General features: G+C 45.4%; 1 protein-coding gene across 1 annotated transcript; it reads right to left on the bottom strand.

Annotated features, from left to right (window-relative positions):
- Nucleotides 1–35,767: 35,767 nt before the first annotated feature.
- MTG2 (mitochondrial ribosome associated GTPase 2) lies at nucleotides 35,768–71,192 on the bottom strand. Its single transcript, XM_048498476.1, has 7 exons — nucleotides 71,061–71,192; nucleotides 66,668–66,859; nucleotides 50,918–51,065; nucleotides 40,167–40,282; nucleotides 39,038–39,256; nucleotides 37,720–37,858; nucleotides 35,768–37,055 (listed from the first exon to the last, which is right to left on the bottom strand). The coding sequence occupies exons 2-7, from the start codon at nucleotides 66,851–66,853 to the stop codon at nucleotides 36,661–36,663; spliced, it is 1,203 nt and encodes a 400-aa protein (XP_048354433.1). The 5' UTR covers nucleotides 66,854–66,859; nucleotides 71,061–71,192; the 3' UTR covers nucleotides 35,768–36,660.
- Nucleotides 71,193–72,089: the final 897 nt, after the last annotated feature.

Below are 72,089 nucleotides of genomic sequence, written 5' to 3'. Positions count from 1 at the left end.
AGTGGTCTGGGTCCAAAGATAATTATATGCAAAGAGGGTTGCCTATGGCTAATGACAATCCAGCATTCATCAGCTGCACCCAGGAGTTCGGATGGGGCCATGGCTCAGTGGTAGAAAAAGGAGAGGAGGAGGAGGAGGGGAGGAGAGGAGGTGTAATAGTTTGGATTTATATCCCACCTTTCTCTCCTGTAAGGAGACTCAAGGAGGCCTGAGTAGAGTAGGTGACATGAAAGACCTTTCCCTTCCCCTCCTCACAACAGAGACCTTGTGAGGTTGGTGGGGCTGAGAGAGTTCTGAATGAACTGTGAGGGGGTCAGTCTTCATGTGTAGGAGCAGGGAAACAAATCTAATTCCCCAAATAAGAGTCTGCCGCTCATGTGGAGGAGTGGGGAATCAAATTTCCAGATTAGAGTCCCCTGCCCTTAACCACTACACCACACTGGCTCTCCAGCATCTACATGGTTTCCATTCAGAAGTTCCTAGGACAGTGATGGCGAACCTTTTCGAGACCGAGTGCCCAAACTGCAACCCAAAACCCACTTATTTATCGCAAAATGCCAACACAGCAATTTAACCTGAATACTGAGGTTTTAGTTTAGAAAAAATGGTTGGCTCTGAGGCGCGTGTTACCCAGGAGTAAGCTGGGTGGTAGATGGTGGCTTTGCTTTGAAGCAACCGTGCAACGCTTTGAACGGGTGAATCATGACCCAAGGAGGGTTTACTCAGAAGCAAGCCCCATTGCCAGCAACCGAGCTTACTCCCAGGTAAAGGAGTAAGCACAGGCACCAGCCCTCCCAGCTGAGTCCTACCTGCTCACCGCGGTGTGCACGCATCGCGCCCCCCCACATGACGAACTCTGTGCGCACGTGCCCACAGAGAGGGCTCTGAGTGCCACCTCCAGCACGCGTGCCATAGGTTCGCCACCACTGTCCTAGGGTCAGTCTCCAGCATCTCCATTTAAAAAAAATCAAGTAGCAGGTCATGTGTAGGACCTCTACTTGAGACCCTGGTGAGCTGCTGCTGCCAGTCAGATCAGATCAGACAACAGCCCTGTTTAAAAGTTGCAAAGATTGCACGTACAACTAGACTAATCTATAAATTTCTTTACTGCATTCATAGCTACTGATCTAGTGCAGGAGTCTGCAACCTGCGGCTCTCCAGATGTTCATGGACTACAATTCCCATCAGCTCCTGCCAGCATGGAGGAGAAGTCAATCTATGGCTACCAATCTTGATCCTCCTTGATCTCAGATTGCAAATGCCTTAGCAGACCAGGTGCTCAAGAGCAGCAGCAGCAGCAGAAGGCCATTGCTTTCACATCCTGCAGGTGAGCTCCCAAAGGCACCTGGTGGGCCATTGCGAGTAGCAGAATGCTGGACTAGATGGACTCTGGTCTGATCCAGCAGGCTAGTTCTTATGTTCTTATGTTCTTATGGCCAATTGGCCATGGTGGCAGGGGCTGATGGGAATTGTAGTCCATGAACATCTGGAGAAGCGCAGGTTGCAGACCCCTGGTCTAGTGTAAATTGTGCTTGCAGACCTGACTGAAGGACCCAGGATTTTCGAGCCCTCAAGAAATATCCCTTAACCTGGAAGAAATGGCTGTGTAACTCCAAATTCTCTCACTCAGCCTCTGACCTTCTTGGTGCTTAATTGGTGGGTTATTTGTTGATTTTGGGGCCCCAGCAAATCCCCAATCTTATGCTGCTAAATCCCAGTCCAATGTCGAGGGTTCACAGCTGGCATGTATAAAATGCAGTTTAAAGTTGGGTTAAAGAAATCAATGTGCCCTGCTCTCGAGAGGCGCTACGCAATTAAGGCCTGCAAACTAAAATAGACTTTCCATGTGTCTTTCTGATTATACAGAGCCCTATAAGAGAAGACTCTGTCGATCATTTACAGCAAAAGGGACATTTTTTTTTATCCTAAACAAAGTACAATGTAACCACATTTTTTTTCCTCTGAAATTAATTTTTTAAAAAACCCACATGGCCTATTCTTCTAAAAGGTCTGCGGGAGGATGGCATAAAGAAAGTCAGCCAGCTATTAATTTTTCAAAAATAAAAACATTAAGCCAGTAAAAGGTCATTTCATGCAATAAGACGACATTCCACTGGCTTATTTTTTAAATGTGATAAATGATTGGCCTGCTCGGACAAAGGAAGTAGACAGGCAGGCTGAACTTTTTGATTTATATTATGCAGGAAACAAGAGGAAATGAATGGTCGCAAAACAGTATGATTTTATGAATAAGATAATCAGAACTTGGATATTTCAACTGTAATATCACAGATGTCTCCTCCACAACCGTTGCTTTAGCAATTACATTATTGCATGCAAATAACACTTCTTCCTACTTGCATGAGATTTGTCCGCATTAAGGGAAACGATTGACTCATCTGGATTTAGACAGTAAATAGCTGCGTTTTCATCAACAGCTGATGGATGTTCCTGCAGGAAATGAACAGGAGGGCTTTGTCCGTCCTTGCGAAGACTGTCTTTTGCTTTGTCATAACAGCAATTAGCCACTGCGGAAGCAAACATCAAGGCAGCCTCTCAAAAGCGATTAGGAAGAATAATTAGATGGAGCTTCCATGTTCATGAACAGTGTACCTCTGAATAGCAGCCTGCACGCAGCCCCAAGTTTCCTTTTTTTAAGAAGAGTAGTTTTTTATACCACACTTTTCTCCTTAAAGAGGAAAAACAAGATAGAAAAACTACATAGTCTGAATGGACAAAGCTCTGAGTGGTCTAAATGGAGGATATCCACTAACCTGGATAGCTTTAAAAAGGGCTTGGACAGATTTATGGAGGAGAAGTCGATCTCTGGCTACCAATCTTGATCCTCCTTGATCTCAGATTGCAAATACCTTAGCAGACCAGGTGCTCGGGAACGGCAGCAGCAGCAGAAGGCCATTGCTTTCACCTCCTGCATGTGAGCTCCCAAAGGCACCTGGTGGGCCACTGCGAGTAGCAGAGTGCTGGACTAGATGGACTCTGGTCTGATCCAGCAGGCTAGTTCTTATGTTCTAGATATATGATAAACATCAGGAGCATGGTTCTAGAGCACTCACATTGTTTTACACGAGTATCACACTGAGGAGTAAAGTATAATATTTGCTGTATTGTCAAAGACTTTCACAGCCAGAATCACTGGGGTGTTGTGGGGTTTCTGGGCTGCATGGCCGTGTTCCAGTAGCATTTTCTCCTGACGTTCTGCCTGCATCTGTGGCTTCAGATCCTCTGAAGATGCCAGCCGCAGATCCAGGTAAAACGTCAGGAGAAAATGCTACTGGAACACGGCCATGCAGCCCAGAACCCTCACAACACCCTACAATATTTGCTTTGCTCAATACATGAAACATTTCCAGGGCGAGGGAAGTCAGCTTTTCTAATGGCACACCTGCTAGATGATATTGCCATTTGCCCCGCAGCATCTTTGCAGAAATTGGATCCCAAGAGCTGTGACTGTACATCAGCATCCATTAAAATTACTTCATAATAGGCTATTGCTAAGGGACCTCCTTTTCTCCTCTGCTATCTTCACTTCTGGAAAGGGGAATCGAAATCCTGCACAAGGTGAATTTCGGAGGCCGCATCGGACAATATGGGCAGAATTGGTTTCCTTCACAGGGGCCAGCGCTGAAAGATCATTCGATGCCTGGGTGAAAATCAGTTTATTCACACCACCGTGCGTTGAAAAGAAACAGAGAGCAGATACAGACCAAGGCAGTGATATCCTCCCCCCAACCCACGCAGTCAATACGGAGTCCTCCAGAATCCAGCAAGCCTGTAGACACCCCACTAAGAAAGCGCCCCAGCTGAATAAAGAACCCCAAAGAGACCATTTCCCGACCCCTTTCCCCAGATCTACCCGCCCATCTTGGCTTCCAAGAAGAAGGAATGGCTTAGCAGGGTGTTTCGCATGTAAAGTATTGTTTTAATGTTGTCTGAATGGTTTTGAATGTCAGTCAAAGTCCACTAACCTAGATGTTAAATGTTGTGGCCCTAATCCAGAAGTGGTAGTGTAACCTCTATCTGTGGGTTCTGTGGGGCAGAACTTGGAATGAGTTTGCAACAACAAATTTTAAAAACAAAATGGTTTACTTTCTTAACATCAAACATCAACATTTAACATCACACTTCAAGGTCCTGTTCAGGTTGCATTTTCAAGTCCTTCTAGTTACAGTCTTCTGATATTGCCAAGTCCAATTCTTCTTTGCAAGCGGGTTGGCTCCTGAAGACTCCAAGGGCTTGGTGAACAGGATTCAACATGATGAAGGTTTCCAGGAGAACTCTCACCTATTACAATCCAGGAGAACTCTCACCCATTACAACCCCAAAAGAAACCCTGAAACAATAAACTCCAACATTTACAACATAGCAAAAATAAACAACTATCTTCCCAGAAGTTCCCAACAACATTGCAGTTACCTTAACAAGGTGTTAAGGCCTTATACCAATCAAGGTCCGAGTCTGGTAGCCTTGTCTCCTCCAACTACATGAGCTCTGCAGCCTTCTGCTGCTTTGGGTCTCCACCCCTTTCTGGGTCAACCCATTCTGAGCATGGGGGTTACAGTAGCATATTTACAAAATGCCTATACAGTAATCAATAAAACTGATGGTCGGGGAGAAAGCTTAGCATCCCCCCCTCCCACAACTCTGGCATTCCAAAGCTCTAGGAATTTTCACTCTAGAGCTGGCAATCTTATACACACCAGATAGCCTCTGGTGCTGAATGTGCTTCCTCTAGTGCAGGAGTCCCCGACCTTTTCGACCCTGTGGGCACATTGGGGATTCAGACACTGCATGGCAGATGCACCAACAAAATGGCTGCCACAAAATGGCTGCCACAGGAGGCAGAGACAGCCACAAAATGGTTGCCACAGCTTATCTTCAGTAATATACTGTCGATCCTCATGCTGCAATGGCAGCTGCTGCCAAAGCAATGTTTTTTTTAAAAAAAATTGGCATAACCAATCAAATTTCCACTAGTCAGTCAGAAGCCTTGCTGGGCAAAAGCTCTACCTGGCCCCATCCACATCCTAAAAATACTTGACATGCACCAGAAAAAGTGTCAGTGGGTGTCATGGGCACTTAGGGGCACCACATTGGGGACTCATGCACTAGTGCTATTGTAACCCCCATGCTCAGAATGGGTTGACCCAGAAAGGGGTGGAGACCCAAAGCAGCAAGAGGCTGCAGAGCTCATGTGGTTTGGAGGAGACAAGGCTACCAGACTTGGACCTTGATTGGTATAAGCCCTTAACACCTTGTTAAGGTAACTGCAATGTTGTTGGGAACTACTGGGAAGGTAGTTGTTTATTTTTGCTATGTTGTAAATGTTGGAGTTTATTGTTTCAGGGTTTCTTTTTGTGTTTGTAATGGGTGAGAGTTCTCCTGGAAACCTTCATCATGTTGAATCCTGTTCATCAAGCCCTTGGAGTCTTCAGGAGCCAACCCACTTGGACTTGGCAGTATCAGTAGACTGTAAAAATAAGGACTTGAAAATGCAACCTGAACAGGACCTTGAAATGTAATGTTAAATGCTGATGTTATATGTTACATGTTAAGAAAGTAAACCATTTTGTTTTTAAAATTTGTCGTTGCAAACTCATTCCAAGTTCTGCCCCACAGAACCCACAGATAGAGGTTACACTATCATCTCCATTTACACAACAGCTTGTTGAAAAGCATTAATCATGCATAAATGGAAGTTCTAGTGCAAGAACAGTCGTCCATGGTGGAGGGATGCATGAAACTTGTTCACAGACTCCAAGCCAAAGCTTACAATCTCCTTGCCCTTCCCCCCTCACAACAAATGCCCTGTGAGGTAGGTGGGGCTGAGAGAGCTCCGAGAAGCTGTGACTAGCCCAAGGTCACCCAGCTGGCATGTGTGGGAATGTACAGGCTAATCTGAATTCCCCAGATAAGCCTCCACAGCTCAGGCGGCAGAGCTGGGAATCAAACCGGGTTCCTCCAGATTAGATACACGAGCTCCTAACCTCCTACGCCACTGCTGCTCCTGAGCACAGTTCAGCACTGTTGAACGGTCTGTAAAAAGTCACTTGTCTGTAAACGGTCTGTAAAAAGTCACTTGTTCACAGCATAGGTGAATAGTGAACACTCCTATTCAACAAACCACTCAAAAGTATTGCGCTGCATAAAGTCACCGCTTTTGCTTGCATGCTGTAACTCTGGAGAGATAGTATTTGCTAGTGGTCGCAAGTATCCTCAAATGCCTTCGCAAAGGTCCTCTAATTGCTTGGCTTCAAAAGCTGGAATGCTCCAGAGTCATTAGCCTTCTGTTGCCATCACATTCCGTTGCTATCACAAACCTCATCCTCAATTAATTAGCCAAGGTTTTGAAACTTCATCAGTGAATGGCAAAAAACTTTATGTTTGTTGAGGAGTTAACCATCTATAGGGACTTAACCCTGAGCAATTGGGCATCAACAGATGCAGGGTTATCTGCCATTCACTGATAAAGTTTTGAAACCTTGGCTAATTAATCGCGGACCAGGTCTGTGATGGCAACAGAATGTGTTGGCAACAGAAGGCTAATGACTATGGAGCATTCAGCCCAAGAGCTGGTGTCTGTGTCTCTGTACTCTCTCAGCCCCACCTAGAAGAAGAAGAAGAGTTTGGATTTATATCCCCCCTTTCTCTCCTGCAGGAGACTCAAAGGGGCTGACAATCTCCTTGCCCTTCCCCCCTCACAACAAACACCCTGTGAGGTGGGTGGGGCTGAGAGAGCTCCGAGAAGCTGTGACTAGCCCAAGGTCACCCAGCTGGCGTGTGTGGGAGTGCACAGGCTAATCTGAATTCCCCAGATAAGCCTCCACAGCTCAGGTGGCAGAGCTGGGAATCAAACCCGGTTCCTCCAGATTAGATACACGAGCTCTTAACCCCCTACGCCACTGCTGCACCTACCTCACAAAGTGTCTGTTGTGGAGAGGGGAAGGTAGTTATAAGCCACTTTGAGACTCCTGAAAGTAGAGAAAAGCAGGGTATAAAAACCAACTCTTTTAAATCTTTTTTTTAAAATCAATTCGATACCTTACAAAAATATCCATGCAGTTACAATACAAATCAGTGAGGCCAACAATAATAATAATAATAATAAATGTCCATGTTGAAATGTCTCTCAAGTGGCTGGCCCTCATGATATTCACAAAAATAACATCAGCAAACCACCGAAAATGAATCTCAACATAAAAATATCTCTTCAGATACATAGAAAAATATTTTTGTAAATCAGCTTAAAAACACTCACACTACTTGAGGAGGACTAAATATGCCCCAGGTGCAAAGAATGTTAACAGCCATTGAGAATCAATTTTTAAAAAATGAGGTCCCCTCCCCTTTTGTTCTCGAAGGAAAAAAAACAGGAAACAGAGAGGGGGAAAGAAGAGGGAGGAGAAGGGATTCTCCTTAAGTAAATAATAGCTTTCCTTAAATTACCCCTTTTATTTCAAGCCTTTCCCTTTCCTATTTAATCATAGTCACTAAAGCAGGTATTTTGGTATCATTTTAAGCTTGTTCTTGAAAAGCTTACAGGAGGAATTTGACTGGGCAGAGACGAAGGGATCAAGAGAAAGGCATTCAGGGCATTGCTATATTCAAGAGGCTTCAACTCTTTTTAAAATACAAAAATGTTCCCACTTTAAGCTCTCATTGTTTAAACAGAAATACAACTTTTTTTAAAAAAAAAAACCCTCTCTTTGAAGAAACAGCTCCAAGTAAGCTGGTGAGCTCATACCTCATAGGATTGCCAGCTCCAGGTTGGGAAACACCTGGAGCTGTTGGAGGAGGAACCTAGGGAGGTCAAGATTTGGGGTAGGGTGGCGTGGGAAGTGGAGGGCCCTCAGAAGCATGAGACGGCATAAGGTCCTCCCTACAAGGCAGCCATTTGTATTTATGTCACCTGGAGATCAGTAGTAATTCCAGGAGATCGTCAGCCATCGGCTGGAGGTTCGCAACCGCATGTATAACCTCTGCTTGTGGCTTCTGGGGGCAGAACTTGGCTTACTTCTGTTTACAAAATGGTTTACTTTTCCTTAACATGTGACACTTATTAAATATTGTTAATATAACACTTCAAGGTCCCTTTCAAGTTTCAATTCCAAGTCCTTCTATTTACAGTCTACTGATAATGCCAAGTCCAATTCTTCCTTGCTGGTGGGTTGGCTCCTGAAGACTCCAAGGGCTTGATGAACAGGATTCAACATGATGAAAGTCCCCCCCAAAACGCCCATCAACTACATACACAAAACCAGAGGTGGGATCCAGCAGGTTCTCACAGGTTCCCGAGAGTAGGTTACTAATTATTTGTGTGTGCCGAGAGGGGGTTACTAATTGGTGATTTTGCCACGTGATTTTTGCCTTAGTTACGCCCCTCCGCTCAGCAGTAGCGCGCAGAACTTGGGGGCAGAGCAGTTCCATAGCAGGAGGTGCACCCGGCGGTGTGTGGCAGCCCTAGCTCCCCATGCGTGCATTTAGAGAGTTTCCCACTCCAAGGACCCGCGTGACTTGGCCAAGGCGTCATACAGCCACAGCCCGACTCAGGAATCCCCCGCACCCGGAATGCCCGGCCAAGCCCCCGTTGTGCTCTGCTCAGCCCCATTGGCGCTATGCCACAGTTTGAATCCCACCACCATGGGAACCTGTTACTAAAATTTTGGATCCCATCACTGCACAAAACGCCCTGAAACAATAAATTCTAACATTTACAATACAGCAAAAATGAACAACTCCCTTCCCACTAGTTTCCAACAACTTTGCAGTGACCTTAAACAAGGTGTTGAGAGCTTATAAGAAATAAATCAATGTCCCAGCCTGGTAGCCTTGCTTCCTCCAACTTCATGAGTTTTTGCAGCCTCCTGCTGCTTTGAGTCGACACCCCTTTCTGGGTCAACCCATTCTGAACATAGGGGTTACACATCTATCAACTACTAGCCCCATTCTGACCACAAGCTTGCAAAGCTGAATTGGATAGCGTTCTTCAGCAAAGCTATGCCTTAGCTGCTGAGGCATCCCACATCCCTATGGAGAACGTCTGGTTGCAACTTAATGAGCCATAATTAAATAGCTTGTCTACAATTGCTAGCCTGATGCCTTCTGCTGCACAGATAGATCATTATTGCCTTCTGCACCAGCTCTTTGCCATATCAGATATTAGAGCCCTGACTGGGGAAAGCAGGCGCGCTGGCAAAAGGCAACTGTAAGAACAAAGCGAAACCTACTGGGTGAGAAAATATCGGATACCGATACCCGTCACTTGGACAATTTTGTTTCACACCCGAGAGGTAGCTTTCTGATGTGGCAAAGTGGAAGAAGATCGGAACAAGTTCTGTCACAGCTGCCCAAGAAAAGTGACCGCGGAACAGCAAAATGTGTTGCAAGACTCCACAAACACCTTTGGAATCATGTTGTAATTCAAATGAGACAGGGTAGCTTAATACAGAATTAAAGTGCTTTTTGAAAAGGGATTGGGCAACACCAGAGGTGGGATCCAGCAGGTTCTCACCAGTTCCCAAGAGGGGGTTACTAATTGGGTCTGCTTTTCCGTTAGAAATTCCATTAGGTCCAAAAATCATGAAGTCCTGTTGTTTCCTATGTGGCTGGTTAGCAAGGGTAGAAAACGGGATAATTCTCCCTGTTGGGCTGTTTTAAAAACATGTTTTAGAAATATGGTAAAGTTCCTTGTTTAAGGAAAGTATCCTTCTTTTGATTTCTAGAAACAAAACTGAGTATTTGAAAGCATTAAGTATTTGACAGGCAGTCAATTAGAGAAGTAGTTGTTTCTGTTGGCAGTAGACAATAGGACTTGCTATATGGACAGAAAGATACCAGCTGGAAATTAGGAACTTTTTTTTACAGTAAGAGTTTTTTACAGTAACAGAGAAATTATTAATGCCCCGGCCCTGGAATGCCCGGCCACGCCCCCGTCATGCCCCGTCCAGCCCCATTGGCGCTACGCCACTGTTTGAATCCCACCACCATGGGAACCTGTTACTAAAATTTTTGGATCCCACCACTGGGCAACACAGTTTTCCTTAGATCAGCTCAGGAGACCCTCTGGCTCAATTCAGACAATATAATTGCAGACGTCTAGCTGCAATGAAAATACAATATATGCTCATGTGCCGAGCATGTGTTTGCAATGAAATGAATCTTACAAATGCATTTTCTGGGAGCCAAGATTGGATGCTGCCCCTTGCTAGATATATGCTTGGTGGGGGTCCCATGTTTGCAGCCACATAATGTGAAATTTACTTAAATATTTACTTCCTTTACATCCCATTTTCCTCCACAATAAGGAAGTTGAAGCGGCTTCCAAATTTTCCCCTCTCCTCCATTCTGTCCTCACAACAAAATTGTGAGATAGTTTAGGCTGAGTATGTTTGTATGACTGGCCCATGGTCACCTAGTGAGTTTCCATGGCTGAGCAGGGATTTGAACCTGAGCCTCCAGGATCTTAACTACAACTACTGAGTTAACTACTGACATCCTAGAAATCACTGTAACAACTCTCCAGTTTCTATAGGCAAACAAGGGCTCATTCCGCACATGCAGAATAATGCACTTTCAAACTGCTTTCAGTGCTCTTTGAAACTGTGCGGAATAGCAAAATCCACTTGCAAACAGTTGTGAAAGTGGTTTGAAAACGCATTATTTTGCGTGTGCAGAAGGGGCCAAGATTTGGGGGATTTGAACTTTCTGGAGTCAAAGTTCCCTTTGTCAGATACCCCCAAACAGTGGTGGGATTCAGCCTATTTGCAGTTCGGTTGAACCGGTAGCTAATTTTTTTTTCTAGTTTGGAGAACTTGTTGTAATTTCACCACTGAGTCCCACCACTGGAAGTTCAGAACCAGTTGCTACATTATTTTAATCCAACCACTACCCCCAAATATCTATCTATCTATCTATCTATCTATCTATCTATCTATCTATCTATCTATCTATCTATCTATCTATCTATCTATCTATCTATCTATCTATCTATCTATCTATCTATCTATCTATCTATCTATCTATCTATCAAATTTATAAACCCCCTTTGGGGGTGGGCGGTTTATAAATTTGATATATATATATATATATCAATGTTTCATGTTTCATACTATTATTGCCAGCATGGGCAGCTATGCCCTCTCCTTCCCCCCACCCCGATGTTATCATCTCCAAATTGTGAGAAACCTTCTTCTGGTTGAAATGTGGCGATACTGAAGAACAGTAGTGTTTTAGTGTGTGTATGTATGTGTGTGTGTGCATGTTGTTTGTTCTACTCAGACTGAACAAAATGGAGGTAACTTGGATCAGTCCAATTCTGACCTGTAATCTATACTAGTTCAAAATGTTTTGATGCTTGAGACAGAATACAAAATTCTGGCAAAACAAATATAAGTTGATGGTCTGTGTAGGTAAAGTGCTGTTTTTAATTTTGTAAGCTGCCCTGAGGCCTCCATATAGGGTGGGATATAAGCTCCAAAAACAAATAATATCAGATGGAAAAGCTACTTAACAGAGCTGCTGATCTCTCAAGAAAAATAGCATTTGAAGATACTTATTGACGTAGAATCTCTATATCACTCTTTTTCCCCCCTCATGAAAAAAGTCAGTTTCTTTCTAGTATCTCCACTTATTTGCTATTCTCAGAATCTCCTGTGCTTTAAATAAAGGGGACGCTTCAGCCTGTAAAGCTCAGTAGATTTTCAGACTCACTAGGTTATTAAAACTCATATCCAGATACAGAAATATCCGCTATATTTGGGCTTCCATTCAGAGTACAGCCTGTGAATCAAGACAATGGTTTTGTTCAGCCCAAAGCCAAATGAAGCAAGTCGTGGATGTGGAAGCAAACCTTTTTAGCCTCTCAGACTGCTAAGTTATTTTTCTTCTTGTCTCCTCAGCAGCCTGCCAAGTTGATATCACCAACCACTAATCTCCAACTCTAAAAATAGATAAATTCTATCTTGACTTGCACTCAAGATTGGAAGGGGGGGTGGGTAAAACTTCAATAATTTGTTTATAGGCGGGGGTGGCTTTTCCACTGAACCGAGTGAGTCATCTCAGGTAGTATATGGTGGAGTGGGGGTGGGGGGGATCAACATGTGCCTGGCAACCAGAGCAGAACATGCTTCTTGCCCTTTCAAATGATGCATAGGGCCATATATTTGCTATCGGTAGATTGTCAAATCCAGGTTGGGAACTTGCTGGAGATTTGGGGGTAGGGGAGATTCTGGAAGGGGAGAGACCTCATTGGGCTATAATGCCAAATTGCTTGTGTAACCTCTGCTTGTGGGTTCTGTGGGGCACAACCTGGAATGAGTTTGCAACAACAATTTTTAAAAACAAAATGGTTTACTTTCTTAACACATAACATATAACATCAACATTTAACATCACACTTCAAGGCCCTGTTCAGGTTGCATTTTCAAGTCCTTATATTTACAGTCTACTGATATTGCCAAGTCCAATTCTTCTTTGCAAGTGGGTTGGCTCCTGAAGACTCCAAGGGCTTGATGAACAGGATTCAACATGATGAAGGTTTCCAGGAGAACTCTCACCCATTACAACCACAAAAAGAAACCCTGAAACAATAAACTCCAACATTTACAACATAGCAAAAAATAAACAACTACCTTCCCAGTAGTTCCCAACAACATTGCAGTTTACCTTAACAAGGTGTTAAGGGCTTATAGAAATCAAGGTCCGAGTCTGGTAGCCTTGTCTCCTCCAACTACATGAGGTCTGCTGCCTCGTGCTGCTCTGATTCTCCACCCCTTACTGGGTCAACCCATTCTGAGCATGGGGGTTACACTTGCACTGTGCCAGCCTCAACAGCTGGTTGTTCACATTGTCCTTTAGTATTCCTACTCCTATTGCATAGTTCCCATGACATGTCATGAAGTTACTCCCCTAGAGCAGTGTTTAAAGTAAAAAGGGTGGGAATAAAATGGAGCTGGACAAACATTTCATTGGGTAAACAATGTCAGGAGCAACCCGAAAGCTAGCCTGGAACAAAGGCAGAAAATGAAAAGAAATCAAAGCTGGGTTCTGAGCCAGGTATGTATATGCAGCAAAGGTAAAAAGAGCTCACCTATGGCAGAAGAAAAAAAGCATCCGTTTGTCTAGGTAAATTTATCCGTATGCACCTTAAACAAATCCACATTTTAGATCCTCAAGATCTCTCTGATCCGGCAGCTCTTTTCATTTTTTTAATTTATCAGGGCTGGAAGTTCATCACCCTGATCCAGATAGCCCGGGCCATCCTGATCTCAGCAGATGTCAGGAGCTAAGCAGGATTGGCTCAGGTTAATACTTGGATGGGAGACCACTGTGGAACATCAGGGTTACTATGCAGAGGCAGACAATAGCAAACCACCTCTGTTCCTTGAAAAATCTACAGGGCCGCCATAAATCAGCTGCAATTTGACAACTTTCCTCCAGCAGAGGTTCATCTCTTGCTGCTTCTAGTTAGGTCTTGGACATCAAGCCAATAAACACACTCTGGATACTTGATCAGAAGCGCTTATTGAAAGGCAGGAAGTACCTAGCTTGAGAAAGCCAATTCTGCTCAACCTGGCTTTCCTGGGCTCCCTTATCCTTGCCCAATCCCCCCTCCCAATTTCCCAGAGAAAATGTGGAAATAGTTGTTTGAGGCTTAGGCACCTTCAAGGCTTCGATAGGGATAGATACAGATCATTTCCCCACTCACCATTTGCCGCGTGCTATTCGTGTCAAATAATGCGGGGGCCTGCCGCATTCCCCACTACCTCAGCGATGACCACACGGCAACCCCAATTCTGCCACTCTCCTTCCTCCTCAGCGTGGGGCATTTCTGCTCCAGGATGGTCGAGGACCTTTTTGAGTGGTCCTGGAGTGGTCCTGGATGGTTGAGCACCTTTTTGAGTGGGGAAGCCCCAGGGGTGACTCCGGGTTTGATTTTCCCGCCACTGCTGGTGACGAGAGCCATCCGTCCAATTAGGACGTGCGCAGCCTGGGTTTTTATTTTTTTTTAATTTTAAATGCTTAAAATCCACGTCTGGACGTCGTTTTGAGTGCACATGGGCATATTGTGTCTGCTCAAATTTACGTGGATTCCTTGGCAAAGCATGGAGACGTTGATTCGTCCTTTTCACAATAAAAAAAATCCCGCCCCAGCACAATGCAGCAGCCAATCAGGACAGCCCCTGAGCGGATTGTAGGGAGTCCTGTGTAGCTGCGGCTGCCGCATTCATTGGACCAAGGGGGCGGAGGCTGCCGTGGGGACCAGGAACCCGCGCTCAAAAGATCCCGCAACAAAGGAAACCGCAGCTTATGACCTCCATTTTGTAAGTGGGGAATTGACCACAGCCATCTGCCTTGCCTCCCCCCCCCACCCCCTCGGCCAACAGGCACATCCTGTTTCCCCGAGGCAGAGAGACTCGTCACGGTCATTCAACCTAGTTAACTACAATCGGTGTCAAAGCAATAAACAAGGAAAGGAAATGAAAGGAAGAGAGAAAGGTCCTTTACATATCAATCAGAGTACACATCAATCAAGATACATAGAAGTTGCAATCAGGTTACATATGCCTGCCTCCATTCCTAACAGTCTCGTTCTTCCAGTTTTCTCCCTCTCCCTCACAAACTAGACAAAGATGGGGGACCCACTTAGCATCACATCAACACGGGGGACGATTTGACATCCCTTTGATCCCTTCTTAAACTTCCTTCAGTAACCTTTTCACATCTTTGTTCCTGTAATAGCCCATCAGCAACCAAGTGGAGGATCCAGAAGAAACGGCAATTTTTTTTCTCCTCGAGTAGAAATGTGTCATATGTGACAGAGGGGCTGGTACAAGGACCCTGTTCTGAAAAGCCCCTGATTGGTGAACGTGGCAAACGTGGCGAAGGCTGTTATTACCCTTCTACAGCCTGAATGTTGAGTCACAATGACCAAAGCATCAAGAGAAACCATTAAATTTGGTATTTCCAGCCCTATACACCCCTCCCAGTCATTCATTCTAGCCGCTTATGGCGTGGATACAAAGGTAAGCGAGGCCACAGGTGACATGACTGCGGATCCTCAACAAGGTATACTTGATCTATCTATTTTAAAGCTGAGCCATGATTACAGAGGGCCAGCGCAATCATTGCGAACGGTTTCCGGCTCATTCTGGAGGTGGAAATCGCCGAGGAGGTCTAAACAAACTGCCCAGACTCTTCTTTTATATCCATCCAGGGTGGAAGACTGTTATTTGCTCTATACATGTCACCAAGGCATGTTCTGAAGAGCAGCAATATTTGCTTTCTTTCCAAGCTTTTTGTGAGGCAATCTGTCGGCGGCAGGTGCCCAGATGAAAGAAAACTAAAGCCACCTTCCCATTACCTTCACCTCTCACAAAAAATCATGGCATGGGGCCATTGGGTATAATAAAGCAATTCTTCCCCTCAAAAAAAAGCAATCAATAATGTTTGTTTGCAGCCTTGCTGCATCCTAACGGAAGTGTAAAAAGTTGAATCACTGGAAATTTTGCCTCCATTATCTGTTTGTAAGTGGGTGTTGTAGGAGCTGGGCCTGAAACTCAGGTGGACTGGCGTAAGAGGTTTTGCTAACAATAAATCACACCCACCAGGAATCGATATTTCCACAGATTTCATTCCCTGACAACCTGGTGCCCTTTAAAGTCTGACGATGATCCAAACTGTCAAGTGTCCATAGTTTTTAGAGCTGATCGAAGCATGGAGAACGGAGCTGGCATGGATAGCATCCCTGGCTGTCCACATTGAAGGATGGCTGTAAATAAAAACTGAATCAAAAGGAATGAGCAAGATACATCAGTGGAGCTGTTGATGGGAAGGAGAACAAATGATGGGCATCAACGGGTCTCTCTAACAGGGCTAGGGAAATGTGTGAAAGTTCTCCACTGCTGCACAGAATTGAGATGCCTGGGGGAGCTCCTGCTGCCGGTGGTTGCCTAAACTGTGCGGCACCAATATGGTGTCTGTGTGGTAGTGCAGCCGCATAGCTTACAAGGATGTTGACGGGCACCCATTTCGACACGGTTTCTGGCCTACTTTGGATTTGACAGTCTTGGATTTGATAGCCTTGCATGCAACAGGCACGTAATTCTGGGAGAGGTCAGCGAACATTCTAAAGGTGACAGTAGGAGTCTGTAGCTCTCTGGCTGAGGAAAGATGTTGTTCAGTGTTCTGTTAACTAAAGCTATGTAAAAGCCTCTGACTGACAGTTTAATACTGTAAACTATACTGGTTATTGGTAACCAAATTGTAACAAAATGATGAACTATAAATGTATCAACAAATAAGTGTTATTTTGTTTATATATATATATGTCTGTCAGTATAAGTAAAGTTGTTTATAATTTCTGAGGTAAAAAGGCTGGTCTTTACTGAGATGACTGTTCTTATTTAAAATGGCACACAAGCTACGTTCTTCTTGTTATTCTGCTTACAAGAGTATATGTATACCTGTTAACCTTCAGAAACTGCCTTAGCCTGGCATAGCATCAAACTCCCAACCTGTTTATGGAAACATCCATTCTTTCTCACTGAGCTTTTTAATTATACCTCCCCTAAGACTGGCTAAAACCCTTTCATAAGACCAGCATCAAGTGGGACCACAGCATCTTCAGCCAGATACCAACTTGAATATTAAATTAATTCTGGCCTCATTAATAGTGTGAGTAATTTGGGAAGGGGAAGATTATATGAAACCAATAGGAATGTAATTTGGGAAACTGTATAGTTGTTTTTGGGTAGTGATTCTGTTAGGGTGATTTGTTCTCTGTGATCGATTGAGGAAAAAATTATAACATTGTGAACTTGTGTGGAAGATGCCTAATAGTGAGGAAGATGGAAATGGGTTTAGTTTCTATACGGGATACTAACACAGGGTCAGAAACCCAGTGACTGGATGGTACGGGAGATATGACAGAGGACAGAGATGTCATAAGGAAAGGAGAGAGAGATATGGACATCCTCAATCTCTGTCTCATGCTACGGCATGATGGTGGTGAGGTTTGTAAACCCTTCTCTGATATGGATCCTGTGCAATGCCAAGTCCATAATTAATAATACAAGCTTTGCTGCAGGGTTACTTCACAGCACGACGCGTGGCCAAGATCTGAGAGAGAGAGGGCGAGAAGGTATCTCTCACAGAGTTTACTCCTTTGGGGTTTATAGTCCTCTATCAGTCTCAGACAAAGTGTGTATGTGTGTGTGTGCACACATGCATGTGCACACAACACTTATCTGTGAGGTTTTCTCCTAAGGGCAATCCACACCCTGGAGATCTTCAGCGTTGATTGTGTGGATCTGGTATGGGATCCTGAGGAGAGTATGGCTATCTTGCTGGTGTACTGACCACCTAGCACACCAGCAGATACCCTGTTTAACCTCTTAGAGCAGGGGCGTAATGAGGCAGCCCTGGGCAAACTTTAGCCCTGGGCAAAACCTGAGTTGGATGCCCCCCCAACGCCATGGGCGGCCACTCCACCACGACCAATTGTTTTTTGGCACCAGGACATTGGTGCCTGCAGGGGGTGCATTTTTAGACATATCAGCACCATAATTTCAGTATATCATCAGGAGATGGTCCTTATGCTACTCCCCAAGTTTGGTGAGGTTTGGTTCAAGGAGTCCAAAGTTATGGCCTCCCAAAGGGGGTGCCCCATCCCCCATTGTTTTCAATGGGAGCTAATAGGAGATGGGGGCTACAGTTTTGAGGGTCCATAACCCTGCACCAAACTGCACCAAACCTGGGGGGTGTCATCAGGGCAGTCTCCTGATGAGACCCTGAAAGTTTTGAGACTGTGCCTTCAGAAATGCCCCCCCCCCCCCCTGAGCCTGCAACCCCCATTGACAGCAATACAGAAAACTCAATTCAGAACAAAGATTCTTGGGCAAATTTCTAGGATGTTCCTGAAGGGGGCGCATTTTTGGATGTATCAGCACCAAAATGTCAGGGTATCATCTGGAAACTATCCTAATAGGACCCCCCCCCAAGTTTGGTGCAGTTTGGTTTAGGGGGTCCAAAGTTATGGACCCTCAAATGGGGTACCCCATCCCACATTCTTTGCTAAGGAGATGGGGGCTACCCTTTTGAGGGTCCATAACCTCGGACCCCCTGAACCAAACTGCACCAAACTTTGGGGTTGCCATCATGACAGTCTTCAGATGATACCCTGAAAGTTTGGTGTTGATACATCCAAGAATGCCCTCCCTGCAAGAACATCACGAAATTTGCCCAAGAATCTTTGTTCTGCATTGAGTTTTCTGCATTGCTGTCAATGGGGGTTGCGTAGACAAAGGAAGCACATTTCTGAAGGCACAGTATCAAAACTTTCAGGGGTCTCATCAGGAGACTGCCCTAGTCGATACTTCTCCAGGTTTGGTGCAGTTTGGTTCAGGGGGGCCAAAGTTATGGACCCTCAAAACTGTAGCCCCCATCTCCTAATAGCTCCCATTGGAAACAATGGGGGATGGGGCACCCCCTTTGGGAGTCCATAGCTTTGGACTCCCTGAACCAAACCTCACCAAACTTGGGGGGTAGCATAAGGGCAGTCTCCTGTTGATACACTGAAATTTTGGTGCTGCTAGCTTAAAAACTGCGCCCCTGCAGGCAAACAATGGAAAACCACTAAAATACCCAAAAACGAACCCAGCATTTTGATGCCCCCCACAAGGTGATGCCCTGGGCAGCTGCCCACCTTGCCCAATGGGCATTACGCCAGTGTCTTAGAGGCAATGTCAGATTGGGCCTTGTGGTATCTCAAACAGTTGGTTCTGGGAGACTTCAATGTCCATGCTGATACCACCTCATTTTCTTCTCAGCTTCCAGCCATGACAGTCCTGGGACTCTCCCAAGCTGCATCAGGTCCCACACAAAGCAGGCCACTCGCTGGATCTGATCTTTGTTGCGGGTGTAACCTCTACCTGTGGGATCTGTGGGGCAGAACTTGGAATGAGTTTGCAACAACAAATTTTAAAAACAAAATGGTTTACTTTCTTAACATATAACATACAACATCAACATTTAACGTCACACTTCAAGGTCCTGTGGGTTGGCTCCTGAAGACTCCAAGGGCTTGGTGAACAGGATTCAGCATGATGAAGGTTTCCAGGAGAACTCTCACCCATTACAAACATAAAAAAACCCTGAAACAATAAACTCCAACATTTACAACATAGCAAAAATAAACAACTACCTTCCCAGTAGTTCCCAACAACATTGCAGTTACCTTAACAAGGTGTTAAGGGCTTACACCAATCAAGGCCCGAGTCTGGTAGCCTTGTCTCCTCCAAACTACATGAGCTCTGCAGGTTTGAGTCTCCACCCCTTTCTGGGTCAACCCATTCTGAGTATGGGGGTTACACAGGCATGGATATAGGTTCAATCTCTAGGGAGTCAGTACTCTGGTGGCGCCATTTTGCCCCGAAGGTCAGCCTGGGTGATCCGGTCCCCTCTCTCATAGGTGGCAAGAAGCTTTCCACTAACCCATGGAGACTCATGAGAAGATATGATATCAACCATTCATCTTGTTTTCAACAGCCATGAGGGTATCATAGCTGTCTGGGGATGCTCAGAAGTTATTTCAGACCACACTAATCAAGGCTTAAGCAAAATATATACACTAGATTAGGAACTGTATCGCCAAAGTCTAAAAGAATGGCTCTGTGATGGATTGTGGGAATTTAGATACAAGCCTTCTATTCTGGGAATTAAGTCAGGGATATAAGTTTTTGTTTTAAGTTTTCTTTGCTTTAGAAAATGACTAGAAAAATGAAAGAATGTATGCCCATTGAGCTCAATGCTAACAAAAACATACTATTAGCATGGATAAGATAAACAGTGGGATATGGGCACTAAGTCAGTTTAGCTATATGCAGTATATGTCTCTGCTGTGTGTGTCGCTTAGAGTGACTGGTTTGCTTTCTGTTTCCCCCTCCATGTTATTTTTGTTGTAGTTGTTTTAAAAAAAAACACTACACAATTGTTTAAAAAAGAATGGCTCAGTGGTTAACAGTCCAATCAATGAACACATAAAAGATTTCCTTTTTGAAATGGTAAAATTTGCAGAAATTAAGTAAACAAAGAAAGGACTTCACTCCAATCCTGGAGTTTATAACAGTGGAGATCTGGCAGTTATATTTTGATGGCTATGTTTAAGGTACAGTAAAATTTATTAAGAAGTAGCAAACACGTTCTGCAGATATACATGTTCCGACAGACTTTAGAACACAATAAAATGGCCTCTGATGTATCACATTGCTACAAATTGCATTCAAAAATATTTCTGTGAGTGCATCCAGGATTTTAGAAATAATGCCACAATCCTCTCTGCATGAAATCGAACAGGAAAATCTACATCGACTTTTAAAAAGGTAATTTGCCAAACTTCCTTTGTTTAGTAGTACATTAGCAAACACATTCTCAGTTACTTGTTTAAAATGAAACTGCACACATGTATCTGCTGTGGAATTGTAATTTTTAAAACACATTTTCTACCAATGGACAAGTGTCATTCATTTATCAACACCCTAGAGATGGTTTTGTTCTTGAATACTTCGAACCTTTGATTGAGTTAAAAATATATATAATTACATGTAAGCCATTCTGAAGAATGGGTTTGCTGCCATTCTCACAAGTTTTTACAGCATTCCTGAATAAAAATGAAGTATAATAACTGATGATTAAATCTAAAATCTGTCAGCATTGGATACATATTTCAGTAGATAAACTATTCATACCAGCTGGAGCAGAAAGGTTTAATAAAAAACACTATTGAAAACAAAAAAACTGAGAAAGACCAAAAAAAATTAAAACAAAAAAACTCATTTTTGAGGAGATTTCTTTTCTGACATGAGCATCTAACTAGATTTGCAAAGAATGTGGGGATTTGCAAAGAATCTGGATTGAGAATTTCTTGGAATTTGGGGGAAAGCCTGAGGAAGACAGGTTTGGGGGAGGGAAGGAACCTCAGCAGGTTATAATGTTATATAATATATATTTAGTGCTCTATTTCTGTTCCACCCTGTTAGGGCTTGTTGTTGCAAATCTGAATGTCCGATTCCACAGCTGTTCTCTGGTGTGTGTGTTTGTGTTTTTTACAACAAGGGTAGTATTGTGGTGCCCAATATTTCTTTACCAAATATCAAGCCAACCGAAGAGAGTTTTAAGTAGCTTTATTTACCAAAGAAAGGGGAGCCGCCCCCACATCGATAGACTCCACTGAAACAGTATATCTACAGTATGTTTATTCCTGTCTCCCGAATTCGCCACACCCTCTCTGTTGGCTAAGGATACTTAGAGTCACAACTTTCTGGTCCACCTATTTACATGGTCCTCCTTAATATGTGGGCCCCTCTCATATTCTTCCTGTATGTTCATTATAATTCAGTTTGTCGTCCGAGCAGGAGAAGTTAATATGTATTAGCCTATTAAGCTTACTCAGTATGTACAATCTGATACAAGCCTTGCCCTTCAGCTTAGTCATCCCACGGTCTTATCTTGTCCTGCCACAAGCATCCTCCCTTATGACACATCTCCTAATTCCTAGTAGGAAACACGTTTCTCGTTTATCACAGTATGTTTTGCTACTTCTGGGGTTTAGTCCAGTATTTCAGACCAAACTGTTTTCATTCAGACTCTACTTTCAAGAGTCTCAAAACTGCTCACAATCTCTTCCTCTCCCCACAACAGGCACTGGTGAGGTATATGGGGCTTAGAGAATGGTGGCTGGGGAGTCAGTTGTGTGTTTCATGGTAAAAACACACAACGGACTCCCTAGGAGTTTCAGGCTAATCATCAGTGCAACTGCTGATCACGGTCCCCCCTCCCCGACCCCTGTGGGCTTACGAGAAATGGTGGGGAAATGGAGAGAAACTGACCGCACAGGAATATTTCTTCGCAATACATGTAACTGCAACTTTAAAATGTGGTAACTTGGGTGCACTGAATTTGATTTAGGATTTTGTGAGGTAGTGCCACAGTACTCTCAGCATGAAAATCTAAAAGGAAAAATAAAACTGGAAAATTAACTCAAGGATCAGCGGCAGTATTATAATTTTTAAAAAGCTGTCTCCTACATATGGATGCCTGTAATCTCTTACCTTCTACGCCACACTGGGTCCCCACAGTCTCAGTATGCATGCAAATTTTCTGACTCCTTCAGTCAGCCCGTTTATTTTGAGCCTTAACACTTTGAAGAGTGCTATTCAGATAAAAAAAGTCAATGTTTCGCTCAAAACAGTGGGATTCTAGGTTTTTTAATTTCTTAATGTACGGGAAAATACATGTATCTGAGTCAGCGAGAGATGTTTGTGTTCATGACTGGTTTCGTTTGTGTATGTATACCTGTGTTCATAATTAAAAGGCTATGCAGCCCTGCAGGATTTTTCCAAGGTGTGTCTTCAACGGATTAACAACCCTAGATTGAAAATAATGGTCACAGTCCAAAACAAACCCATGCCAGATTGTGCTAGGAATATTGTGTTTAGCAACAGTTTTTTTTAACATGCATTTATTTACACGTGCGCAGTACAGCTATAGTAACTAATTTTAATTAGCTTTAATGTCCTAATTATAATACCCTTTCCATTATTCTTTGAATCCTGGCTTAGCTGTTCTCGTCTGTGTGAGGGAGAGTATGGTAATTTGCTATATTTTTGCTTTATCAGAGACAGTGCGAATGCGGCAACAAGCTATTGGGGAAGCTGGTCAGAAAGCCCCGTACCCCTCCTAGACACCCTCTCCCACACTTCAAAGCAAAGCTGAGAGATATTCAATTCTTCCCTTCTCTGAACATTTGCAAGCAGGCTGGGAGAGATACGCTGTGGACTTGTGCTTCCCCAAACTACTTCATGCACTGCGCACGACAGAGTTTGTGCCGTCTTATGCACGCAACCATTCTGTTCAGGGACCTCTGATTCTGCCAAGCTGATAGCCTCTCCCCAGCATCATAGGAATCACAGAATCAAAGAGTTGGAAGAGACCCCAAGGGCCATCCAGTCCAACCCCCTGCAATGCAGGAACACACAATCAAAGCACACTGTCTGATGGCCATCCAGCCTCTCTTTAAAAACCTCTGAAGAAGGAGACTCCACCACACATTCCACTGTCGAACAGCCCTGACTGTCAGGAAGTTCTTCCTAATGTTTATGTGGAACCTCTTTTCCTTCACCTTGAACCCATGACTCCTGGTCCTAGTCTCCGGAGCAGCAGAAAACAACCAACATGACATCCCTTCAAATATCTAAACAGGGCTATCATGTCACCTCTTCACCTTCTCTTCATCAAACTAAACATCCCCAGCTCCCTAAGTCTCTCCTCATAGGACATGGATTCCAGACCTTTTACTGTTTTGGTTGCCCAAAATGGAGGCTTCAGCAAGACCCTTCCCTTCCCTCAGCCTCGCAGTCTCCTGTTTGACCTCAGCACTTTTAAAGAGGAGTTTCACCGTGGCCGCTTAGCTGTGTGCTTCCTCTGAGACTTTTCCACACTTCTTAGCAGAAAGCCAGTAAGAAATTGCTTTAAGCAAACTGAACTCTCTCTCAATGGGAGAAGAACTTGTGCTGCTGAAGGCTGTTGCAATGCTGTGTGTTTTTGCAAAGCGTATCTGTGCGCTGTGGGGGTGGATGTTTGCACTCTGAAGGAAAAAACAGCTTTTAGCAGCTGAGAGCAGACTGTAATTGTAACCATTTAAAATGGCGCGTGTGCATGTTCCTTTAAAAAGAGATAAAAGTTGTAGAAGGAAGGGGATGAAAATGGGGATGAGAGAGTGAGCTATTGGGTTGACACCAGAGAGTTTTTGTGGAGTCTGCAGCCGATTTACAGATGGGGGAGCTCACCTGCCCCGCTGCAGCCTCAGGTACACACCTGAAGTGCTCTTGCTTTCCGTCGGGAAATCCACGAGCAAGAACAGTAGGGGGCAGCAACTTCCTTGTACGTGTAACTCCCACCATCGAGAGTCTTGGGGGTAATCCTGATACTTCTCTTTCTTTGGAAGCCCAGGTCAAAAATGCTACCAGGATAACATTGCGGCCAATCACATGCTCTCAGCCTAACCTACCTCACAGGGATGTTGGAAGGAATCAAATGGAAGAGAGGCAAACGATATAAGCTGCTTTGGCTCCCTATTGAGGAGCAAGGTGGTGTATAAACAAAATAAAAATAAATGTAAAACTATTGTCAAAGGATGCCTTGGCACACTGCATTGAGGGTTAAAAGAAAGCAGCATTTCTTTGCGTCAGGAATCTGCTGGCACCCAACGGCGTGGCGCGGCACGGTGATGGATTTAACGCCTGGGTGAGGGAGAACCGATTCCGCTGTATGGGGATTGATCTATGCTTTACAATGTTTAGAGTGCTTGTTGCCAACTCAATAGAGACTACTGATCCTGCATCGGAGCTCTTTCAGCCCCCCCCCCCACCTCACAGGGTGTTTGTTATGGGGGGTGGGGAGGGAAAGGAGATTGTAAGCCCCTTTGAGTCTCCAAACTCTTCTCTTCTCTTATTACCACCCAAGAAAATAGCCAAAATATTTTCTTGAGTCAAGTTACATGGCTACACTGGCTCAGTGTCAGGACGCAGAGACTTGTGTGGTTCAGAAGACTCCACGAGGCCCACAAAGAACGTATATATGTGATTGTGCCAATATTATATGATTTCCCTCTTGCCTTTGCCCCTTCTTGGGTATAATGAAAGCCCCTTTTCCGTTGGATTTATGATTTGCCCACTGTTTAAGGTTATACTCCAGCTAGGTTCTCCAGTTAGTTTAAGGTTTTGTTATTATTAATTTAGGAGACCCTTGCCTATAAGCATATGTGTTTAGTTCTTAAGGCTTTCCCTAATGTTTAAGTTTAGAAATGTTATTTTTTATATTTGTGTTTGTTAGTAAAAGCAGTAGCCTGTAGAAGCTGATATTAAGGGACAAGGAAGTTAGCCCTGGAATGCAGCTTAGACCAACGCTTAGCCAACTCCTTAGCAAAGACAAAGACCCCCTTTGGTTTTGCAAATCAAATCTGATAGCAGCACCCAGAGGTCCCAGCCGTTGGGAGATGTGTTGGGACCACCATTGGACAGTTTGAACTCTCTTTTGTTGCAGGACTGAGGTGGGAGCCTCAGGTCATAACCAAAGGAAACAGCCATCTGATAACGTAGATAACTGGGTGCGGTAGCAAACCCACCCAGATTCTCTAAATGGACCTTATCTGCTCTCCTTTCAGCACCATTGCGAGATCTCGTGGGAAGATGCTTGACAGCGGGATGCTTGACAGCGGGATTTCGTGATCCCATTCACAAAAGTTGCAATTGTATCTTTCTTTTGTGTTGATGTTTCCTTATTGGTGTTCGGTAAGGGACTTGCCCCCTCACCTGCCCCTTTTACCTGCCCCTTTGCCCCTTTGATATTTGTGAATAAAAGTTCTTGCGCTTGTTTGCAAGGCGATTCTCCTGCCCAAGCTGTGACCATCACCTCCGAATAAAATACTTTGCTTTGAAGAACACCGGCTTCCTGTGCTTCAATACGTTGCTGAGCTGAAATCACTCATTGTTACCCAAGCAGCAGCGGTAACACTCTTGCATACAGTAGGGTGCCTAGGCTTTCCTGAGGGGTGTCACAGATTTCTGTCTTTTCTGCACCTCTACACTCTTTAATATCCTGACCTGAATGGCCAACGGTAGCAGGATCTCACCAGATCTCAGAAGATAAGCAGGGTCAGTTCTGGTTAGTACTTGGAGGAGAGACTGCAAGTTAGTCCAAGGTTGCTACCCAGAGGCAGACGTTGGCAAACCTGAACGTCTCATGCCTTGAAAACCCTACAAGGCTGCCTTAAAACGGCTGTGACCACATTTGACACCACCATAATATCTATATGAAACCTCTGTGGGGATTCAAAGCAAGATTTGGAAGGCAGCGTAGTAAATATGCTGACGGACTGAAAGTCTAAGCCGTTGTAAGTCTGGCTTCCTATGCTCCTTTCCCCATTAGCTGCCAAGGAATCCTGCCCTACATTTTGAGAAGTACCTGCCAACTTATTCCACAAGAACCATTTTACGTGCTTCTCTCTTTGTTTCTGCTGCATTGTTTTCGCCAGCTACCTTGTTTTTGCCAGGAGCAGCAGTGGCGTAGGAGGTTAAGAGCGCGTGTATCTAATCTGGAGGAACTGGGTTTGATTCCCAGCTCTGCTGCCTGAGCTGTGGAGGCTTATCTGGGGAATTCAGATTAGCCTGTGCACTCCCACACACGCTAGCTGGGTGACCTTGGGCTAGTCATAGCTTCTCCGAGCTCTCTCAGCCCCACCCACCTCACAGGGTGTTTGTTGTGAGGGGGGAAGGGCAAGGAGATTGTAAGCCCCTTTGAGTCTCCTGCAGGAGAGAAAGGGGGGGTATAAATCCAAACTCCTCCTCCTCCTCCTCCTCCTCCTCCTCCTCCTCTTCTTCTATCTTAATCCACCTATATGTGCAGCAATTCCTCTCTCCTTTTATCTCAGGGCGATCAGATTTCAGGGGTTAATTAAAAGGGATGGGAGAATTGGGACTAATTAGTGCTCATCTCCCGAAGATGAAGGGATGCGACTGTACTGCTAAACATTGCTCCAAGGTTAATCCCACTAAAGAACATTCTCCCAGCATCTTAAGCCCATGAGGAACTCAACTATATGGCCAGTAACCAGCTGCTCATTACACTGTTGAGCAGTTTCCAGGGCAGCGATAAGGTTACTGTCCAAACCAAAGGCGAGGAGACAGCTTGTAGTCTCATGTAGAGGAGATGCACAACTCCGGGCTCTTTCCAAGAAATGTTCTTTCCCGTTCAAAAACTAGCTCTTCAGGGGCTCTGTTTTTCTGTGTCCTGGTGTAACCTTACAAAGAACACGGAGACTCACACTTTTCACAGATGACTGCAAGAGGCTACCTTCTCTGACCCAACACGTTGCTGATTTCAGTGGGTTGAAAACTGGGTTGACTCGCTCAGGTTCCTGCAACAGCTATTTTGTGCCTGCAACGCCTTCCTTCCCAAACACACACACAGTGTCAGAAGTCCAAAGGTACCCACAGGTTCAAAAAAAAAAATAGGGATTCCTGCTCTAACCGCTACAGAATGCTGGTATCAAATGCAATCTTCATCTGCATTGTCCACTCCTGCCTTTCTTGTCTAGGACGACACTTCACTAGCCAGACTATTCACACAATCCTGTGAACAGTACCGAGTTAACTTAGTAGTATATGCTATGGGTCCGCATTTTCTAGGGCCCCGCACTAAATTATTGCAAGCTCAATTTCATCAACACAGTTCAAAACTCGTCAAGAGTTGGATGCTCCCCGGTCTTAATCCAATCAAACCTTTCCCCCACAGCATTGTGCATGCCTGGGAACAAACGTTGCTTTGTTCTAGGAATATTGCCCCTCTTATCATAGCCAGAAGGTTACTTTTTCCTGTAATTAAACCCCCCCCCCCAAAGATCCATGGCCAAATGCCCTTGGACGTCTCTCCTTGGACCCAACATTGTTTCCTGTGAGCAGTTCTGGTCGCTGTCTCTCTCTCCCTCGGACCTCTTCTGGATGGGTAAATATCACCCTTCCCTCAAAATCCTCTCTTATGGATCATCGCTCTTTATATCCTAGGCTTCTTAAAACTCTGTGTATATTCACTTGCAACATGTGTGTGTGTTTATTATTTATAATCCCTCCATAAAATTATAACCCTTCTCCTTCAATTCTGGATGTTGAGTGGATTTCTCTGGGAAGCGACCTCTGTATAAATTGGTGTAGATCAGGGGTAGGGAACCTTTAACACTCAAAGAGCCATTTGGACCCGTTTTCCACGGGAAAAGAAAACACTTGGAGCCGCAAATAATTTTTGACATTTAAAATAAAGATAACACTGAATATTGGGTTTTTTAACCTTTTATTCCGCTCATTCTGAGAAGCGCATGGATGCGTCCGCCCTGCTGCCTGCAGGGCAGGCAAGGATGGGGCCAGCGCAGGGGTAGGGAACCTGCGGCTCTCCAGATGTTCAGGAACTACAATCTCCTACTGTGCCCCCTCATTCAGCATGGCCAGCCAGCTGCTCGGCCTCACCGACCGCTGGAGCAAATTCCGCCCCACCCAATGGGGCAGGCGAGGGTGCCACAAGCCGCCCAGCCGGGTTATGGCAAGTTGGTGTGCTTCCACCCTGCAGCGCAGGCGATGGGGTTAGCGGCTCGGCTCGTGGAGCCGCAGTGCAAGGGCAGAAGAGCCGCATGTGGCTCTCGAGCCGCAGGTTCCCTACCCCTGGTGTAGATCTTCTTATCTGTCTCTTGCACTGCAGTTCTGTTCCCAGCTAATTCCCCCTAACTGAAAGGGAACAGACCATATTAACTCAAGCGACAGGCGTACCCCGGTGAACTCGGCACGGACCAGCACGGGGCACCGACCTCTCAAAAATGGCGAGCTCCAAAAGGTGATTTGTTCTGCAGGTGGAATCCCACCATCGGCCTCCAGCATTGCTTCGAAAAATCAGACTGGACTTCGAGAAAGATTTGCTGCCACCGGGGCTCAAGCGGTCAAGTAAACAAGCTCTGCTAGGGAAGAAGATACAGTATTTCCTTTCTCTCTGCAAGGTGATGGGTTATTTTGCCGCCATGCAGACTAATGCTAATTATGAACATTAATCAGTCCTGCCGCGCTGCCATTCCCCCCCATTAAGACAGGGAAGCCAGAAGGAAACAAAAGAACGTTGTTCTTGCAGAATGAGCAACCCGGCGAATGGCAAAGAGCACCGTCTGGTTCCTTCCTAGTTACCCGACGTTCTGTATTCTAATGAGTAACTAAGGCGTACATTCAGAGCCATGCGGTTAAAAAAAAAAGGATTAGAAAGAAAGTGAAGCAAGTCACTCACGGGCTTGCTGGGTTTTTAAAACCATCTAATGGGAAATGTGTCTGCCTCTAATCTTTGTCTGCAGCCACGATCCATTACAGAGTTGAGCACCAATGGTAGAGTAGAAAGTCAGATAGCCAGGAATCAGAATCTATCAGTTCTTCGTCAGCATGGCCAATTGGCCATGCTGGTAGGGGCTGATGGGAATTGTAGTTCCTGAACATCTGGAGAGCCGCAGGTTCCCTACCCCTGGTTTAGAGCCTTTTCGGGCGCTATCATAAGCAGGTGTACTCAAAACAAAGTCCCATTTTGGTCAGCAGGGTTTCTGTGTGTCCTGTCAAGTCACAGCTGGTTTATGGTGAACCTCCTAGGGATTTTAAGGCAAGAGATGTTTGGAGGCGACTTGTGACTGCCTGCCTCTAAGTGGGCTGAGAGAGTTCCAAGAGAACTGTGTGATAGCTGAGAGAACTGGGTCTGGCCCAAGCTTCCCCAGCAGGCTTCATGTGGAGGAGTGGGGAATCAAACCCAGTTCTCCAGATTGGAGTCTGCCACTCTTAACCACTCCACCCCCACCCCAAGAAAATGCCTCTCGAACTGCAGCCTCCATTTAGTAATGGGTTGTAGGCAATGTTGCTTAGCTTATGCCTCTAGCTAGCTATATTTTTGATGCCGCCCTTCGCTCAACAAGTTCAGGATGTTGTTCACATCTCTCTCCTTCCCTAGATTACCTCCACCACAATCCTGTGATGTAGGCTGATCTGACAGACTAGCCCAATATCACCAGTGGGCTTCCTAGCTGTGCAAGAACTTGAACCCTGACCTCACACTCCAGCACAGTAGTCACGGCATCCCACCACATCTCACTTTGGTCTTGGAACCTCCCTCTGAGGCCTGGCCCTTCTTTCTTGGCTACTTCAGCCTGGACTTCCTTGGTGGTCTCCCATCTACGTATTAATTGGGGCTGACCCTTCTTGCCTTCCATGATCTGATGAGATCAGACCAGCCTGGGGCATCCTGGTCAGGGTACCCTCTGCTCCCACCCATATATGCCCTTAAAGCCAGTGAGGGTCAGAGGACACTGCAAAATAGATCATCTTCTCCCCTGCACAGGCATAGGGAAGAGAGTAAGGATGGGAACAATTTTAGCTGACTCCTTCTTGCTAGAACCGCTTGATGCGATCTGGATGGTCCAGGTCAGCTTGACCTTTTCAGATCTCTGAAGCTCAGCAGGGCTGGCCCTGGTTGGTACTTGGACCACCAGGGAATACGAGAGTCACTATGCAGAGAAGACAACGGTCAACCATCTCTGTAAATCTCTTGCCTTGAAAACTCTTTAGGGTCATTGTAAATTGGGGACAGCTTGACATGCAGAGCCCTTTAGAAGAAGAAGAAGAAGAGTTTGGATGTATATCCCCCTTTTCTCTCCTGTAAGGAGACTCAAGGGGGCTGACAATCTCCTTTCCCTTCCTGCCCCCCCAACAAACACCCTGTGAGGCGGGGCTGAGAAAGTCTTCAAGAGCTGTGGATACAGCTTCAAGGTCACATTGAAGTTGGCGCAGTTGGACTGCACAGGCTAATCTGGTTCATCTGATAAGCCTCCACAGCTCAACAGGCAGAGTGGGGAATCAAACCCAGTTCCCCAGACTAGAGTGCACCTGCTTTTAACCACTACACCACGCTGGCTCTCCTCAAAGCAAGTTGTTTGGTCAGCAGCAGCTTTTCTTCGGGGGCGGGATTTAGGCTTAAAAACGAAAAGTCTGGACTCCTGTGGAAATACCTGGGAAAGGGACCAAAACCATCAGAAGTGAAGTCAGGATAAAGGTTTACAGAGACTCCCGCAGCTCTCCGGCTCTCTGGCAGATTTATTTGTCCTTGAGTTGTTACCGCCGCTATCTACTTAATGACACAAATCCATCTATTTATTTTCCTTCTCCCAGCAAACGCTCAGAGACTGAATCGCTGGACATTTTATCACTAACATTTGTTCTGGGCACAATGAAAGCACAAGTACATACAACCTCGCTCAAAGTTCAATGATTTTTTTAAAAAATGTTGCGAGACGATCACTGCAGGCAGTTTGTTTCGTTGGCTGATTAGAAATGATCTCGCTCGTCCTTTGCTCCTACGTAGGACCCACAACAAAAAGGGATGAACAGGGAATGATGAGCAGGAGCACCGCATCAAACCAGCAAAAAAAGAGTTGCCGCTACTGTAACCCCCATGCTCAGAATGGGTTGACCCAGAAAGGGGTGGAGACTCAAAGCAGCAGAAGGCTGCAGACCTCATGCAGTTTGGAGGAGACAAGGCTACCAGACTTGGACCTTGGTTTGTATAAGCCCTTAACACCTTGTTAAGGTAACTGCAATGTTGTTGGGAACTACTGGGAAGGTAGTTGTTTATTTTTGCTATGTTGTAAATGTTGGAGTTTATTGTTTCAGGGTTTTTATGTTTGTAATGGGTGAGAGTTCTGGAAACCTTCATCATGTTGAATCCTGTTCATCAAGCCCTTGGAGTCTTCAGGAGCCAACCCACTTGCAAAGAAGAATTGGACTTGGCAATATCAGAAGACTGTAACTAGAAGGACTTGAAAATGCAACCTGAACAGGACCTTGAAGTGTGATGTAAAATGTTGATGTTATATGTTAAGAAAGTAAACCATTTTGTTTTTAAAATTTGTTGTTGCAAACTCATTCCAAGTTCTGCCCTACAGAACCCACAGGTAGAGGTTACACTAGCGTCAGACCACACAGTGACTGACAGTAGGCAAATTCTAAACAACCTTCCAGTTTCAAATCCCAAAACCTCCCCTCGACAGCAGCGGCAACTTTGATAAGAAGGCGGCTAGGGGGTTGCAAAGCCGTGCCTCCAATGTCAAAAGGGTCCTCGCTTTTGGGGTAGTTGTGCAAACTGCCTTCAAGTCATAGCTGGCTCATGGCAATTCCACCGGATTTTGAAGGCAAGAGATGTTCAGAAGTGGTTTGCGCCATTGCCTGCCTCCGAGCAGCAACCAAGGGCTTCCTCGCTGGTCCTCCATCCACAGATGTGGTCCTCCATCCTCCATCAGATGTGCGGAACTCTCATGGACTCCAGGAATTCCGCAGGGCCTGTAAAACGGTTTTGTTCCACCGGGCTTTTGGTGAGGCCGGCCGCGGATTCCCCCTCTGGGATGCCCCTGTGTTGCGTGCCATTCCATCATCGGCACGTCCAATATAACATCTAATCTACACTGCTACCCCCGCCAGGCCTTGGGTTCGGGCGCCACACTTTTATAATTTTGCTATAATCCTGTTGTATCGTATTGCATTGTATTGCTGCTGCTAGTTTTATGAATTTTGTAAATGGTTTTAACCTGATTTAATTAATTTTATTCTGTGTACTGTTGTTTTGGCCTATTGTATGTAAGACTGTTCCTGGCCTGGTGTACACCGCCCAGAGCCCTTCGGGGGTGGGCGGTTTAGAAATTTGATATATAAATAAATAAATAAAATAACCAAGGTTAACCTTGCTAGTACTTGCTCTTGTGGCCATGCACCATTAAAAAAAATTGTCATCAAGTCGCAGCTCACTTATGAAGGTTCCATAGAGTTATCAAGGCAAGAGAGGTTCAGAGGTGGTTTGCCATTGCCTGCCTTTGCATCATAACCGGGACATTCCTTGGTGGTCTCCCATCCAACTACTAACCACGGCCAACCCTGCTTAGTGTCTGAAATCTGACAAGATCAGGCTAGTCACCATACTGTAAAAATAGAGGCATTCAAAGAAGAACCTGTAGATAACCTCAGTGTCCAAGATGATTCCTGTGACCTGTACTCTGGTCCCAGACAACTTAGAACTCTAAAAGCTAAAACCAGTGTTTAAATTGGGAGGAGAAACCAACTGGTAATCATTGGAGGAGGAGGAGGAGAAGGAGGAGGAGGAGGAAGAAGAAGAGTTGAATTTATTTTCCCCCTTTATTAAAGGTAGGTGGGGCTGAGAGAGCTCGGAAGAACTGTGACTAGCCCAAGATCACCCAGCTGGCGTGTGTTGGAGTGTGTGTTGGAGTGTACAGGCTAATCTGAATTCCCCAGATAAGCCTCCACAGCTCAAGCGGCAGAGCGGGGAATCAAGCCCAGTTCCTCCAGATTAGGGTACACCTGCTCTTAACCACTACGCCACTGCTGCTCCTGGAGAGACATGCTCCTGGTACTTGTCTCTTCCTGCAATCTGGCAGTCACATGTTCGAACAATTGTAGTTTTCTTTTAATCTGTTCAAAACAGTTTACAGCCATTAAAAAATCATGCAATATAGATAAAAATAAATAACAAATCAAGCAGGTTTCTGAATTTCTGTCCCTCCCTTGCCATCCTGACTATGTTTTTTTTTAAACTATAGTGGGTTGGAAAGGGGTTAAATTTGTTATTTGTTAAAATAACATCAGTTAAAGGTCTATCAACAGTGATAGAAAATGCAGGGGAGGGGCTCTACTAATAATCCTCAAAAATGCTATATTGAAAAAGGTTTTAAAGAGAAGATATCTATAACCTCTAAATGTATTATAAACAGATCATAACTATGTTGTAGTTTTATCAGCTATCAGATAATGTATTTTACGGTTTCTGTTAAGATTATTAAGATAAGTATCATTTCATGCCCATTCTTAGATCATTCTATATTGACTATAAAAACTACATATATTGTCTATTGTTTATTAAATTATTGTGTGTAATATCGTATCAGCAATGTCTTTTTTCTTAGTCTTTGGATGTAATCATTACAACTGTTTTGATTCCCTCTTTCTTTTTACTGTCCTATTTATGTTTATAGCAAAGAAAACAGAAAATTCAGAGGGAGCTACTTTCTTAGCCCCTCTCTCTGCTAGTGACAGCTAGACGTTTTTCAAAAGACTTTTCAAAAGCAGCTGGGCACATAACAACAGTCCAGCTGGAATTTTCACTAAGGCACGGATAAGCACGGCCAGGTTCTATCTGTACAGAAAAGGGAGCAGCTAAGTGTAATCGCCAAAGGTTAGTGAAAAGCAAGCCAGGCCACGGTGAGCACCAGGGCTTCCAGGAGCAGCAACAAAATCAATCACAATCCCAGCTTGGGTTTTGTAAGGGAACAATAAAGATACAAGAGCTATTCAGAGGAATTTTGTCCTGCAGCAGTTTTATCTTCCCGAGATTACACTGCTGCGTGGTCACACCCTTTTAAGCCCAACATTGATGCAGAATGTCCACCGCCGCCCCACAGTTAGGCTGAAATGATCAAGCCATGGTCCATTGACAACACCAAAGCCCATTTCTTTGGCTGCTGGGTGGAATGAGATGCACCTCAAGGTACACATTCTAGGCGTTGATACTTTTGGTGTCCTTCCAGTAGCATTGCCACACTTTGCGACAATGGCGCTCAAGGCAAATGCCGCTATTGGTACAGTGCAAATTGTCACTGTGGGATCAGTATGATGGGTGTTTACTGCCTTACCTTCAAGGCAGACTGAACACAGCCTCCCTGTTGGTTTGTCTGCCAGCCAGCCAAGCAGAAGTCGACCTGGTGAGCTGATGCCTGCTGCCCACGGAAAGGAGTGAGAGTCCTTCCCCACCCACCCCTTTGGTAACACCTGCAGGGGGTGGGGTCTGGCAGCTACGACGGAGGTTCCACCAGCAGCCCAAGACAGCGGCCTTGAGCAGCGGCACAAGGGCGCCGTCCATTGTGAGTCCGTTTGGTGACTGTCTGGGGAGGGTTATGATGTTGGTGGAGCAGACTCTATGATAGTTCACTGTATTTTAGTTTTTGTCATTGTGGGATCTGCGATTTGGGAATTAGCTGGTACATTTAATTAACTGTTTCATGTTTCATTGTTTGCTGCATTGATTTTTGGGTTGTACACCACCCTTAGCCCTGTGGGAAATTGGACGGGTTAAAAATACAAAAACGAACAAAATTAAAAATATAAATAAATAAAATACTGCTTTAAGCACATGAACTTGGTTCCAGCACTAATAAACTTTAGACCACTTTTTTTTTAAAAAAAGAAAAGAAAATGTTTAGAAACTGCTTTTTCCCCCAGAGAGATGTCTGAATACATCACGGGCGAGATTTCCCATAGAGTCCTCAAGATAAAACAAGATCCTTGCTCGAGCGATTCAGCCGCTGGAAAGAACACCACAATCGCCAACATATCTCCCACTGCCCCATAAATCGCATCAGGACACAAACTGGAGGCCCAGGATATCAAAACAGGGAGAACATTAACTCTTACACACACGTATAATGACAGATTTTAAAAAAGAAAAAGAAAAACCAGGCTCTGAAGAACACTTATTTAAATGTTTTACTCCGCATGAACTCGAGGGCTCAGAGGATTTATTTTAACATTTTCATCCAGTGCTTCCAGAAAGAAAGCTAGACCACAATTACCATTTACATTTCTAATCGAAGTCAGAAAAAAGTAATTTTACGTGACAGCGTTGTTGTTTTTTTAAAGGCACAGTTCTTTATTGTGCTTCGCCGGGACTTGAACGTTTTATGGCAAACGTTACTCAGTTCCTCTCACCGAAAGAATCTGGATAAATGGAACAGAGGAAGCTGTGAGATGAATTTATCAGGAGGAGTCGGTGGGTACGCTCCGATCGTTGAGGGGAATGGATTAAATGCAGGGAGCGGCAGAAGTTCTATATCTGGTAGCTCAGCACTCAACTAAATGTGCAGGGTTTTTTTTTTAACAGAAATGGGTTTGATTTCCCTCGGGCCAAGGCAGGTGGAATGGCTTTAAACCACAGGTGTCAAACTCCTGGCCCTCCAGATGTTCATGAACTACAATTCCCATCAGCCCTTGCCAGTATATTGAATGCTTAGGTTGGGAGGGACTGATGGGAATTGTGGTTCATGAACATCTGGAGGGCCACGAGTTTGACATTCCTGCTTTAAACAATATCTTAAAAAAAGGAGAGCCCATTTGGGCTTGAAATGCCACTGCAGGGGCTTCCCCTCCCACAAGCTCCCATACTGAAATAGCGGTCGGAGGATTATTTTCCTGTTTTGGCTCGTCCACCTGCACAGAATACTCAACGTGAAGCAGCAAATATGGGGAAATAACTCTTCCCCCCCCCCACCAGGCTGTTCCAGTATGGAAAAACAGCTGGGGGGATTTGGGGGGGGGGGTTGGCAGGGGCTCTTCCTCCCAGCCATGGTGGTATTCTGAGCTCAAATGGACTTTTTAAGAGCCATTCCCTGTGGCTGCAGCGAACCCAACTCTTTAAAAACCCACACATCTGGTTCCGCCCTCAGTTTGACCAGGAATGCAATTTCCAGGGTTGGGTCAAGAATTCAACTGTGGTTACAACCATACCATGATGGTATTTCCTTCCTGTACACTGAAGCCCACGTTTGGTGAAACCGGATCAACTGAAGAATGGTTTAAGAATTGGCTGTTGTGGGTTTTCCAGGCTGTTTAAGAACTCTCTTTCCTCTCGCGTCCAAACCAGAAGGAACGTGGCCGGAATCACTAGGATGTTGTGGATTTTCCGGGTTGCATGGCTGTATTCCAGTGGTATTTTCTCCTGACGTTTCACTGGATGTTTCAGGAAGATGCCAGCCACAGATGAAGGCAAAACGTCAGGAGAAAATACAACTGGAACACTGGGGCAACACAAGCTGGAAAACTCACAACATCCTAACTTATTTCTCAGTGTACCTTTAGGCCTGGAGAGCAAAGAAAATCCTATAGTCACCAGGCACGAGACTACAAACCATACACATTTCCCCCTCTCTCTTCCACCTAAATGCAATTAAATTCGCAGATCTGTTGCCAGCTACCACTTTAGAGGTTTTTGCTTCTGTGTTTCTTCGGTTTTTACATAATCGTCATACAGTTCTTTGAGATGCGAGAACAATTCCTCTAGATTTTCTCCTGTCAAAGCAGAGAGGGGGATGACTCTGTGTTGCACTCGCTCCTTCAGCAGAGGTAAATTGCTCCTTGACTGGGGAAGATCAATCTTATTTCCAATGACAATGTGCGGCCTCTTCGACAAGCCTTCTTCGTACTGCTCCAGTTCGTATTTCATGTCTTGGAGCTGAGTCCACGGCTCCGGCACAGAGAGATCCAGCACGAACAGGAGAAAGCGGCAGCGCTCGATGTGCCTCAGGAAGGCGAAACCCAGGCCTCTGTTTTGGTGGGCTCCTTTTATAATGCCAGGGATATCGGCAACTGCAAACGGGTTGGGAGACAGAACACGGCAACATTAAGCGGTACAGTTCTGACAGTTTTGAGAGGGGTCACAAGATGGGGAGGGGGAGAACATGACACCCACAATTGCTACACATAACCTTTGGCAGAAGGACTTTCCCTAGAACACAGGTGTCAAACTTGCAGCCCTCCAGATGTTATGGACTACAGTTCCCATCATCCCCTGCCGGCATCGTGATGGCAGGGGATGATGGGAACTGTAGTCCATAACATCTGGAGGGCCATGAGTTTGACACCTATGCCCTAGAACAGGGGACTGCAACCTGCAGCTCTCCAGATGTTCATGAACTACAAATCCCATCAGCCCCTGCCAGCATGGCCAATTGGCCATGAACATCTGAAGAGCCACAGGTTGCAGACCCCTGCCCTAGAACAACAACAATAGTGGGGGGGGATCTCTTGGATCTTGTGAGCTGCTTGAGGGTCCCCAACCCATGAGCTCAAGACCACTGACCAGGGTATCGAAGACTAGGGTGTCCAAGTATAACAAGGACTACAGGAGACACTGCACAGAAGTCAGTTTTATAGAAGTATCAGCCATTTGTTTATACCCTTTCACAAAGAAATGTTAACCCCTCAATCAAAAAGCATTCGGCGGTAATAGCGAAGTCCTACGAAACCGCACCTGCAACTTGCTCGTAGCCTTCATAGTGGACGATGCCGACGTGAGGATTTAAGGTTGTGAATGGGTAAGCTGCCACCGCGGGCTTTGCATTGGAGATGGCCCGTAACAGGGACGACTTCCCAGCGTTAGGGAATCCCACCTGGAATTAAGAGGTTCAGAGTCAAGAGTCCGATCTGGATTTTCTGAAGGGCATCCATCGCTAGTAAACCCACCCTACTGCCTTACGAGTTGCCACAATCCATCAAATCCCACAGACGGGTTGTGAAAAAGAAAGCGCCGCGTACTTTCGTATATACCCTAAGTAATCATGGGGGGTCTAGGAAAAAAAAACCCTGCATAAATTTTCATCAAGTTAATGTCTAGAATACCAGTTCCCTTTTGCCGCACCCCTGCATGTCAGTTCAATAAAGGAAGGATGAGAATAGCCAACAAATAAGTACAGTGTATCCTATGTGTGAAAAAACACAAGTGAACCATAAATATGATGTAACTGCAATTGAAGTTTGTGTCTTTTTTTTTGCACGATGTAGTAAAGTTCCACAATACAACCACAGTACAATTGGTCTGAACAATAGACAGCAATGTACAATATTTCAACAAAACAAGGGACGTGACATCAACAAATAGTACAATGTATTGTCGAAGGCTTTCACGGCCGGATTCAACTGGTTCTGGTGGGTTTTCTGGGCTGTGTGGCTGTGGTCTGGTGGATCTTGTTCGTAACGTTTCACCTGCATCTGTGGCTGACATCTTCAGAGGTGTATCACAGAGGGAAGTCTGTTCCCTCTCTGAAGGACACGGTGTGCAACAGACTTCCCTCTGTATTATATCTTGTGATGCCAATAAAGGTTTTGTATTGTATTGTATTGCAGGCGAAACGTTACGAATAAGATCCACCAGACCACGGCCACGCAGTCCAGAAAACCCACCAGAAACAACAAATAGCGTGTCTCGAGGAGCAGCCAACAGAAAGCGCTGTGATTCCGTTTTGCCAGTTTGCTGCTTTCTCAAGTCTCTATGTATCTTTCGTGACACATTAGTCAGTTGCTAAATAAAAAAACATAAAAACACTGTTTCCTGCTATTCAAACAGTACAATCACTGTTACATAATCTTGATTCTAGCTTTCCACTGTCTTCTTTCTACAAGATGAATTGTGGGTCTAATTAAGATGCCCAAAAGCCGAGAAGTAGGGGAGGAAAGCTAATTATCTCGAATACTGAATTTTAACACAATCTGCATTCTCCCAAAAAGTTATGGAGATTCTTTCCGGACATAAAAAAGTTTTCTTCCCACCTCTGGAAACAAAGCACACTCACCATCCCTGCATGGGCCATAGTCTTTAGTTCCAAATGCAGTACTCTTTCTTGACCTGGTTCTCCTGGAGTGGCTGTCATGGGTGCCCGGTTGTAATTGTCCAGGAAGAAACGATTGCCTTTCCCTCCAGCACCCCCGTAGACGGCAACGTATTCTTCCCCGTGCTGGTTGAGGTCAGCCACAACTCTGCAATCCTCTTTCACCACAGTGCCAATGGGAACCTGGAAACGATAACAGCCATCTAAGCAAAACAGAAGATCAGCGTTCTGTACTTTGCTCGAGCCCGTGTGCAAACGGAGACCCCGGACATCATGCTGTTAACACGGGTTAACCAATAAAGTAAGAGAAGCTCAAGAAAGCTCAAGCCGATAAAGAATAAAATCAGTTTGAATTTTATTCAGCCAACTGGGGCAAAAATAGTATCAGAGGAGCCTAGTCAAAATGGCAGCGTGCTCTTACTTTTATAGCATTATAGCAGGTTACATTCAAAATGGCAGAAAAGAATACACCCCAAAATGCCCACATCATCAATCAGTCATACAGAAAGGTGGAGATTTTCCCTTTTCCCAAAACATTTGGGGATGTCTAAGACCCTTATTGGAAGGTGTTCTGCACCTGATTCTTTTGACGCATAGATGAATCTGGTAGGGGTCCTGTTTCTTTTCTTATCTCTATTGCCTTTTGTTGCCCCTCTCTTCCTAGAGACAAAAAGCCTTCCAAACATTTTCATAAGTTTCTTTCTTCTGTCTCCTAGAAGAAGGGCAAATTCAAGGTATCTAGTCGGGAACAGTGAGACCTTAAAACAGTTGAGTTTGCACATTCTGTATAACTCTGAACAAGGGGCATTCTGTTGGGCTATCAAGCTTGCCTAGTAACAAGAAAAGAATAGATTCTCAAGCCTGCATCTTTACTTTGGTCAGCTACATTATGGTTGCCAACTCCCCTTTACAGAAAGAAAGTAATGGGGGGCAAGAAGAAAACCTTTGCTTTTTCACAGAGTATATTCTCCTTATGCCTTCTGCGCCTACAATGCCAGCAAGTTCAACAAGCTCTCTCGCAAGAATGACGTTAGGCATGAGAAGGATCTGACACAATTCGTACACCCTCCAAGAAGAAGAAATAGCTGCTTACCTTAATGTAAGTGCAGTCACCCGCCGAACCGTAACAGTTTTTGCTCCCACCCTTTCCTCCGCTGGCACCTCGATATACTGGGAGAACGGAAGCCAAGGATTTGATTTGTTGGTCCACTGCAAAAGAAGATTCAACACTTCAAAAAAAGAAACAGGACATATTTTTGGCAATTCCCCAATGACAGCCAGGACCCACCAATAACTCTAGAAGTTGACCATGGGCTAGTCACTGTCTCTCAGCCTAGCCTACCTCATGGTGGGAAGGAACGATACACGAAGTAGAGTGGAGAGGGAGTCAAATCTACATTATTTATTCTGGTGGTCTTTTTGTTATGTGGGGTCAGGGTTGCCAACATGGCGAAGAGGAGCGGGCTCTAATCTGGACAACTGGGTTTGATTCCCCACCCCTCCACATGAAGCTTTCTGGGTGACCTTGGGATAGTCACAGTTCTCTCTGAACTCTCTCAGTCCCCCCACCTCACAAAGTATCTGTTGTATGGTGGGCCACTGCAAGTAGCAGAGTGCTGGACTAAATGGACTCTGGTCTGATCCAGCAGGCTAGTTCTTATGTTCTTATGGAGAGGAAGGGAAGGAATTTTTAAGCTTATTTTGAGGACTTCTTTTGATGAAGAAAACTAGGATATAAAAAGCAACACTACTTCTTAAATTAAACTCAAAGTTATTCCTTCAATTCATCTCTGAACTTTTGTCCATATTGCATTTTTAATGAAATTATTAACAACTGATGTTCAGTGAAGTTATAATCTTCCACTGTTTAAATACGCCTCAGAACTCATCTATCTGAGCTACCTGGTGGCTAAATTGCAATGGTTTTATTTCTGAGATTCTCCTTTTCTTCCTCCAGCTTTTAATTATTTTGTTTTCATTATACGCATCAGATTTCAAATCTACCTGGACCCATTTTCTCATGTGTTCTGTACCGTGCCCAGTTGTTTGGATGCTTAACAAATATTATCACTATTATTACAGACAGGTAGAGCTGCTAAGCTCCTTAAGATAGCGTTTCAAAACAAAATGGAACTGAGATTACAACAGATAAGTACATAAGGCGCTTAAGAAACTTTGTGGAATGCAAATTAAAATGTAAGCATGACCAACGTTGCCAGAAAAAAGCAACCACTGAACGTTTCACAGGACTTTGTAAACGGTTCAGAGACCAACTTTTAAAAGAATGGGTTCGCTTCTGCTTGTACGAAAGGACGTCTCAAAGATAATAGTTTTTTTTCGTTTGTGTAAAAACGGCCTTTTCAAAGCTGCAATTTCGACATAATTGCTGAGCAAAAACCATGGAGGCATATGTGAGTTAAAGTGCTGGAGTTATGCAATTATCTGGAAGTCCGCCACAGAAAGCCTTCACCGTTTTAGGGATGAAATTCTCCAGGTATACAAAAGCTGCGGGGGCCCTGATGCGTGGGCCCGTGGTGGGCGGAGCACCTGTTCCCCTATCCACAAAATATTGTTATCAGATCCTAATAAACAACTAACATACCGTGTTTCCCTGAAAATAAGACAGTGTCTTATATTAATTTTTGCTCCCAAAGATGCGCTATGTCTTATTTTCAGGGGATGTCTTATTTTTCTATGTTCTGTTCGTCGGGCATGCTTCCAAACAAAAACTTTGCTACGTCTTACTTTCGGGGATGCCTTATATTTCGCACTTCAGCAAAACCTCTACTACGTCTTATTTTCAGGGGATGTCTTATATTCGGGGAAACAGGGTATGCTGTTGCCAAGTTTGCCTGGATCTCTAGCAAAAGCAGGAAGGTTTGACAGAGCTCTACTGGTTGTGCCAGTTAATTTTCTCTTATTATTAACTGGACACTGTCTTTATTATTCTGTGTTCGTGTCCTGAATTCTCTAATGCCCTTTAATTGTATTTTATCATCTGTTTTAATCAGTATTTGTATTACTTTAACCCTTTGTATTTTGCTGGACAATGACTGAAAATAAATCAACTACTACATATGTTGGGGTGCTGTGTGGTTTCCGGGCTGTATGGCCGTGTTCTAGCAGCATTCTCTCCTGACGTTTCGCCTGCATCTGTGGCTGGCATCTTCAGAGGATCTGATGGTAGTAGTAAAGCCAGTGGGGTATATATACCCTGGACGCTCCAACAGATATATATACTTTACTTGCTTTCCCACTATCAGATGCTCTGAAGATGCCAGCCACAGATGCAGGCGAAACGTCAGGAGAGAATGCTGCTAGAACACGGCCATACAGCCCGGAAACCACACAGCACCCCAGTGATTCCGGCCGTGAAAGCCTTCGACAATACTACACATGTTGTTTTTAAAAGCCCCAGTGCTGGGAATTTGGACTTTGAAAACAGTGTGAAAGGATGACAGGAAGCCCTGGGCTTTTGTAAACGGAGGGACTTTCTTCCGTAAAATGTCAGAGGCAGCCCTGTGGTGGACTCGAGGATGTGGTCATGCCTAGCTTGGCTCTAAACTAGGCATGCACAGAACAAGGCTTCATGTACCCATCATAGGGCAGAATTCTGAAGATAACACAGTATTTATGTATGTGTATTTAACTGGTACTTACACATGAACATAACTGCCCTGGCACTCAGTGTTTTTTTGATCTCGCTCATCAGACTAAAAGAAGTAGGTACATCTAGACCAGGGGTAGGGAACCTGCGGCTCTCCAGATGTTCAGGAACTACAATTCCCATCAGCCTCTGTCAGCATGGCCAATTGGCCATGCTGGTAGGGGCTGATGGGAATTGTAGTTCCTGAACATCTGGAGAGCCGCAGGTTCCCTACCCCTGATCTAGACACTGTCCTAACAAATGGATCATGGTTGAAAAGCACCGCACTTTGGATTGCTGATACAGGCACATGCACAATGAGTGATTTAATAAAGAAGATAGAAGTGCAACAAAGCCAAAAAAGCTCACGTTACATGAGACTCTTTAGTGGTTGAGTTAGAGAATTATTACATGAGACTCTTTAGTGGTTGAGTTAGAGAATTATTACATGGGACTCTTTAGCGGTTGAGTTAGAGAATTATTACATGGGACTCTTTAGCGGTTGAGTTAGAGAATTATTACATGGGACTCTTTAGCGGTTGAGTTAGAGAATTATTACATGGGACTCTTTAGCGGTTGAGTTAAAGAATTATTACATGGGACTCTTTAGCGGTTGAGTTAGAGAATTATTACATGGGACTCTTTAGCGGTTGAGTTAGAGAATTATTACATGGGACTCTTTAGCGGTTGAGTTAGAGAATTATTACATGGGACTCTTTAGTGGTTGAGTTAGAGAACTGTTACATGGGACTCTTTAGTGGTTGAGTTAGAGAATTATTACATGGGACTCTTTAGCGGTTGAGTTAGAGAATTATTACATGGGACTCTTTAGTGGTTGAGTTAGAGAATTATTACATGGGACTCTTTAGTGGTTGAGTTAGAGAACTGTTACATGGGACTCTTTAGTGGTTGAGTTAGAGAATTATTACATGGGACTCTTTAGCGGTTGAGTTAGAGAATTATTACATGGGACTCTTTAGTGGTTGAGTTAGAGAATTATTACATGGGACTCTTTAAGCCGATTGAGTTAGAGAATTCATTTTCATACGGGACTCCCTTTTAGGTTGAGTTAGAGAATTATTACATGGGACTCTTTAGCGGTTGAGTTAGAGAATTATTACATGGGACTCTTTAGCGGTTGAGTTAGAGAATTATTACATGGGACTCTTTAGCGGTTGAGTTAGAGAATTATTACATGGGACTCTTTAGCGGTTGAGTTAGAGAATTATTACATGGGACTCTTTAGTGGTTGAGTTAGAGAATTATTACATGGGACTCTTTAGCGGTTGAGTTAGAGAATTATTACATGGGACTCTTTAGCGGTTGAGTTAGAGAATTATTACATGGGACTCTTTAGTGGTTGAGTTAGAGAACTGTTACATGGGACTCTTTAGTGGTTGAGTTAGAGAATTATTACATGGGACTCTTTAGCGGTTGAGTTAGAGAATTATTACATGGGACTCTTTAGTGGTTGAGTTAGAGAATTATTACATGGGACTCTTTAGTGGTTGAGTTAGAGAATTATTACATGGGACTCTTTAGTGGTTGAGTTAGAGAATTATTACATGGGACTCTTTAGTGGTTGAGTTAGAGAACTGTTACATGGGACTCTTTAGTGGTTGAGTTAGAGAATTATTACATGGGACTCTTTAGCGGTCGAGTTAGAGAATTATTACATGGGACTCTTTAGTGGTTGAGTTAGAGAATTATTACATGGGACTCTTTAGTGGTTGAGTTAGAGAATTATTACATGGGACTCTTTAGCGGTTGAGTTAGAGAATTATTACATGGGACTCTTTAGTGGTTGAGTTAGAGAACTGTTACATGGGACTCTTTAGTGGTTGAGTTAGAGAATTATTACATGGGACTCTTTAGCGGTCGAGTTAGAGAATTATTACATGGGACTCTTTAGCGGTTGAGTTAGAGAATTATTACATGGGACTCTTTAGTGGTTGAGTTAGAGAATTATTACATGGGACTCTTTAGTGGTTGAGTTAGAGAATTATTACATGGGACTCTTTAGTGGTTGAGTTAGAGAATTATTACATGGGACTCTTTAGTGAGTTAGAGAATTATTACATGGGACTCTTTAGCGGTTGAATTAGAGAATTATTACATGGGACTCTTTAGTGGTTGAGTTAGAGAATTATTACATGGGACTCTTTAGTGGTTGAGTTAGAGAATTATTACATGGGACTCTTTAGTGGTTGAGTTAGAGAACTGTTACATGGGACTCTTTAGTGGTTGAGTTAGAGAATTATTACATGGGACTCTTTAGTGGTTGAGTTAGAGAATTATTACATGGGACTCTTTAGTGGTTGAGTTAGAGAATTATTACATGGGACTCTTTAGTGGTTGAGTTAGAGAATTATTACATGGGACTCTTTAGCGGTTGAGTTAGAGAATTATTACATGGGACTCTTTAGTGGTTGAGTTAGAGAACTGTTACATGGGACTCTTTAGTGGTTGAGTTAGAGAATTATTACATGGGACTCTTTAGCGGTTGAGTTAGAGAATTATTACATGGGACTCTTTAGTGGTTGAGTTAGAGAACTGTTACATGGGACTCTTTAGTGGTTGAGTTAGAGAATTATTACATGGGACTCTTTAGCGGTCGAGTTAGAGAATTATTACATGGGACTCTTTAGTGGTTGAGTTAGAGAATTATTACATGGGACTCTTTAGTGGTTGAGTTAGAGAATTATTACATGGGACTCTTTAGTGGTTGAGTTAGAGAACTGTTACATGGGACTCTTTAGTGGTTGAGTTAGAGAATTATTACATAAGACTCTTTAGTGGTTGAGTTAGAGAATTATTACATGAGACTCTTTAGCGGTTGAGTTAGAGAATTATTACATGGGACTCTTTAGTGGTTGAGTTAGAGAATTATTACATGGGACTCTTTAGTGGTTGAGTTAGAGAATTATTACATGGGACTCTTTAGCGGTTGAGTTAGAGAATTATTACATGGGACTCTTTAGCGGTTGAGTTAGAGAATTATTACATGGGACTCTTTAGTGGTTGAGTTAGAGAATTATTACATGGGACTCTTTAGTGGTTGAGTTAGAGAATTATTACATGGGACTCTTTAGCGGTTGAGTTAGAGAATTATTACATGGGACTCTTTAGTGGTTGAGTTAGAGAATTATTACATGGGACTCTTTAGTGGTTGAGTTAGAGAATTATTACATGGGACTCTTTAGTGGTTGAGTTAGAGAATTATTACATGGGACTCTTTAGCGGTTGAGTTAGAGAATTATTACATGGGACTCTTTAGTGGTTGAGTTAGAGAATTATTACATGGGACTCTTTAGTGGTTGAGTTAGAGAATTATTACATGGGACTCTTTAGTGGTTGAGTTAGAGAATTATTACATGGGACTCTTTAGCGGTCGAGTTAGAGAATTATTACATGGGACTCTTTAGTGGTTGAGTTAGAGAATTATTACATGGGACTCTTTAGTGGTTGAGTTAGAGAATTATTACATGGGACTCTTTAGCGGTTGAGTTAGAGAATTATTACATGGGACTCTTTAGCGGTTGAGTTAGAGAATTATTACATGGGACTCTTTAGCGGTTGAGTTAAAGAATTATTACATGGGACTCTTTAGCGGTTGAGTTAGAGAATTATTACATGGGACTCTTTAGTGGTTGAGTTAGAGAATTATTACATGGGACTCTTTAGTGGTTGAGTTAGAGAATTATTACATGGGACTCTTTAGCGGTTGAGTTAGAGAATTATTACATGGGACTCTTTAGTGGTTGAGTTAGAGAATTATTACATGGGACTCTTTAGCGGTCGAGTTAGAGAATTATTACATGGGACTCTTTAGTGGTTGAGTTAGAGAATTATTACATGGGACTCTTTAGTGGTTGAATTCAAGACTTCTTCACAGTCAACCTGGACCTTTGGAATATTGCTCCCAATTGGCTTTTTTGGGTTCACTGTGCTTTTGCATACTTTATTAAACCACTCATTGTGCATGTCACTGTATACATGCCTCTATCAGTAGCCTGAAGTGTAGTGATTTTCCTATTTTCTGTTGTGCTAACAAATGGATCAGCCAGAATGATGTACTGGTTAAGAGCGGTGGACTTTAACCTGGAGAACCAGATTTGTTTCCCCACTTCTACATTCCAGCTGGGTGACCTTGGGCCAGTCACAGTTCTCTCACTTCTCAGCCTCACCTATCTCACGAGGTGTCCGCTGCGGGGAGGGTAAGGGAAGGAGTCTGTAAGCTGCTTTGAGACTCCTTAAGGTTGAGAAACGAGGGGCATAAATCCAAACCCTTCTACATTTTTGTTCCACAGATTTCAGCTGTGATTTGGATCCCTTCACATATTACGAATTCCCTAAACAGAACCTACTTCCATGCAACAAATTATATGCGTGTGTAGATTGTGTCAGAGACCTGTGTGTGGAAAAATCGATCACAACAGCTTATGCCCGTTCTTGCCCACGTTTCATCTGAGCACAGACCTACCCACCACAATAAGAAAACTTCGTCTTCTTTCCAGTGGTCTTCTAGAGACGTCCTGGCTTGTGAAACTCAGCTGTTAAACCAACAAGCATGTTCAAGGTTGTTTTGAAGGACTTTCTACAATAGCTCTCCAGAAAACTATTCTATCCTCTTATGCCGTTCTCATTGCCACAGTAACTGAAGTGCATTCTCGAAATATAATGAAAGATGTGATAATGGCAGCCTCCGAGAGAGAAAAAGATCATTAACATTCCTGAATAAAAGCAAGGTCACAAAGCTGTGCTTTATGTAAACCTTGTAGTGACTGTCTGTGATCTTTATGGCTATAAGCACTCTTTCAAAGCAATCAATGTGACCCAGGGTGTTATTGAACCCGATCATGCCTTCTTTACAGCCGGCTGAGTAAAAAGGGATGCTCGTATCTGCAGTTTTCTAATCTGTTGCTCAGCCACTGAACTCTGAAATATTAACAGTGAACTACAGAGAGTACATACTATTTAACCAAAGTCTGTCTTTCAAGAACCATGGTCACCTATAACTATATATTAGAAGAAGAAGAAGTGTTTGGATTTATATCCCCCCTTTCTCTCCTGCAGGAGACTCAAAGGGGCTGACAATCTCCTTGCCCTTCCCCCCTCACAACAAACACCCTGTGAGGTAGGTGGGGCTGAGAGAGCTCCGAGAAGCTGTGACTAGCCCAAGGTCACCCAGCTGGTGTGTGTGGAAGTACACAGGCTAATCTGAATTCCCCAGATAAGCCTCCACAGCTCAGGCGGCAGAGCTGGGAATCAAACCCGGTTCCTCCAGATTAGATACATGAGCTCTTAACCTCCTACACCACTGCTGCTCTTATAATACTTATAATAATTACGGATATAATACTTATAATACTTACTTATAATATAAGCCTGTAAGAGCCAACTATATATTACCTATAATGTCTACCTACCGGTATATTATCTATAATATATATCTGTAAGAGGGAGTATGGTTTAGTGGTTATGAGCGGTGGATTCTAATCTGGAGAATCGGGTTTGATTCCCCATTCCTGCACATGAGCTGCAGACTCTTATCTGGTGAACTGGATTTGTTTCCCCGTTCCTCCACGTGAAGCCTGCTGGGTGACCTTGGTCTAAGTATGGTTCTCTGTGAACTCGCTCAGCCTCACCTAACTCACAAGATATGTGTTGTGAGGAGAGGAAGGGAAAGGAGCTTGTAAGCCCCTTTGAGTCTCTTTACAGAGCATAAATCCAAACTCTTCTTCTTCTAGGAAGCCCGAGACAGCCAGGAATTATGGTACTGAAGGGCTACCTACCACCATACAAAGATATATGTAAGTTAAGAGCTTGATGCCTTGTTGGGTGTACCCTCACTCTTGAAGTACGATGGGCAGTTCTAAGGGATAGGGAACTTCCTGTTGTGGCACCGTGATGCTGAAGCTACCTCCCTGCACTTGCAGATTATTTATTTATTTATTATTTAGTTTTCTATACCGCCCTATCCCCAGGGGGCTCTGGGCAGTATACAACATAAAGTTTCACCATAAGCACAATCAGACAAAGGGAGCAAAACTAGATACAGATAAATAAATTACACATTATACAAGCTCCATTAATTATAAAATAGAATTACTAAGCTCTATTAACTGCAACATAGAATTACTAGAATCGCTTTAAAATCCCCTTAAAAACAGCGGTTAGTACAATAGAAGGCGTCCAGCGAAAGCCCATATTTAAAACCCTCCCCAAGAGGGAGGAACGGTGGGTCCCATCGATGTTAAGGGCCCCCTGACGTAAGGGAGCAAACAAGAGGGGGCACTCCACTCAGCGGCCGGTCTCGCCAAAGGCCCGGTGGAACAACTCAATCTTACAGGCCCTGTGGAACTCACCACGATCTCGCAGGGCCCGAACAGCTGGAGGCCAGCCGCATCATTGAGCCTGCCAAGCAACAAAGACTTCTTGTTCCCTAAGATCTTTTGTTGATTTTTTTTGTTTTGCGGTTAATGAGCTTATTAATGGCCCAATACAGAATGCTTCCGGTCTCAAGCATTTTTCTTGATAATTCATACCACTGGTCTATTATTTATTTATATTTATACCCTGTCTCATACTAGCTTGGCTCTAGGCGGCTTGCATCAATTAAAAAAACACACAATTAAAACACCATTAATAAAATACAACAATTAAAACTCCAATAAATATTACCTTAAAATAACCCCACCCAGGACTCCGCCACCCTACTTCCTAGACCAGCAACTACAGAGGGAGATTTCCAGGGAAGCTAACCAAATGCCCGGCAAAAAGAAGGTGGTCATGCACCTAAACCCAGTTGTAGAGTTTATGCTGGGACTGTCATGCCCCCAGAGACACCCTCACAATTTCTTATTTAAGTCTCAGTTGTACCCTTAGTTAGAATGCGTTTAGTTGCCTTTTGTACAACATTCTGTGGGAGGGAACCTTAGATCCTGTCCCTTTAAGAAGCCCTCTAGAGGAAAAGCACTATAGTCTTCTTAGTAGTTAGCAGTTCCTGTTTTACAGGCTGTTCAGTTGGTCAGGTGTCTGGGGAAGGCTGGAGACAGAAATATTTCAGACGTATTAGGTGTTATGTTTAAGATGTAAAAGATCCATGATACGTTAAGTAATCCGGTTTCAACAGAATTGCAAGGAAACAGAGTCCAAGTAGAGGACATTGGGAGATCTCAGAAGCAGTACAAGCAGCAGACTTTCTTAGAAGCAGTTAAGGAAAGAGTTGATGTCTGCAAGTTCTTCAAACAATCTCCAAATGTTTCCAGCATCACAAGTATTCTTTTGTTAGATAGACTTCATGGGAGGAGTTGGAGTCCTAAACTTTCAATGTTATTAAATCATTTTTGAACTGTTACTTATTTGTCTGTGGGTCTTACACTCTGTTCTGGCCAAGTGCAAGGCACCTGATTTTAGCTTGCTCGGAGAACAGAATAGGAGCTTTGATTTTTTAAAAAAAAAACTGTTTCAACTGTTATTCGTCGAACTTGTTCTTAATGGGAAGCCACCTCCAGAGCAATGCAAGGAATGAACCATCATGAAATAAACAAAATAAACAAAACGGAATGTATCCCACAGATACTCAACATCAGCCAGTCTTCATTACGATCCACAAGCCACACAGAAACAGAAGAAAACACTGTTGATTGAATATATTACGTGTCAGAACATACCGGTTAAGAGTATGTTCTGGGGGGATACATTGAAAATGCTGGGGGGAAGAATTAGGACTAATAAAAGGAAACATTTTTTCACACAATGTGTAATTGGTGTTTGGAATATGCTGCCACAGGAGGTGGTGATGGCCACTAACCTGGATAGCTTTAAAAAGGGCTTGGACAGATTTATGGATCTATGGCTACCAATCTTGATCCTCCTTGATCTGAGATTGCAAAGGCCTTAGCAGACCAGGTGCTCGGTGGCGGCGGCGGTGGCAGAAGGCTACTGCTTTCAGATTCTGCAGGTGAGCTCCCAAAGGCACCTGGTGGGCCACTGCGAGCAGCAGACTGCTGGACTAGATGGACTCTGGTCTGATCCAGCTGGCTTGTTCTTATGTTCTTAGTTTCTCTCACTTATCAGTTTCCCCTCCCTGACTGAACTTTGAGAAAAAGCGAGTGAAAATTTCAGACCAATTTCGCGAAAACAATCGCTTTCAAAACCTGAGGGGGGTCACACAAAAGACGGTCTCCTGTTACCTTTCAAGATAATGTGCCCGCCATCTCCGCCATCTCCACCATCAGGGCCTCCAAACATTTTTCGAGGTTCACTGTGGAAGCAGCTCATCCCGTCACCTCCTTTTCCTCCTGTCACCTGCACTTTCCGGTGGTCTACGAAGTATCGGGTCTGCCACAGAGGGAAACAGGCAGAGAGGCAAATCAAGACACTGCTCGGAGAAGTCCGAAGTCTCAGAGACCTTCTGTTGTGAACATATTTTTTAAAATCACACTTGCTCTTGATAATCAGTCAGGATTGCTCGTACAGACCTGGCTGGATAAAGCTACTCCACCGTTTATTCCCGAAACCTTCAGTAAATGAATCTTAACAGGCGTTAGGGATAACTCTACCCCATCCAACCTTGGAGATCCACTACCAGTCAGAGTAGACAATACTAAGCCAGGTGAACTAACAGTTTGACTATAAGGCAGCTTCAAATGTTCATATTTACAGCTAATACACATATTTGTCAAAACAGAGCCTCCTCCCCACTCCAGATATTCATCTGTCCCCTTTTATCACACATGAAGCCTGCTGGGTAACCTAGGCCTAGTCACAGTTCTTCGGAACTCTCTCAGCCCACCTATCTCAAGAGGTGACTGTTGTGGGCAGAGGAAGGGAACGACCCATTGGATACTCACCGTGAAGGGGTCTTCTCTTGGGTGGTGAAGGCCATCTTGTCGGGTTGTTCTTCTTTACCACTCGCTAGTGAGGCAGGAAGAGCTTTTTGGTCATATCCTGTTGGCGCCAAAATTGCCCCAGTATCTGACGAGCCGAGCTGCTGTAGTAGAAACAATCCAGAAAGGAACAGGGGCAGCGTAACACGCTGCTAAAAAGTCAACTGGAACAATGGCCAAAACACGTAAAAAATCTAAAAAACCCCAACAGGGAGGACCAAAAAACTGAGTATAGTAAACACACTCCACGGGGCTATATAATCGCCTGGAGTCGGGAACTAGAAAGGTAGAAGTACCAGGAGCATATTTTCAGAGGAGAACGAGAACAGGGAGGGCCAAGATGGCCTTCACCACCCAAGAGAAGACCCCTTCACGGTGAGTATCCAATGGGTCATTCTCTAGGGTGGTTTCGGCCATCTTGTTGGGACTCCCCAAGCAGTACCCCCAAGAGGGTGGGTTCCGTTAATCTCCAATAATATGCTCCAGGACCCTTCTGCCGAAGGATGCCTGTACTGCATCCAGGGAGGTCAGCCTGTAGTGTCTGACGAAAGAGGAGGGAGAGGCCCATGTAGCCACCCTACAGATCTGTTCTAATGGGACGTGCTTGTAGAGTGCAGCATTTGCTGCTGCGCTCCGAGTGGAATGGGCCGTGATCCCACTTGGCACAGGTAGATTGCTTGCCTTGTGCGCCTCTATGATGCAAGCTCTGATGTTCGAGCTAATGGCAGCAGAAGACATGGTCTCCCCCAGCCGTGGGGGAACTATGTTGATAAAGAGGGTCTCGGACCTTCTGATTTCCTCAGTACGTATGAGGAAGGCTTTAAGAGCCCTACGTACATCTAGGCAATGCCAAAGCCTCTCTCTGGGATGAGACGGTTTGGGACAAAAGTTGGGGAGTATTAGCTCCTGACCTAAATGGAAGCCGGAAGCCACCTTAGGCCTGAAGGACGGGTCTGGCCTGAGTACTACTCTGTCCGGAAAAAACTGGCAAAGGTTAGGGTTAGACAGCGCCCTGAGCTCGGACACCCGCCTGGCGGAGGTAATGGCCACCAAAAAGAGGAGCTTCATATGCAGCCATCGAAGGTGGATCGATTGGACCGGCTCAAAAGGTGACTTGGTGAGCGCGTCCAAGACTGCGTGTAAGCGCCAGGAGGGGAAGCGATGAACCACCGGAGCCTGGGACTGCTGCACTCCCTTGAGGAACTGGAGGACATCTGGATGCCTAGTGATGGAGAGTGACCCTATAGGAGAAAGAACGGTGGCAAGCGCCGCCAGCTGCCGTCGAAGGGTGGAACATCGGAGACCCGCCACGAAGCCGTCCTGCAGGAACGCGAGAATGGAAGCGATGTTCGGACTCTCTGGATCAACCTGCTTTCTCCTGCACCATCTGGCGAAGGCCTTCCAAGACGAGTTGTAAATACCAATTGTCGATCTCCGCCTGGCTGCAACCATGGTGTCCACGACTGCCTCTGAGTAGCCCTTGTCCCTCAGGCCTCTCCGTTCAAGAGCCACACGGTCAGCCTGAGCCACCCCGGGTCCGGATGAAATAACGGCCCCTGGGACAGGAGATCCGGGGTGACCTGGAGAAGAAACGGTGGGACCATGGAGAGCTGCTGGAGGACGGAGTACCACGACAGCTGAGGCCAGTTGGGAGCCACGAGGATGATCTGCCTCTTCTGCTCCTGGATCCTTCTGAGCAACCTGTGGAGGAGAGGAAGGGGAGGGAAGGCATAGAGCAGCCCCGGGGGCCACCGAGCTGATAGGGCATCGACTGCAGACGCCTGTGGATGGAAGAACCGTGCCATGAATCTGGGGGTCTGAGTGTTGAGATGGTTGGCGAATAGATCAATCACCGGCTCCCCGAATTTTTCCGCAATCAAACGGAACACCGTGGGGTTTAGCTTCCACTCTGCATTGGAAATGCTGGTGCGGCTGAGCCAATCTGCCTTGATGTTCAGGCAGCCCTGGATGTGTTCCGCTCTCAGGGATGCTAGGTTGGCCTCCGCCCAGGTAAGAACCTGAAAGGCCTCTCTGTGCAGTTGCGAGGACCGGGACCCCCCCTGGTGGTTTATGTAGCACTTGGCGGAGATGTTGTCCGTGTGAACTACTACATGCCTCCTCAGGAGCCGACTCCTGAAGGATCGGAGGGCCAGCAGTATGGCCCTTACCTCGAGGACATTGATGGGCAGAGACGCCAGAAGAGGAGACCATAGACCCTGAGCGAAGTGCCTTCCTAGCTTTGCCCCCCACCCTGTGAGGCTTGCGTCCGAGAAGAGATGCATCTGGCTTTGAGGCGCAAAGGTCTTCCCTCCCTGTAGATGGCTGGGGGACGTCCACCAGCGGAGGCTGCAACGAACTGAGGGAGGGATGGGAAGTACCCGGTCTCTCCGGTGGATGATGGAGATCGCGTGGGGCCGCAAAAGAGACTGGAGTGGACGCGCATGAAGCCTGCCCCATTGGATGAGGTCGATGGTGGACATGAGAAGACCCAGCAGGCTGGCAAGTTGAAGCAGGGTGGTGGTGCGAGCCCGTAGCAACCTGTGGCATACTGTTTGAATTTTCTCTCTCTTTGCTGGAGGCACGAAGAGGGTGCAGGTCGTAGTATCTATCATTGCACCCAGATGTTCCATCCTCTGGGAGGGCTTCAGGGAACTCTTGTCCAGGTTGATGACAAACCCGTGTTCCGACAAGGTCCGCTGAACTGTGCGGACATCCCTGGTCGCAAGCTCCCTGGACCTGGACCTTATCAGGAGGTCGTCCAAGTAGGGGTGAACGTGAATCCCCTGGCTGCGAAGGAGGGCAATCGGAGCTACCAGCACTTTTGTGAAGACCCAGGGGGCTGTTGCAAGCCCGAATGGAAGGGCGACGTACTGGAAGTGTAGTTCCCCCAGGGCAAAACGTAGGAACCGGTAGTGCGCAGGGTTGATGGGAATGTGCAGATAGGCGTCCCTCAGGTCGAGAGATGTGAGGAAATCCCCCCGTTGAATGGCTGCAACTGTCGACCTGAGAGTCTCCATCCAAAAGCGAAATTTGCGGAGGAAGCGATTCACATGCCGGAGGTTCAAGATGGCTCTGGTGTCCCCGTTCTTTTTGGGGACAGTAAAAAAGTGGGAGTAGACTCCCGTTGAGACTTCCTCCGTGGGCACCGGCTCTATGGCCCGGATGGACGTTAGATGAGAAATCGCCTGGCGCAGTCTCGCTGCCTTCTCCGGTTTTGCACTGATGGGGGATGGTAGGAAACGGTCCCGTGGCCAGCAGTGGAACTCTAAGGAGTATCCGGAAGAAACGATCTCTTGGATCCATTGATCTGCGAAGGGGGGTAGCCACAGATGCTGGAAGCGTAGGAGACGGCCTCCGATTTGCTCCTTGGAGTAGTCAGGCTTTGTTTCCCTGGGAGGGATCAGGCCGAAAGGACTTTCCTCCCCTCGGTGGACTGCGGAAGTCCTGTCTCTTCCGGAAGGAGCTCTGGCCCTGCCAGGTAGGCCGCCGGTTGTCTCGCTGGGGGCGAAAGGAAGGCCGAAAGGACCGAAAGGAAGGTTTGTGCGAAAAGCGGGGCTTGTCTGGCCTCACGGAACGCGGCATGGCTTTCTTGTGATCCTTGGTCTCGATTAAGACCTTGTCCAGCTCTGAACCGAACAGGATACCCGCTTGGTAATCGTAACTGGCAACCACCGTCTTGGACAGGGTGTCCGCCTGCCACGGCTTGAGCCAGATGAGGCGCCGAGTCACCGCAGCTGTGGCCATGATGCGAGACGAGGTGAGGAAAGCGTCGAAGGTGGAGTCGGCCAGGAAGGAAACTGCCATAATGACTCTTTCCACACCCTCTCTAACCCCCTGATCCTGGGGGGGAATGATGGTGAGGAGTCGCTGGAGCCAGACCAGGGTGGCTCTGGCTACTGTGGCTGAGGGTGCTAGGATTCTAGCGGCCATGGCCGAACCCTCATGTACTCTGCGGAGGTTGGATTCTGCCTTCCTATCTATGGGGTCCTTAATGTTTCCCTCACTGTCCCTGTGGACTAGGCCTCCGGAGTGGAGGGCAGAGATGGGACCGTCCACCAGCGGGGTCTTGACGAGGCTGTGGAGGTGGTCGGGGGCCAAATACAGCTTTTTGAATAGTAGAGGGAAGCCCTTGTTACTGGCTGGATTAATCCACTCCTTTCTAAATTTACGTTCAAAATATTGTGGAAGAGGAAAGAAATGGGAAACCTCATCCTCGACGGGGAAAATGGCTGTGAGGCCCTCGGGACAGCCCTTAATGGGCTTGGAAGGTTGGGTGGAATTAGGGTCCTCTGCTTCTGCTGAATCATGCAGGGCTAAAGCCGAGATGGTTTTGGCTAGTAAGACAGGCAGCTGCTCTATCTTAAAGAGGCGGTGCGTCTGGTCACCGAGTTCGGGGATGGGGGTGTCGTTGTCTGAGAAGTGATCCGAATCGGAACCTAGTTCCCCCTCACTGACGTCGCTAATATCAGAGCCATAAGTCAGTGCCAACCAGTCCCTGTCTGCTCTATTGGGGCGAGGGGACCTGGATCGGGACCTGGCCCTATGGCGGGATTTATCCCCGCTAGAGCTGGAGGGGGGAATTTGCTGGGAAACTTCCTCCCTAATGGAGGACCGCATCAAGGTCACTAACTGGTGGGGAGAGAAACGACTCCAGTCGTTGGGGATGTCCTCCTGCAATCTGGAGGGGCCGGGAACTGCAACCTCCTGCCTGCTCGGCAGGGAAGGGCCTCGCTCTGCGGAGCGTGCGGGATGAAAGGCTGCGGAGGCCCTGGCGCCCTGCTGGGTAAGAGCTGCAATCGATCCGTGGCGCCGCGCCGCCGCTTCAGCGGGTCCCCTCCTTCCCGCGCTTTTCTCTCTGCCGCGGCCGTCGGCAGGGAGTTCTCGGCTGAACTCGCACGCCTCCCTCTTTCCTCGCCTGGCGATCGGGAGGCGTCCCTCTCGCGGGCCCGATGGCCGGCCGAGGGGGTGATGGTCCGCTCCGGCCGCTCGGCTCCCCGGCTCCGCGGGGGCGAGCGGGATGCCCTGGCCGCCGCCCTGGTGTTCTCTGCGGCGGATCGGCAGAATCCCTCCCTGGGGGGGAGAAGGGGGCCGTGGCCATGCTCTGAGAGAGCGAAACGGCCGGAGGAGGGGGGGAAACGAAGATGCCAACGACACGGGAGACTCACGAAACAGCAAACACGAAGGGCTAGAAGGAGGATGAAGAAGCTCTTGAAGAAAAAAGGCCTGCTCTGATGAAAAAATTCAGGAGCCTGTCGAAGTTGTTGCACTCACTAGCGAGGCAGGAAGATACTGGGGCAATTTTGGCGCCAGCAGGATATGACCAAAAAGCTCTTCCTGCCTCACTAGCGAGTGGTAAAGAAGAACAACCCGACAAGATGGCCGAAGCCACCCTAGAGAAGGAGTCCTTACAGGAGAGAAAGGTGGAGTATAAATCATAGAATCATAGAGTTGGAAGAGACCCCAAGGGCAAGTCCAACCCCCTGCAATGCAGGAACACCCAATCAAAGAACTCCTGACAGATGGCCATCCAGCCTCTCTTTAAAAACCTCCAAAGAAGGAGACTCCCAGGTAGTGCATTCCACTGACGAACAGCCCTTATTGTCAGGGGTTTTTTCCTTATGCTTAGATGGAATCTCTTTTCCGTCACCTTGAAACCATTACTCCTGGTCCTAGTCTCTGGAGCACCAGGAAACAAGCTTGCTCCCTCCCCAACATTACATCCCTTCAAATATCTAAGCATGGCATTCCCGTTCTCGCCTCACCCAAAGGCAAAGGTGGGTTCTGTCTCTTCCAGATCTGAAGGACACAAATCGGCCCAACTCAGAACCTCCTACTCACCCACTCTGCCAGCAGGCTTACCATGGGAGGTAATATCTAGAGTATGAAAACTGCTCTTTCCCTTCGTGCAGCCAGGAAGTCCAGCCATTGCGTTTTAACCCTAACTAATCTTACTGAAAACCAAAAACTTGTTCTGGCTGTTTCCAAAGACTTTACCAATCTCAACCTTAGTGGCTTCAAATTCAAATCCTCAGCACTGCCAACATGTCAAGAAGTTCTTGTCAGCCAAGGGGAAGAACTCTTGGTTGCAAAACTTCAGTTCTGCCCTAAAGCTGGGTACAAAGCTATTAACCAACCCTGTAAGGTAGGCTCCACTAGTTCTCCGGCAGCGTGCTCTCAAAGGGTCCGTTGAATTTGTACTGACGCCACCAAACAACATAAGAATACTGGTGATGTATTTAAGCAGAGTGAAAGAATCTAGACCACAGGTGTCCAACTGTAAGGAACCTGAAAGGACCAGACTTAAAGTAACTGTAACAGTTCTTTATTTCTTAAACTTCCATGATGCACAATACAGGAAATGCAGACTCTGACCTTTCCCCACCAGACAGCTGCTTTTACGAGCTTCTCTGACCCCCGCCCAAAGCACAAAGTAAATACCCCCAAAACTCCAACCTCCAATGTAAGTTCTCACGCGAACAGAAAGTAAGATTCCACACACATATAGAAAGCACAGATAGACAGCAAGGTTAACGATAACAGCAATCCTGGGCCCGCAGCCCAGTCCGAGGAATGTTTCCAAGGCCAGGCTGGTGGACAGAAATCAACCCACAACCTTACACCAACTCTGGTGCTTCATGGACTACAATTCCCATCAGCCCCTGCAGGAATGGCCAATTGGCCATGCCAGCAGGGGCTGATGGGAATTGTAGTCCATGAACATCTGAAGCGCCAGAGTTTGACACCCCTGATCTAGACAGTACACCCTTTAACAGCATGAAAACAAAGAATCTCAGCAGGAGACTCTATCTGACATACAGTACAGACAACAAAATGTCAAGGCTTTCCTCAATAATTACCTCCTTCAGCTCCTCAAGAGCTCCTCAACTGGCTCCATGCAGCTCACAACCCAGACCCTAACCCAGGATGGCCCCCAGTAACTCTGGATGCTGCTGTTAGGTCTCACAGAGCACACAATGGATAGGCAAAACCCTTGTTTTATCAAGAAATCCCATATAGGGTGAGACACTCCTCCCCTACCCCCAAGCCCAGTCAGGTCACTGCCCAATCTAGAAGAAGAAGAGTTTGGATTTATACCCCACCTAAAAAGACTGAAGGTGGCTTACAAGCTCCTTTCCCTCCCTCTCCCCACAACAGACACCTTGTGAGGTAAATGGGGCTGAGAGAGTTCTGAAGAACTGCGACTAGCCCAAGATCACCCAGCAGGAAAGCAGGAGTGTGGAAACACATCTGATTCACCAGATAAGCCTCTGCCACTCAGGAGGAGGAGTGGGGAATCCAACCCGGTTCTCCAGATTAGAATCCACCTGCTCTTTACCACTACATCACGCTGGCTCTAGGGGAAGGTGCTGATGACATGTCTTTGGAAAGTCTCTCTCCTTCCCCGTGACTAGGCAGAATTCAGAATGCCTTCTCAGGCCAAATGGGTCAACTTTCGTTCCCACCCGAATGACAAGTTAATTTACATTACAGGGCTGGGCACCAAGCCAGCAACTGGAATGAAAGGCCGGTTGGATATTCTTCACACCTGCAGCCCTTGTCTCTGCTGCAATTGAGAGTATAGTTATGTAAGGCCATCTCCTCGCCAATGTACTAGCACTTTGTTATTCACAAGAGACAAGAACAGCTTACACTCAAAAACAGTTCACAAAATCCTCCCTAACACCCTTAATACAGAATTACATGATGCAGAGTTCTAATAATCAGAGAGGAAAAAAGAAATAAATTACAAAGATTCTTTGGGAAAAGAGGCTTCATGACAAGGACTTGTGGGTTTGAAGGTTAAGGAGTGTTAAAATAAGACCCAATAGATGATTCATGCATAACTGGAAACTTTTGATGGACTATTCCAGACAAAGTGGGGAAAAGTAAATGGATGGTTAGTGGTTCTGAAGCTTAAGGACTGTTAAAATAAGATCCAATAGAGAAAAATGAGACTTTTTACCAATAATGATGCGAACGATTTTATGTTGATGTTTAACGTCAAAGGGCTGAAAGTTTAGGGCTTAAGCATTAATATTCAGTGCAGAGAAAATCTCGATGAAAGAGGTACTTTACGTTTGGGACTCTTTAGTTTGGAGAGGAGACGTCTGAGGGGGGATATGATTGAAGTCTATAAAATTATGCATGGGGTAGAAAATGTTGACAGAGAGAAATTTTTCTCTCTTTCTCACAATACTAGAACCGGGGGCATTCATTGAAAATGCTGGGGGGAAGAATTAGGACTAATAAAAGGAAACACTTCTTCACACAACGGGTGATTGGTGTTTGGAATATGCTGCCACAGGAGGTGGTGATGGCCACTAACCTGGATAGCTTTAAAAAGGGCTTGGACAGATTTATGGAGGAGAAGTCAATCTATGGCTACCAATCTTGATCCTCCTTGATCTCAGATTGCAAATGCCTTAGCAGACCAGGTGCTCAGGAGCAGCAGCAGCAGCAGCAGCAGAAGGCCATTGCTTTCACCTCCTGCATGTGCGCTCCCGAAGGTATCTGGTGGGCCACTGCGAGTAGCAGAGTGCTGGACTAGATGGACTCTGGTCTGATCCAGCAGGCTAGTTCTTATGTTCTTATGTTCTTATAATTTTGTCAGTTTTTGTTTTTGTGAATGTTTTGAATCCTGACTTGAAAGTACAAATAAAAATGGCTACTAGTACCAATGTTGGAAGTGGAAATCCGCATCCCCTGAAGTTCTACAGGGGATGATTCTACACAGGCCAAACAGAATGGTATCAGACTCTCAAAACATCTCAGAAATGGGAGTGAGGTTAGGCGGGCGGGGGCGGGGGGAGGAGTTTAAATGCGTGTGACTCGTCTCAGAAACGGGAGTGAGGTTAGGCAGCGTAGGCGGAAGAAGAGTATCTGGTGGATTGTTAAATGCTGTTTGAAACGCTCCTGGTTGGGCGTTTTGATGTTTTTAAGTATTGGTAGCCAGGTTTTGTTGATTTTCAGACTCTCTTGCTTTTTTGTTGAAACTGTACCACGGTTTGTGGATTTCAATGGCTTCCCTGTGTAGTCTGACATAGTTGTCGGGAGGCCTGTTTATTTTGGGGTTTGCTTTTGCTGCTTTCTGGCTGTTGGGGTGGTGGAATGGGTTCATTGCATTTCTAACTGACTTTTCTCTGTCTTTTGTGTGATGCTATATAGTACCAGGTGCTGCTCAAGGTCAGTGCCTGGCTGTCTTCACTGTCATCTCATTTGCAGCTCTTTTGGCGGGCATTCCCACGAGGGGTGTGGTGTGTGTGTGTGTGTGTGTGTGTGAGTGCGCGCGCGCACGCACCCTGCTTTAACTGTAGGGGTTTGCGCGGGCAAATCCCAGTTCTGGCTTTAGCCAGGGAAGATCCTCATCAATAAACCACTGTTCTTCTACATGAGTTGTTGCTGTTTTGGGGATTCTGACAATAGTAGCCATTGGAGTTGTCAAGAATTTCTGTGTCTTCAAATAAGACTCTATGTCCAACTTGGGTAACAGTACGTTCAGCTACTGCTGATTTCTCAGGTTGGTTTAGTCGGTAGTGCCCTTCATGTTCTTTTATTCTTGTGTTTTGTAGTCCTTGCGTATACTTGTCTGCACGGGCTGCGACAGACTCCTGTGGAAGTCAGGGGGTCTCTCTTGTCCTTTGCTGACTGTAGCATTTGTTGTATTTTTCAGATGGTCTAAAAAGACAGTTTGAAGATTATGTTTTTCCATCAGTTTTCCCATTCAGTCAGTTAACTCCCTTGATGTATGGTAGAAAGATCATCCCTGTTGGGGGCTGTTTTTCCACACCTTCTTTTTTCTCTCAGTTTATAGCTCTTCTGATTTCTGCTGTGGAGTAGCCATTTGCTGGCAGATTCTAAGTGATTCAGTCTAGGTCAGGGGTCTCCAAACTATGGCCCTCCAGATGTTCATAGACTACAATTCCCATCAGCCCTACCACTTGGCCATGCTGGCAGGGGCTGATGGGAATTGTAGTCCATGAACATCTGGAGGGCCATAGTTTGAAGACCCCTGGTCTAGGTGATTCAGTTCATCTGCGTACCACACTTTCTCACTGAGACAGGTAGTGGCTAACTCCCTCTGAATCTCTCTTGTCTGGAAAACCCTAGCGCGTCACCATAAATTGGCTGAGACTTGAGGGAACTTTCCACCACCACAGATACCTCAGAGCCATGAAAAGGAGACAATGTAAACAGGAAATGGCTGAGAGACCACTGAGGCAGTTCTTTACAACCAGCCAACCCATGGACAAAAGAGCAACCAGAATTTTAATTAAAAACAGATCTAATATTTTGTCTCTCCTGGATGAGGGACAGAACAAAAGTTCACTAATGATCCCAAGAGGCTATGGCCCAGTAGTTATAACAGGAGACTGCGCCTAATTAGTTCTTGATTTTTCTTTGAGCTTTTCTGCTTGCTGTGATATAGGCAAATAATTGCTGCCTTCTTCGGCCTTCATTTCCCCCCCCCCCCCCCTTAAAGCAACGGAGGATGGTAGTCTTGCAAGAACGCCAAAGAACACTTGCTCGCTTTTTTTTTTTTAAAAAAAAGCTCGAACAGCTGGAAGGGGATTGTTTTTCGTACGATTAGCCAGACAAGCACGGTTCAGAAAGGGTCACTTTTTGGACGCCAAAAGTAACGCAAGCGTAGAGGATACAAACAAAATGCAGATGACCAGCTGTGACAGCATTTTAAAGCATCACCTTCTCCCAACTTATGTAGCATCACCAAGTGGCTAAAGCTGGAAATTGCTGCTTTAAATTCGGAACGGCCACAAAAAACCCTGGCCTCTGCTATGTTCACGGTTGCCAAAAGGATTAACAAAGCCGGTAAAGGTCTTTCACATCGCCTACCGCCTGGTCATTTTAAACCGGAGACTAAGATACCTTTCAAACAGGGATTCCTAGCAGATTATACATTATGTTTGTGATATTATGATCCTGTGTTTATTATCCTATGTTTATTATGATCCTATGTTATTAGTGGCATGTAAGGGAGGGAAGGGGAGGGGGCCCAGCATCTGGATCTGGCCCACCCACCCTAGTGGAGGGAGGGTGAGGAATTGCATGAAAGGGAGGGGAGGGAAGGGGAGGGGAGGGGGCTGGCATCTGGACCTGGCCCACCCACCCTAGTGGAGGGAGGGGAGGCATGCAAGGGAGGGGGAGGGGCCCAGCATCTGGTCCTGGCCCACCCACCCTAGCGGAGGGAGGGGGAGGGGTGGCATGAAAGGGAGGGGAGTGAGGGGCATGCAAGGGAGGGGAGGGAAGGGGGCCCAACATCTGGACCTGGCCCACTCACCCTAGTGGAGGGAGGGGTAGGGGTGGGATGAAAGGGAGGGGAGTGAGGGGCATGCAAGGGAGGGGACGGGGCCCAGCATCTGGACCTGGCCCACCCACCCTAGTGGAGGGAGGGGAGGCATGCAAGGGAAGGGGAGGGGCCCAGCATCTGGTCCTGGCCCACCCACCCTAGCGGAGGGAGGGGGAGGGGTGGCATGAAAGGGAGAAGAGTGAGGGGCATGCAAGGGAGGGGAGGGAAGGGGAGGGGAGGGGGCCCAGCATCTGGACCTGGCCCACGCATTCTAGTGGAGGGAGGGGGAGGGAGGTGTGGCATGCAAGGGAGAGGAGGGAGGGGTGGCATGCAAGGGAGGGTTGTTGTACCATCGTACAACAACCATCAATAAATACAGAGTAATAAACATAGGATCATAAGATAGGATTATGTTTTACAATGTCATGTTTATGATGCTATGTTATGATTGACGATGCTATGTTTATTGACCCTGTGTTTATTGATGTGTTTACTGATGGTTGCTCTACAATGTTAGGTTTATTGATGTTGTTATTATGATGTTGTGCCCCGCCCTGAGCCTTTCAGGGAAGGGCGGTATATAAATTAAATATACAATACAATACGAGTCTGCAGCCCCACCCATACCCTGAATCACCGAGCATTTTGTTCAGATCGTGGGCCATTCAATGCCAGATAAGACAATTCGGTCTCAAAAGCAGGATACCCGGGGCCAAGCTATTTGACCAAAATGGACACAGGAAAGAGCATACAGGACATACTTTTTATGCAGAAAGTTCCCAGTTTACTCACTGGAATCAGCAGTTATATGGATTTCAGGTAGCTAGTACTGAGAGAGAAGGAGAAAGAGTTTGGATTTATTTCCCACCTTTTTCTCCTGTAAGGAGGCTCAAGGCAGCTTACAAACTCCTTCCCTTCCTGAGAGCAGCAGTGGCGTAGTGGTTAAGAGCAGATGCACTCTAATCTGGAGAACCGGGTTTGATTCCCCGCTCTGCTGCTTGAGCTGTGGAAGCTTCTGGTGAATTCACATTAGCCTGTGCACTCCCACACACGCCAGCTGGGTGACCTTGGGCTAGTCATAGTTCTGAGCTCTCTCAGCCCCACCCACCTCACAGGGTGTTTGTTGGTGGGGGCGGGGAGGGAAAGGAGATTGTCAGCCCCTTTGAGTCTTCTTACAGGAGAGAAAAGGGGGATATAAATCCAACTCTTCATCTTCTTCTCTCCCTACATCAGACACCTTGTGAAATAGATGGGGCTGACAGAGTTCTGAGAGAACTGTCACTAGCCCAAGGTCACACAGCAGGCCTCATATGTAGGAGAGGGGAAAAAATCCAGTTTACCAGGTAAGAGTCCGCCACTCAAAGCCATGAAGGAAGGAAGAAACCTTGATTTGACACAAACTGGGCATCTGCTGCTTATTCTTTGGCCATTGCGTTCACATCCTACATGTGAGCTCCGAAAGGCACCTGGTGGGCCACTGCGAGTAGCAGAGAGCTTGGCTAGATGGACTTTGGTCTGATCCAGCTGGCTTGTTCTTATGTTCTTATGTTCTTTCGATAGGAGAGATTGATATGATCAGCTAAATCTTAAAATGTTCTATAATTTTGCTTAATGTTTGCACTTACAAAACAGAACCAAGAAAGAACATTAAGAAGAACGGCAAAGATATGCAACAGTGATTATTAATCACTAATAATTATAGTGGAACAATAATTATTAGGAACTTGTGGACTGACTGGCCCTATTCATTAATTCCTGGTGTAGTTGGTATACAAAGCACACATTCAAGTGTCTGAACATTCAATCAACAGGCTTAATAATGATGCATATGTCAACCAAACCTGTTATTTTTACATTTATCTGGAAAAGCCAGTGTGATGCGGTGAATACAATTATTGGCTTGGAACAGGGAGAATTAGAGTCAAACCCCAGCTGAGCTACGCAGCTCTTTGACTGTCTCTGGAAATCAGCAACATTCTCCCAAACTATTGTATCTCATGGAATTGCTGTGAGAATAACATGGGAGAAGATCCAAATATGGTACTCTGAATTTCTAGGAAGAAGGGTGGGATACTAGCACAGTAAATCAATAAAGTATAGTCTGGCTGATTCCGCATGGGCCAAAGACAGCGATGTGAAAACGGTGTGAAAACAGTATAAAACCTTTTACACCGTTTTAAATCCCTTTACACCACTTTCACACCGTTTTCACACTGTTGTTTTTGGTCCATGTGGAATCAGCCTCTGGTTCTATTCTATTTATTCAGATACAAAGATCTGAGTCCAGTTGTGCCTGAGAGACCAGCAAGATTTTTGGAGTATAAGCATTCGAGAGCCAAAGCGCCCTTTATCAGACACTTCCAACTCTTGAAAGCTTACACAATGAAATTTTGCTGGGTCTCTAAGGTGCCTCTGGATTCAAATCTAACTCTTCTACTACAGACCAACATGGTAACACTCTGAAACTATTTAGAATTAGTCTCACTGAGTTCAGTGGGACTTACAAACAATATCTGTAGTTTCCCCACTATTATGCGGAATTTCCCAACCTGAGTAGAACTGAGCGGCTTACAGGGAACACTGCTTGCAAGTAAACACTTAATGATTGGTTCCCCACCCTGGGACATGGACAATATACCACACTAAACTTTCCCTTCTCACTTAGACACAGTGTGAAACAGACTTTTCTCTGTGATACACCCCTGAAGATGCCAGCCACAGATGCAGGCGAAACGTTAGGAACAAGATCCACCAGGCCACGGCCACGCAGCCCGGAAAACCCACCAGAACCAGCTTGCAAGTAAGTTTGCACAGGTTTGCCCCACTAAACTTATACAAGAGGATTAACTTACAGCAGCCAACTTATGTAACTCAGGTGGGTCCACATCTTGGAAATACTTGTAAGCAGATCTAATGAAAGAACATCCTGGATTTCTTTTAAGTGCAACTACGATGTATTTTCAACTCTATGGATTCCATGCCAAGCTTATTTCCTGCCACAGAGTTGGGTTAATTCTCGCCGATTCGCCCTTCCTGCTGCAAACTCCCACGTCAAAACCAAATGCTATTCCTGGGGAGATGCTCTGAATTTTCAGGAGAAGTATTTTAGTGGGATGTAATAAGAGGAGGAAGTATGAAAATTCCATGCTGTGAGGACAGCTTCCTCCCCAGGGATTCTGGATAACCAATCTATACAACCACTGAGAGCCAGCGTGGTGCAGTGGTTCAGAGCAGGTGGATTCTAATCTGGAGAACCGGGTTGGATTCCCCACTCCTCCTCCTGAGTGGCAGAGGCTTATCTGGTGAACCAGATGTGTTTCCACACTCCTGCTTTCCTGCTGGGTGACCTTGGGCTAGTCACAGTTCTTCAGAACTCTCTCAGCCCCACCTATCTCACAAGGTGTCTGTTGTGGGAAGAGCAAGGGAAAGGCGCTTGTAAGCCACCTTGAGTCTCCTTACAGGAGAGAAAGGTGAGGTATTAATCCAAACTCTTATTCTTCTCCTTCATCACCAACCCCCCCCCCTCAAAAATCTAGAGCTCTTAAAATGCTTAGCCACAATTATAACTAGTTCCCACCCACCCCCATATTTTCCTTAAATATACAAAGATATTTTAGATGTTTTGTTAGAGGAAATCTGAAGCAGGGAACTCCAACAGACAGCAAGGGCAAGGAGAAGAACAATTGTATACAGTGGCTCATGCTTTACACGTCATTTGGCACTAACATAAGCATGCATTCAGAATTTACCAGCTTCTTTTCCGAAATGTTTCTTTTGCGTTCCAACCGCCGAGACTTGGAGCATTTTGCACAAGTCGAGCTCAGACTCCGGTGCCCGTTCTCGGTCTGTTTTTGCAAGAAGGAAATCAGTACATACGAATACGTGGGTCTGCATGTCCTTTCCAAGCGGGCCCCAAGGGTTTTTACTTGTAGCATATTTGCCTGGGAAAACAAAAAAGACAATTAAAAAAACGATGCCTAGGGCAAGCAGAGTGAACTGAACAGATGCAAACACCACCACAAAACCTAGCGCAAATTCCATCTTGAAAAGAGAAATCATGCACAGCTGTTCTCATTTCTGATTTGCAGGGGTTGCCAAAGGGGTCAGGAAATCAAGCACACTTAGCTGTGATGAATCGCTACCCCCCGCAAGCATCCTCACAAGAATCTTGGTTACTGAAGAGCTCCTTCAATCGAACCCAGCATTTTCTATACGCAATAAAAATACCCCCGTTCTCTCATCCAAGCGCTAACCTTGTATATCCCACTCAGAAACTATTCATCGGATCAAACGGACATGTTGAGAACCTAGGCTGAGAGCAGCTGGATTTTTGCAAGCAGCGAAACAGAGGCGTGTCGATTTCATCTCGCCTCTACTGAAGGTTGCTTGCGACATCTGTCACACCTATTTAAGCTCCTGACCCCTGAATGCGTACACAAACCTCTATCCAACGCTCAGATTCCAAAACCTTTTGTATCGTTCTGCCTATGGGACACTTCCCTTTAAATTATTACATTAGTTCTCTCAGATTCAGTATCGTCTTCAAAGCCTGTACTGTCAAGTCACAGCTGACTTACGGTAACCTCAAAGGGTTTTCAAGGAAAGACACGATTGGAGGTGGTTTGCCATTGACTGACTCCGCATCATGACCATGGTGTTCCTTGCAGGTTGCCCATCCAAATACCAACCAGGGCCAACTGTGCTTAAATTCTACAATCCAATGAGATCAGGCTGGCCTGGAGTTATCTATGGCATAGGTGTCAAACTCTTGTTCAAGGCAAGAGACGTTCACAGGTGCTTTGCCACTGCCTTCCTCTGCATAGGGACCCTGGACTTTCTTGATGTTCTTCCACCAGAATATTAACCCAGGCTGGCCCTGTTTAGCTCCAAGATCGGGCTACCTTGGGCCATCGAAGTCAGGGCAAACCAGAGCTAGGCTAGTTTAGATAATACCATCAATGTGTGGGGCATTTTATTTGTATTTACATTTTATTTAGCAAAATATTTACATCCCACCATTCCTCATAGTTCAGTGTAGCTTACAATAATAACGAAAAACAAGGTTCGGTTAAAATCAAAAATAAAATAGCTGACTCGAAAATCTCTACCCCCTCCTACACTTGCCTGCCAATTCAAACTCCCTCAAAAGCCCTGGCCAATAGGTAGGCCTGACAGTGCCTCCTGAAGATCTCCAAGGAGGAGACCCCCCCCCCCCACTTCTTCAGGGAGCCGATTCCACAGAACCAGAGCCACGACGGAAAACAGTTGGGCTCTAGTTGATGCTAGATCCCACCAATGTGGTGGGATAGAGAACAAATGGATGCCTGACTACCACAGTTGAAACTAAAAAGAGGAACCACCCCCACATCACAACCATCAAGAGATAAATTGTCTTATAACGGGGGGGGGGGGGGGGGGAGGCTAGCACATTAAGTTACCTAATGTTTGTGAGCCTCCAATGCTATTTCTACATATTATATAATTTATGTCAGAATTTTTCTCTTGATCGCCACAGTTTGCCCCCAGGGACATATACATTTTACAAAATAACACAACCTGAAAGAAGTTTTGCCTTCAGTGATGGTTGACAGTTGTTACCAAAATTACTGAACAACAACATCTGGAGGCTAGCTGAGGTTCTCTCTTGGGCTTCCTGTCACCTGTAGGCAGACGCAGGAGGACCATCTGAGAGCTGGGGACTTTTACTGCTTTGGCCCATAAGCCTCAGTCAGTGCTCCAGAGAAGGGGCAAGTCCGGTTTATTGCAGCTCTCATCTGCTACCTAAGAATAATAGCTTTTATTGATTATGTCCCCTATAATTAAAATATTTACATCCTATACTTTCAGCTTAACAGCTACCAAAGCCTGGTTTCAATTTCTAATTAAACTAACGCATTAAACCATAGAGTTAGAAGGGGCCACACAGACCATGTAGTCCAAACCCCTGCTCAGGATAGGACCATCCTACAGCAACCCTGACAAGAGTTTGTCCAGCTGCTGTTTGAAGACTGCCAGGGAGGGGAGCTTGCGGCCTCTTTAGGCAGCTGATTCCACTGCTGAACTACTCGTACTGTAAAAAAAATTCATCCCAATGTCCACCTTCTACCCTTTCACCTGTAATTTATACCCATTATTCCAAATCCTACCCTCTGTTTCCAACAAGAACAGCTTCCTGCCCTTCTCTAAGTGACAGCCTTTCAAATACTTAAAAAGAGCGATCCTTCCTCAGTTTCCTCTTCTCAAGACTAATGTTCCAAAGTCCTGCAGCCTTTCTTTGCAGGGCTTGGTGTTCAGGTCCCTGACCATCCCTGATGTTCTCCTTTGCACCCACTCCACACCCTTTTTGAAGTGAGGCCTCCAGAACTGCACACAGTACTCAATGTGTGACTTGACCAATGCAGTATACAGGAGGACTATGACATCATATGACTTTGATCTCATGCCCCTGTTGATATGCCCCAAGATCACATTAGCCTTTTTTGCCGCTGCTTCACACTGACAGCTCATATTTAGCTCACAATCCACCTGTACCCCAAGATCTTGTTCACACAATGCTGCCTCCTGAACATCTGGAGAAAACAAACAAAAATCCCCTATATAAGCAAATGATCACAGTAGCAATATCAAGATACAAAAACACACCAACAACAATAACATTAGTCCTTTTAACATTAAAACCAGAATTTTTCCAGTAAAGTTAGATAGACAGACAGACCGATTTCATTAACAATGAAATGAGAGAATTGGACTAGAACTAGCAATGTAAATTATTAAACTATCCGGATTTGTTTATCATTTCTATATTTCTGTAAACATCTAAAGAGGAAGGCCAATGATGAGCAGTTTTTTTTAATGAGACTCAAAGAAGAAACTAGCGGATCTGCTGGTTGACATCTGTCCTGTATAGACATCTTGGCTATTTCCAAGTAATGGTTTTAATGCTGTATTGATAATTGTACTGATAACTGATAATTGTATTGATAATTTGATAACTGAGAATGTTGAATTGACAATTTTTTGGGCAGTCAGTTATGGGCTAAGGTGTACATGGGTTGTCGCTTTTTGCTGTATAAACAGACTGGGAAGCTGCGCAAGGGCCTTTTTCAAGGGAAAATGCTGAGTATTAATATTCAAATAAATGAAATAAAAAGACATATGAAAAAATCAAGTCACATAAACAAAATCATCAGTAGGGCAATCAACTGCCAGGGGGGGAAAAGTCCAATTGCTTTAATAGAGGCAATCTTCACCCATACCATGAAAAGTTTCACCTGCCCTTTTCCACACCTTAATCCTTTATTAAAGGGCAGGGACGTTCTTCTCCAGACTTACTGGCTGCCTTGTTCATCAGCTCTGTTTGGATGGAAACGGCTTGCGTTCGTCAGTTTTGGAACTGTCGCCCAAAATTGACAAAGCCTAAAAGGAACGGGATTTGTTGTTGCAATCTAAACTGTGAGCTTGGATTATATATATCGCATTACATTTCACTGTGTCATAAAATAAAAAATTAAGTATTTTAACAACAGATCACTGCCCCGAGAAGCAACATCTCCCGACCAAAGCAGGAAGGCACTCTATACAAAAAGTAAGATGTGAAAGACTGTTGAGATCTCTTCGGGGGTGGGCAGTTTATAAAACGAATTAATAATAATAATAATAATAATAATAATAATAATAATAATAATAATACAAAAAGATGGGCAGAAGCGTCTGAACGACCAGAGGAACAAAATTATCAATAATCGTCATCCCTCCTCGCCTTCTCAGCAGGGTTGCCAACCTCCAGGTGGGGCCTGGAGATCTCAAAGAATTATCATTGACTACAGAGCCCAGTTCCTCTGAAGAAAATGGTTACTTTAGAGGGTGAATGCGGCATTGGACCCCCTGAGGTCCCTCCCCTCCGACGACATCTCCAGGTTTGTCCCATCCCAGAGTTGGCAACCTTAAGCAACTCTGAAGCCCCTCTCCTTTCCCTCTCTTCTGCAGCGTCTCCAACGAAAATTGTTTCAATGAAAAGCATTTTTTAATTTCATGAATTTTAATTTTATTCATTAAACTTATAATATAAACCTCCCGGTGGGGGGGGTCTTCTGGGATAGGAAAGCCACGTATTAACATAGAATAGATACTTTTAACTAGTACCTCATCATCGTCTTATCCTACAACAGCCATTTTCTGACGGGCTTTGCCACTGGAGGGTTTAGAAGCACGTGGATTAACGTCATAGCCGCGCGCCCCCACTGGGAGGAGAGCGCGCAAAAGGCGTCACCGGTTGCATCTCCTCCCCCGCACCTTTCGCGCCAGTTTGCCATTCTGTTGGGGCGCATGCGTATTGACTGAGGTCCCGTGTGGGATCCGAGCCTAGCGTCGTTTCTCCGTCTTCTGGGATTAGTAGAAGGATTTTGATTGGCTGGAGAAGCAGGGAAGGCGGAAGGTAGAGGGTTCTGATTGGCTGAGGAAGGAGGGGCGGGGGGAGGAAATAAGAGTTTTATCTTATTGCCAATATTTTTTCTTGCTGGACTCCTGTGCATTTCTTGCAGTTTTGCAAAGTTCTGCAAGTCTTCTTCAGACCTTAAACCTTCTGCTACACAGACAGATTGCAATGTCCACACACTGCTAGTTCTCCTACATGTTCTGCATGCTATAAATGGAAATAAATAAATAAATACCTTTGTTTCCCTATGAGGAAAGGCTGCCTGTTCAGAAAAAAGGCCACTAAGGTAGAATCAGTAGGTAGAGTTGATGTGCCAGATTGGGAAATTGTGGCGATTTGGGGGGTGGAGATAGGAAAAGGTGGGTTTTGTGGAGGACAGGGGTACAGTGCCATAGACTCCACCCTCTAAAAGTGGCCAGAGGAATTGATTGCTAGCCTGGAGGTCAGTAGCAACTTTAGAAGATCTACAGGCCCTACCTGGAGATTGGCAACAGTAGCCTTGTAAAATGACATCTGGGGGTGAAGAAAGCAGATAGGAAGAACTTTTTTGCCTCTGTCATTTCATCCAACGAGGACCCAATTAAGCTGGTGAAGAATATATTCCAGATAGACAAATGTAAAAACTAGTTGCTGATTAGGGGATAGATGCAGTGGTGGGATCCAAAAATGTTTATAACATGTTCCGATGGTGATGGGATTCAAACAGTGGCGGCGCTGCACACACGCCCCTCCAGTCC

Source organism: Sphaerodactylus townsendi, linkage group LG05, assembly GCF_021028975.2.
Source record: "Sphaerodactylus townsendi isolate TG3544 linkage group LG05, MPM_Stown_v2.3, whole genome shotgun sequence".
Classification (NCBI taxonomy): domain Eukaryota; kingdom Metazoa; phylum Chordata; class Lepidosauria; order Squamata; family Sphaerodactylidae; genus Sphaerodactylus; species Sphaerodactylus townsendi.
The sequence above is the reverse complement of the archived record's forward strand: the minus strand, read 5'-3'. Positions and strand labels throughout refer to the sequence as shown.

Coding starts and splice junctions, on each gene's coding strand:
- MTG2 (XM_048498476.1), bottom strand. CDS start 66,853: ATGCTACAAGTAAAAACCCTTGGGGCCCGCTTGGAAAGGACATGCAGA. Junction 39,257..40,166: donor GTGACTGCACTTACATTAAG/GTAAGCAGCTAT, acceptor TATCGTTTCCAG/GTTCCCATTGGCACTGTGGT. Junction 37,056..37,719: donor AGGCTACGAGCAAGTTGCAG/GTGCGGTTTCGT, acceptor ACCCGTTTGCAG/TTGCCGATATCCCTGGCATT.